The following is a 72,089-nucleotide window of genomic DNA, read 5'->3' on the forward strand; positions in this document are numbered from 1 at the left end:
ACAATATGTGAGTATAGACATAAGTTAAACAAGTTTGCCTTAAGAAGACTAGCACAAAAATAACAACGATCGAAAAGGCAAGGCCTCCTGCCTGGGAGCCTCCTAACTACTCCAGGTCGTCAGCGGCCATCACGTAGTAGTAGACACCCTCGTGGTAGTGGTAATCATCAGTGGTGTCGTCTAGCTCCTGGGATCTGTTATCTGGTCGCAACAATCGGGTATGGGGAAAAAGAGGTAGCAAAGCAACCGTGAGTACTCATCCAAAGTACTCGCAAGACTTACATCAGATCTAAACTAAGTATGCATCTGTATCAAAGGAAATGGGTTGTATCTGTGGATTAAACTACAGAATGCCAGAAGAGAAGGGGGAAGCCTAGCCTATCGAAGACTAGCATCTTCAAGCATCTTGCAGCATTTAGAAGAGTACATATCAACATAATGTAAAGTAGTAGTGTTATCAACCTCGGCCACAGATCCTTTCTCGACTCCCTGCGAGAAAACAATCCCAGAGCCATACTATCCATTTCTCATTCACAATTCATTTCTCATCACAAGTATCCAGTTCTAGTTGTATCGATCGGGATACAACTCCAAGTGTCCGTTACCGTAGGACAGGCTATCGATAGATGTTTTATTCCCTGCAGGGGTGCACCAACTTACCCACCACCCTCAATTAACTCCGGCCGAACACACTTTCCTGGGTCATGCCCGGCCTCGGCGAAACAATACGCCGCAACCCGATCTAGGCTTAATAGAGAGGTCAAACACGCCGGACTAAACCTAGGACCCCAGGGGTCATGGGCCATCGCCCCGGGAACTCCTGCACGTTGCGTGGGCGGCCGGTGAGCAGACCTAGCTACCTCCTTCAAAAAGGCAGGTGCTTACGCAGTCCAACCCGGCGCGCGCCGCTCAGTCGCTGACATCTATTAAGCTTCGGCTGATGTATATGACGCAGAACGCCCATACTATGCCCACGTGATGGTTAGTGCTATCAGGCCAGAGGCCCCTCGGATCAAATATCCAAACCGTAGTGGATTAGGAGCACGCCGTAACGAGCAGAGACTCACGATCGATGTGACCCCGTCGCCCCGTCTCGAGTACTTGCGGCAAGGGCTAAGAATGCCCGACCACGCCTCGTAAGTATCTCGTGGGCACCTTCCAGGTCAACCCGACTCCACATCACTCGCTACTAAGCTCGCGCGGGTACCCCTCAGGGCCGACCCGTCTTTAGTAACATGGCTCGATGCAAAGTCATAGTAACCATAGTAACTGTGTGTCTAACACCAAGGGGAAAACCCGAGGAATCACCCCCGGTGAATTCCACTCGATGTTGTCATCAAGGTGAACATAAGAGGATCCACCCTCGAGGTTCACATTTGAGGGGTTGCATGACAGAGCCGTAACGGAAGTGGTTAAGGAGGAAATCACCCTTGATGACCTCGATCGTATAGCTACACTACAGAGATCTCATCAGGAGTGATGTAAGAGGTTCCACCCTCGGTACTCGATGGTAACTCTGCAGAGTCGTACAACTAGGGGGTGATGTGCTGTGTCGGGGCCTGGACGTCGATCATGTTGATCGAGTCATCGAACATAAAGCGGGGCAACTGGGACAAGGTGGGGGTCACTGATGGATCACTAATCAACCTATACTAAGCAGTTTGGAATAAGCAGGTAAGGTAACAATAAGCAGGTAACAAAAACAGGCTATGCATCAGAGTAGGATCATACAGAAAGCAATAGCAGTTCTAATGCAAGCATAAGAGGGAAAGAAATGGACGATATCAGAATGCTCAAGGGGGGTTTGCTTGCTTGGTTGCTCGGCTAAAAAGGAAGAAGTGTCGTCATAGAAGTAGTCGATCACAGGGGCATCAGTAGCGATCTTTGGGTCTACCGAAGAGAAGAGGGGGAAGAAACAATAAATACATAGCACACGGATGCATGACAAGACAATAAGTGGTGCTAGGGGTGTTCTAACGAAGTACTACACGATACCGGCGAAGGGGGACAACATCCGGGAAAGCATTCTCGGTGTTAGGCATTTTCAGACAAGCGAACCGGAGGGGGAATGTTGCATGTTCGCTATGCTAGGGATGTGTGGCGTACGAACGAACCGCGTATTCGGATTCGTCTCGAAATTCTGAGCAACTTTCATGTATAAAACTTTTTCATCAGACTTATAGATTATTTTATATAATTTTTCAAAGTTTAATTGAATTTTTGAAATTGTTATATTTAGTATAAACCAAATTGACTAGTCAAAAGGGTAGGTGTGGCCCACATGTCATAGACTATTTACCTAAACAATTAAATAAACCTAAATTATTTAATGGGGCCTACATGTCATCTAATACTAGACTAACCTAGCACTAATTAATACTCCCTCCGTCCGGAAATACTTGTTATTAAAATGGATAAAAGAAGATGTATCTAGATGTATTTTAGTTTTAGATACATCTTTTTTTGTTCATTTTAATGACAAATATTTTCGGACGGAGGGAGTACTAAGGGAGTACTACCTAGTAGTAATACTAATCTAAGCATGCATTATTATACCAGCCAGCCACATGCACGGCGCGCACCTACACAGTCTGTGCTGGTCGTCCAGTAACCGATCGAGAGATGGTGGATTACATCCTGGCTGGACTCGATCGGGATTATGATCCAATTGTAGCAGCAGTTGGCGCCATCAAGAGTTCTATTACGGTTGATGATCTCTTCTCGCAGATCTCTGCCTTCGACCAGAGGATGGAGATGCTAGGAGATGGACCAGGCGGCTTTCGCTCCTCTGCCAATGCTATTTACAGAGGGCGTGGGCAGTACAGACCAAGAGGTGGCCGTGGGCGAGGAAACAGGGGGCGCGGCCGTGGTGATCGCGGTGACCGCCCCTCCTCTTCTTCTGCTCGCGGTGGCGGCTACGACGGCCATCAGCAACACCCACGACAACAACTATAGCAGCCACAATAGCAAGAACGGGATTATCCCGAATGCCAGATCTGCTACAAGCATCACCCCGGCGGCGCAAGGGCCTGCCGGCATCAGTATGATGAGGATCACGAAGAAAAGAAGGCCTAACATTGTCACAAACTCCCACGGGATTGACACCAACTGGTACGCAGACTCTGGCGCTACGGAGCACATTACAGGGGAGCTTGACAAGTTGACGATGAGGGAAAGATACCACGGAGGTGACCAAGTGCACACGGCAAGAGGTTCTGGTATGGACATTACCCATGTTGGAAATTCAATTGTTAAAACCCCCTTAAAAGACTTGCATCTAAACAATGTTCTACATGTCCCTGATACATCCAAGAATCTTGTCTCTGTTCATCGCTTTACCCTCGACAATAATGTTCTCATAACTTTTTACCCTTACTCTTTTGTGGTCAAGGACTTGGCAACGAGGAGAATCATCCTTATAGGAAAGTGTGAGGGAGGCTTATATCCACTCATATCATCATCTTCATCATGGTCAAATAAACAAGCTTGGAGTGTCACCAAACCATCTTCAGCAAAGTGGCATAGTCGTTTGGGTCATCCTTCTTCAGTTATAGTTCAGCATGTCCTTAGTAAAAATAAGCTCTCTTATGAGCCTAGTTTTGAGTAGTTTGTGATGCTTGTCAACAAGCTAAGAGTCATCAATTACCCTATCCTATCTCTACTAGTATTTCCACTGCTCCATTGCAACTTGTTTTCTCAGATGTATGGGGACCAGCCCCTACCTCAGTTGGAAGATTTTCATACTATGTGAGCTTTATTGATGATTATAGTAAGTTTACCTGGATTTATTTGCTAAAGAAATGATCCAATGTTTTTCAAGTCTTTAGCAATTTTCAGAACCTTGTTGAACGACAATTGAATTCCAAAATTCTCGCCATGCAAACCGACTGGGGTGGTGAGTATGAGAAACTAAATTCTTTCTTTTAAAATATTGGAATTTCTCATCATGTCTCATGTCCCCATGCTCACCAACAAAATGGGTCTGCTGAACGCAAGCACCGCCATATTGTTGAAGTTGGACTAGCATTGCTAGCAAACGCCTCCATGCCTCTAAAATTTTGGGATGAAGCTTTTCTTACTGCCACATATCTCATAAATATTTGTCCTAGCAAAGTCATCAACTTTGAGAATCCCATTAGTCGTCTTTTTGGTATTTCACCAGATTACAAGTCTCTTAGAGTTTTCGGATGTGCTTGTTGGCCCAACCTCCGGCCTTATAACACACGCAAACTTGCGTTCCGTTCAAAAAAATGTGCTTTCATAGGCTATAGCCCTATGCACAAAGGAGTCAAGTGTCTTGACATCTCTACGGGGCGAGTATATATCTCCAGAGACGTTGTGTTTGACGAGTCAGTATTTCCTTTTGCATCTCTTCATCCCAATGCCGGTGCCCTCCTTCGTCAAGAAATACTTCTCCTTCCATCCATGTCTCCTAGTTTTGATCAAGGGGGAGATAACAATTGTACTAACCACCATGATAATGTTCCTGGAAACAGTGCTTCTTCTGTACGTGTGCAGGTCTCTGAAGAAAACGGGGCAGAAAACGATGTTCAAATTGATCGAAACGCTCTGTTATTTCATGTGCCAGAAGAAGAGGGAGCAGGCGCAGTATTCGAGGGCGATCTGGCGGCGCCTGCTACGCCCGTGCGGGAATCCTCCTCGGATCACGGGCGCGTATCTACCTCGGGTCAGGAGCCCGCCAGTCAGGGGTGCGGGCGCATGCAGCTGCGGCGCATGCAGCCAATCGCTGCGGAGCGCTCCTCTCACATGCAGCAGACCGCGCCAGGGTTCAGATCAGATGCGGCTGCCGACTCTGCGACCACAAAAGAAACGGCCGCCACACCAGAGGCCACTGGATCGTCTGCGGCAAGTTCTGAGAGCTCTTCGGGATCTTCTGTATCTAGCCAATATGTTCATGTTTCTGCGCAGAATTCAGACGGCCACAACCTGATGCTACACGAGTCATGACTCGACTTCAAAAAGGTATTAGAAATCCTAAAAAGAGAATGGATGGCACAATACCATATGGCATGTTGTGTATTTCAGGTGAACCGGCAAAATTAGATGATGCATTTAGAGACCCTAGGTGGAAAAGAGCTATGGATGAAGAATATGGTGCACTCATGAAGAACAAGACATGGCACTTGGTACCGAATCAGAGAGGTAAAAATATTATTGATTGCAAATGGGTTTATAGCATAAAATGGCTCCATTGATAGGTACAAGGCACGTCTAGTTGCAAAAGGGTTCAAGCAATGATATGGTATTGACTATGAGGATACATTTAGTCCGGTTGTTAAAGATGCTACTATAAGACTTGTGCTAGCCATTGCTGTTTCAAAAGGATGGAGTCTTAGACAGCTAGATGTTCAGAACGCGTTTTTGCATGGTGTTCTGGAAGAGGAGGTCTATATGAGGCAACCACCAGGGTATGAGAATAAACAAACACCTCATTATGTTTGCAAACTTGATAAGGATCTTTATGGTTTGAAGCAGTCACCTAGAGCATGGTTCTCCAGGTTAAGTTTACAATTGAAGCATCTTGGATTTGCTCCATCCAAAGCAGATACATCTCTCTTTATTTATAATAAGGCAAACACAATGGTTTTTGTGCTCATATATGTTGATGACATCATAGTTGCAAGCTCATCACAGAATGCTACTAATGCTCTCTTGCGTGATTTGGGTTCAGAGTTTGCATTGAAGGATCTAGGTGACTTACATTTTTTCTTAGGCATTGAAGTTAAGAAGACTCAAGATGGCATAATGTTAAATCAGGAAAAATATGCTGTTGAGCTTCTAACTCGTATGGGAATGAAGGATTGCAAGCCTTCACCCACGCCATTGTCTTCTTCAGAACAACTTTCGGCATATCAAGGAGAACCACTTAATGAACAGGAAAGTACAAAGTATAGAAGTGCTGTTGGAGCTTTACAATATTTAACCTTGACACGGCCGGACATATCATTTGCTATAAACAAGGTTTGTCAATATTTGCATGCTCCTACCTCCACTCATTGGACGTCTGTCAAAAGAATTATAAGATATATCAAGCACACTGTGAGTTTGGGACTTCAGTTCAAGCGTTCGAATTCTACACTTGTTAGTGCTTTTTCTGATGTTGACTGGGCAGGATGTAGTGATGACAGAAAGTCGACTGGAGGATTTGCAGTGTTCTTTGTGTCAAATCTTATTTCTTGGAGTGCCAGAAAGCAAGCCACAGTGTCAAGGTCAAGTACAGAGGCTGAGTATAAATCTCTTGCAAATGCAACTGCTGAAATTATTTGGGTGCAATCATTGCTTCATGAGCTAGGGATTAAGCAACATCCTACATCTTGTTTATGGTGTGACAATTTGGGTGCTACTTATCTGTCTGCTAATCCAGTTTTTCATGCTAGAACCAAGCACATTGAGATAGATTTTCACTTTGTACGAGAAAGAGTTGCTGAGAAAAAGTTAGAGATACAGTTCATTCCATCCAAGGATCAATTGGCAGATGGATTTACTAAAGCTCTTCCAGCAAGGCCATTTGAGGAATTCAAGAGAAATTTGAATGTAGGGTAGTTTAGATTAAGGGAGGGTGTTAGAATTCTGTTTAAACCTGTTGTAATCTAAACCCCTCTATCTGAACTTCTCTCGTATCCTTCTCTGTCTCCTCATCGATGTATCCTAGCGATTGTCGTAAGCTTGTATGCCACGGCAGGGGTTTTTCCTGTCTCTCATAAATAAACACAACGCGGCTCCCATCGGGAGTAGGAACGCTTCCACCAGATCAAATCTTACACGGCGGAGGCGGGCAGCAGTAGCAGTGGTGAGCGGGACCGGGCAGCCCGCCGGAAAGAGCGGGGGCGGCCGGAGTCGAGCATGACATCCACGACGGCGGTGCCGATGTTCGGGCGTCAACGGATCCGTGGCCATGGGGCTTGGGCAGGCGCGCGTGTGCGTGCATTCGACTCCTGGGAGCACGAGGAGTTCGCTGCGGGGTTCGGACGCGAGCTACGGGGATTGTGGCTGCGGTGGCGACGCGAGCGGCGATGATCTCACGGCAATGACGGAAACGGTGCTAGGGGGCGCGCGGAAGCTATCTAGCAGAGGGGGCGGGAGTGGAGGCTCGTCGCGAGGCGTGTAGGGGACTCAGGGGAGCCGGGGTGGTCGGAGTCGAGGAGTGGACGTCGAGGCAGGGGCGGCATCGGTCAAAGGGGATCGACGCGTACGGCGTCGCTGGCGCCCCTCGGCTTCGATCCAGTGGCTCCGGAGATGTAGACGAAGCCGACGGGGCTTCTGGACATAACGGTGCGGCGGGTGGTGGCCGGTGTCCGCGAGACCGCAACGGTCACGGTAGCGGCGGCGGTACGGGCACCAAATCAAGTGGGAAAGCGAGCGAGAGTGGAGAGGGCCGAGTGGAGATGCTAGGGTTTGGGGGCCATTCTCATGGCACGAGGGAGACGACGGATGGCCGGCGCGTGTGCGTCGCCGGCAATGGCGCCGGTGGATGAGCGCCACGCCCACCCCTGCTTCTGTAGCTGGAGATGGGGGCAAGTGGGGTATGGGTTGGGCCGAAAGTGCTCTGTGGCCACTAGGGCCCAGACGCACAGTAATGAGGCAAGGCATTTTCTATTTTCCCTTTATGTATTTAAGGTAGTTGTTGTTTCGTATTAATTTGAGTCACAAAAATGAATTTAGTCAGACATGAAATCTGGCACACAATTCAAGAACAACATTGTGGTGTTGCATAAAAAGTTTTAGAGCCAACGGAATTGTTCAAGCATTTTTAGAAATTGAATAGGTTAATTAATATGCTGCTGGGCCACTTTATATTGCCCTAGGGATTAAAGGGAGAGCCAAATTATGTTGGTTGGCACACGATAATTAGCCAGTGAATATTTTCAACTGAACGAACATTTTGGTTTTGACATTTGAAAACTTTTTTTTGACTTTATTTTAAATTTGAAATTTGAACTAGGATTCGGACCAACGCGAGTTTATCAACGGTAACCGAGGTGACATGGCATCATTAGCAAAGGTTCACTGTAGCTTGATTATCAGGGCGTCACACCACCCAGATCCACCGAAGGCAAGCACATACTGAATCCCACGAGATCTACCGGAAACACACCTCGACATGCCCTACGACGACACCAGCGCACCACCGGGACTGGGGCTAGGCGGGGAGAATCGTATCCCATCTTCCGGGAGCCATCGTCGCCTCGTCTTTCTGAGCATGACACAAACCTTAAATAGGCTAAAAAATCACCTAAGGCGAAGCATGCGCCCTCCCACCGGTAAGGCCCGGGATCCATCACGCCTCCATGGCCCTAAGGCCACAGCGGATGAAATAGATCTATGGCGGCGCCGACCAGGGGCAGGGAAACCCTAGACGCCTGGGAATCTTTCTTTCTTTCTCGGGAAGAAATGAAGTGTGTGTGTGTGTGTGCGTGCGCGCGCGTGTGTGTGTGTGTGTGTGAGAGAGAGAGAGAGAGAGAGAGTGAGTGAATCGTGCTGAGAGAATCTAGTAGTTCTAATAATGTTTGTGGTGTTCGTATTCCACCGTTACTGGTTTTATTTGTAATATTAGCCAAGTGTCTTTAGTGTTTTCCTTAAGTAGAACACTAAAATATCAACCGGCTGTCTTCTTACGAAAATCAGCGCAAATGTGCATTGCATGTGAAGATTACAATTGATGATTAGATTTTCATCCCATTTTTGTTAGTGACTACAGGAAAGTGCAATCACAATGCAAAAAACTATGTGTACTTTCAACGCAAACTAAGTCACGGTGTACTGAATGCTGCTTATATATATCAAGATTCAGACATATCACTTGCTAATAATGCAACCCCTCAAAAAAACTTGCTAATAATGCAGAAGAGCAGCATGGAAATGACGACAAATTAATCCAGAGATGCAATGAGTACAATTACCAATCCACAGATACATGGGTATAAAGTATAAACTAGAGAGATACATGGTGCAAGTGGATCACCAAACCAGAAAAACTGGAGATACATGACTACAACAGTACAACCACCAATCAAGAGATACATGAGTCTCCTAACCAGAGATACATGGGTACAAAACATCAAGCCAGGGATACGTGGGTACAGAATACCAAACCAGAGATACATGGGTGCAACAAGAGACTGAAGGAGAAAACCATCAGAATCAAACTGTGTTATTCTTTCGACGGAGAAGTGGCTGGAGATGCTTTTTGACGATGCTGACCTCTGCGTGTTGTGTGATGATCCACACGAGGGTCGTGAGCTCGCCCCCACAGCTGAGCTGCTTGGCATAAGAATCCCTGCTGCACCGGATGGATGTATACATGAGCACACGCACCCACGCATCCATGATGAACTTCAACACGCCTTCCGTATCCACAATAGCAAGATGGGAAAGTAGTGGCTGCACCCACCTTTGGTGCACCCACGGGATGAACAGTAAATTCGAAAGAAATAGTAAATAAAAAATAAAAAAATCTGAAACTTGGTGGATGTGATTATGAGCTAATGTTTTAGGTGCTTGCAAAGTTTGGTCACCAAAAAACATCAAATGATTTCCATGCAAAACAAAATACAAATGATGTTGTGCACCCACGTTACTATTCACATGTTTTCAGCACAAACTTTGTTTTTTTTGTACAGATTTCCTCGGATGTTATTTCGCCACCAAATTTTGCAAGCGCCTAAAACATTTGCACATAATCACATCCACCAAGTTTCAGAATTTTTTGAAATGTTTTGCTAAGTTTTTTATCGTCGGTGCACCGGGGGTGCAATGTGCGTGGGTGTAGAACAACCACACTCAGATGACTGAAATCTGGAAGCCAGTATGCAAGTCTTTCTGCTGTACCTTCAGCTTCTTCCTCAGTTGCTACGCTCACTTCATGTTGTCCATCCCTATCCCTGGGGACTAGCCTTAGTAGCACACGGGCAAGTTGAGTTCCTTCCCAGATGGTATCAGTAGTTTCTTCGTCCTTAAGATCATCCAAGTTGTTCATCATCCATTTGGCAAGCCCCTCCTTGTGCTTGGTGTCCGCCATAACCCGTTTCTCCTCCAGCTTATCACGGGTCTTTTTGTACAGGCTGCGAATTATAAGTCCAGGTATCATTTTGGGGCGTCTGGCGACGAGGAACATCATGTAATCTGAAATATGTTTGACCGCCTTCTTGAGTTCATTGGACTTTGCTCCTGTGACCCTGGGGCTGCACGAGAGGAAGACATCCGTGGCAATGTGCCAGATGAGGATAGCCTCTTGAAGCTCAGGAGGATAGTCTGACTGATTCATAGGCTTGATGTCAACAGATTTCCGGTCGGTACTGGGCAAACTGTTGTGGATATGCCTCCATAGATTAACTTGCTCATAGTGTTCAGGCGGGGATTGAGCATACCTCCATGCATGGACCGGTTTGTTGCTCGTAGGGTCTGGTAAGTACTTTGCGGGTTCCTCGTCAGGGCAGTGGTGTGGCCTTGCTGGAGCATTGTATTTGTTTTCTTCAAATGGTGCATTTGTCATACCAGCACCGATCTCCCAGGGGAATAACATTTCACATATGTAACTGAACACCAGCTTCTTCACATATTCCGGAATCTCAAGGCCCCTCGAGTGGCCTCCCAATACAGCAGTGCACTGGTCCAACAAGTTGTGCTGCCCGATGGTGCCCACCCACCTCCTGTAGCTTTTGGGCTCCTTGCACAGTCACATGTCCACAACCACATGGTGAGCCGGAAAAGACGCAGAGACACGACAAAACGACGGAGGTTCTGCCATCTCCCCCGGCACCAAATTTCATGCTTCAACCAGTTGTGTGGCATAAGTTTGAAAAATGAATGCGTCCATGCCGATGCTAGTGCTCTTAACAGCCATCTCATGTCGAGAAGCAAGGTCGTCAACAGCAATACGTAACTGATAACTTCATCTATTGTCCTAATGCCCTCTTTCCCATGGAGGCCAAACAGCAGGAGCGCAGTGGCGGTGAGGAATGGCGAGGCCAGACGGATGGCGTAGCCATGCCAGGTGTGGACCACAACTGCCTTGGTGTATAGGATGTCATACATAAGGGAGAGTTCCATCTCCACCACCTTGCACATACTCTCCCATTGACCCGAGAACATGTTTTTGCAGATGGCACCATGATCCATGTACTCCACGGAATAATCAGAAAAGGCACCCCTGCAAATATCAAACAGGCTGTGAGCAACCAACAAGGCTTCATCATCTTTTAGATTGTCCAGATTCTTGCTTCCCCCATAATCATCTCTGAAGCTACTGGCAAGTGACTGCAGCTTCTTGGATCTCTGGATGCGACTCAAGTTGCATAGCCATAGTGCTGCCGCAGTCTCCACATACTTGAAAAAGCCCAGCAATAACATGATGAAGGACACCTGACGCAACAATCCAGTAGTACCATCGGAGAGTATATACCTGTACACAATAATTATGGATATCATGGACTGGGTGGAAACAGATACGATCAGGCGCAGCCAGAGCTCATTGTCCTCGATGGTGTAGGCGCTGATGTTGTCCGGTAAAGCAATGTGCTGCAAGAGGAATGGCACCCAGAAGGCGACAATCATCTGCTCGCGCGACGATGTTTCGGCGTACAAGTTGCCAATGATATATGTCGGCCCCCAATCGGTTAGCTGGTATGCCAACCACACTAGCGATCTTGTCCAACCTTTGCCTTCACGCCGACGGCTCCCAGAGAAGATGGCAAGGATAAGATACATGAATAAGCTGAGAAGCGGCACTATCCGGTTCATATAGAAACTCAACCACTTCACTATATCTTTCAGCCATGCTAAATCCATTTTGCTACCTCCTGCATACACTACAATCAAGATTAGTTTGCGACACTGGTATCACATATGCAAGCATGCATCTAGTATGTGTTGCATCTGCATGCTAGAGAGACAATAATAAGGAAAGAAAAGCAAGATAAAATGCGACATACCAGCATGCAGCTAGGCAGATAGATGCTCCACCTTCCAAAGGAGACTTAAGACAAGAGTTGCTCCTGAGTCTTGTCTCCAGAGATAGGACTAGCATATGAGCAGTTCTAAGCTGATCCACTAATAGCTTGCCTGCAGTCAGTTTCCTAGTCCGGGTCAGTATTGTTTTAGTGTTTTGTACTAACCCGTTAAACTATGTCCATTATGCATCACAAGATTCGTTTCGAGTCCTAAGAAAGTACAATGTTGACAGGGACGGACTCCTTTGGCCGGGGTGGTTGTCGATCTAAATTGAGAATGTCATTGTTTGGCAGACCCAATCTGCAAAATTTGTCCTACTTACTGGGACAGCTGATCAACAGTGTTCTTAATTCCACTTCCTAGTACACAGTACACACACAACAGCCATAAACAAAAACTAATGATGAGTTAGCCAAGAATCACTAAGGAAACGGGCACATCACATGCTTACACATGCACTGAAGCTACAACTTATCAAGTTAAATAAAAGAAAAAACACTTATTATCTCGCAAACGCTTGGTTTGCCGATCTGCATCGAGTAGGTAAAAGGCATTCTTACTTATTTTTTATCTGAGACAAAGCAAAAAATAATCGTCCCAGGACAGCTAATCAACATTAATTGCTCTTAATTACACAAACAAACAAAATAATGACTAAGGTATCCAAGAATCACTGAGGAAACCGGCTTGCACATTCATTGAACCCTAAGATGATAGGTTATATCCTACCCTACTCCGTCATTTATTTTTATCATTGGCAAATAAGCAAAATAATGTACTCCTACTCTGGATACTAATCGTCCTCGTGCGGGAAGACAACAACAAAAGAGATTGAGAGAGCGCTCACCGAAATCAGTGAAGTGGAGCTTGGGCATATGCTCGGCATCCTCCTGCTCCCAGTCCCAGTCATACCGGCGGCTGCAGGGCCCGAAATCTTCAATATTCAGAGGCGGGCGCTAAATGCACGGCCAAGCCGCTACCTTGCGGTCTACCTCGACAGCCACTTCAGGAAACGGGTGGAAAGGTGGCGCCGCCTCCTTGATGCCCTCCACGGCGGCCCGCTCTACGCATGCGGGAGAGGGCACTATCCTCCTTTGCCTCCCCTCTAGGGTTTTTGGACCGGGAGGGTCCCTGGAGATTCGGCCGGAGCGGCAGCGGACGGGCCGGCAGGAGGGGCGCAGCCATCGCTGGTCGGGTGCGGCCATGTGGTGGGGACAGCAGGCGGGCACTGCTGTTTTTCCTTTCTTTTTCGAGTGAATTTCATGGAACACTAGATCCTGGAGAATTAATATTAAAAACCCACATTTTTAAGTTTTGTCATAAATCTATAAATTTTGTGTCAATAGTTGTCACAAGATCTTAAATCTCATGTACTCCCTTCATTCCAGATTATAGTGCGCAGATTTTCTTACGAAAGATCCACATTGCAGTGCGTATTAGCAACCGCGTGCTACTCTGGAAGAAAATAACCTCCTCGCAGCACTCCATCAAGGCTCTACCCATGGTACAGCCATTTCGCTACCTCCTGCATACACTGCAATCAAGATAAGTTTGTTACATTGACATCACATATGCAAGCATGCATCTAGTATGTGTTGCATCTGCATGCTAGGGAGAGGTTAAGAAGGACCAAAACCAGGATAAAATGCGACATAGCGGCATATGCAGCAGCTAGCTAGGCAGATAGATGCTTCCACCTTCCGGGAGAAGACTTAAGACAAGAGTTGCTCACTTGCTCCTGAGTATTGTCTCTAGAGACATGACTGGCATATGGGCAGTTCTAAGTTGATCCACTAATAGCTTGCCTACAGAGAGTTTCCTAACCAGGTTCGGTGCCTTTTAGTATTTGATCCATTAAACAATAGCTATTATGCATCAAGATTCGTTTGAAGTCCTAAGAAAATACAAGGTTGTCAGGGACGGTTTTCTTTGGCTGGGGTTGTTGTCGATCTGAACTGAGGATGTCAGTGATTGGTAGAACCAGTCTGCAAACTTTGTCCTACGTATTGGACAGCTGATCAACATTGTTCTTAGCTCCACTTCCTAGTGTACACACTGGCCAGCAACCACAAACAAAAACTAATGACTATGGTAACCAACAATCACCGAGGAGACCGGCAGAGTCACATGCTTACACATCACTGAACTGAAGCTAAGATGATACGTGCTGTACATCTGCCTGCCTATCTAGTACTCCCTCTGTAAGGAAATATAAGAGCGTTTAGATCACTACTTTAGTAATCTAAACGCTCTTATATTTCTTTACGGAGGGAGTATTAGAAAGGGATTAGATACGGTTCTTCTTATTTCTCCCTGATAATAAAGCGCGGATTGACTTTGTCGGGTTCACCATCATAATACATTTTTTTCTCATGTTATAATACGCTTTTACGATTTGTATAGACAAAATCGTAATATAAACGAGATGGTACTAACCCGCGCTACAGATTTAAGTTAGTACAGTAAAAAAAATTGTTCCACTCGTTCACAGGAGATACACGAGGAGGTCGGCGACCTAGGCAGCAGACGGCGGGGCAGGAGGCGGAGATGGCGTGCGGGGAAGAGCGCCAGGGGAGCAGAGAACGGCGGTGCCGCTGCAAGAAGATGACGGCGTGCTGGACGGCCGGTTGGAGGAGCGAGCAGGCGGAGAGGAAGGGAAGAAGAAGCGGCGGGGTCCAGCCGTCCCGTCGGCCGGCGGCGAGGGACGCCAGCAGGAGTGACGGATGGGCGCTCACGAGATCCAGCCCCGTTCTCGGTGGCAGGAAGGGAAGAAGAGGCAGCGGGGTCTGTCTGGCGACGACGGACGCCGGCAGGAGCGACAGACGGGCGCTCGGGATCGAGCCCCCACCTCAACGGCGCGAAAGGAGATCGGGGTGAGGGAGAGAGCCGTCGAAGGGGAGCGGGGGGAGAGAGAGTTGGGATTGAGTTTTTTTTTTTTTGAGGCAAAGAGTTGGGATCAAGTGGCTGTGAGGGGATGGAGCGATGGCTCCTGTGCAGCTAGGTTTAGAAGGGTTTAGGCGGGCCTTGGTTAGGAGATGGGCCGGCAGGCCCTGGTAGGCCCAGCTGGGCTGGAGGAGAAACTAGGGAGAGAGAGAGACAAGGAGAGTTGGGCCGGCCTAGCACTGCTGAAGGTTTTTATTTTCTCATCTCAGAAAAGAGAAACAGATGGAGAGGAGAGAAAAGAAAATATTTGAGATAGGACTAGAAGTAGACATCGGTTAGGCCATCTGTTTTACTACCTAGGTGCTATATAAATGTACTTATACAGCCCAGGACCTACGAAGGGCTGGCAGATACAGGACGCGGCGGCATCAGCTGTTGCCTCATGCATATGCACACAGATCCAGACACGCTGGTGTACTTGGACGGGAAACGTATACGACGAGGATAGATACCAACGCATCCTCCATGTCGAGCACCTGGACACTGCATTATTTTCAGATCAGTCATTTGTGGACATGCCACGATCTATGCAACACGCATGCAAGTAAGCAAGCCCCATGGACAAGATGCATACAACTATGGTAGCAAGCAAACACACGTTTGCACACGACCTACTAAGTGCGGGTATGAAATCGATTCCTATTTCCCTTTTCGCTTGGTATATATTCAAAAGAAATTGTATTTTTTTGTATTAAAAGCACTCATTCTTTAGACAAGAATTATTCACGGGCAAGCACACACTCTAAGTCTATGTATATATGCATCACACTAGCATCCATCATATAAAAGTGTTTCTATATGCACCATTCTTCTGATGTTCATGTCTCACATAACAGGATTTATTTTCTTATGTATAAGTATACCATGCATGCACATGGGATAACTCATAATGAAACACAACAATTAATTATGCAATTTCATAGAGCTTTGTGAGAAGATTGCCCATAAGAAAATTGTCTCCGGTTTAGAAAATATAATTATGTGTGTTTCCGGTTAATGAACCAGTCACAACAGTTAATCAAATATCCCAGATCCTTCTGTCCATGGCACTACATATATGTCTTGCATTAATCATGGACAATTAGTACACCATTGCTAGTGGATAGCACCTGAAATAGTGGGTGTCCAAATAAAATAGAGAAGTTGGAAACCAAACAATCAACACGTTCCTTAGGAGTTTTGCAAGAATGATTTGGGTGAAAGTACAATTCTTTTTCATGTTAGAGAAAATGGATACTTATTCGGCTAGGGGAGTGCCACATTTTCCCCCATTACAACGCACGAGCATATGTGCTAGCGTCCCAAAGAATCGTATTGTTAATTGATCCATCAACCATATACACTTAATTATCTATGTGGTTCATTTATGTCTAAAAAATCCATTTGGTTTATTTAGCTGCATTGTCGTCTGCCGCTTTATCGCAGTTGTTGTTTAACCAATAGCGAAGCACGGGCAATGGGCATATGGTTTTTTCTCCTATTGCAACGCACAGGCAATTTTCCTAGTATCAAGCTAAAACAAAAGAGAAAATTGCTTATTTGTGCCTCACAAACGCTTGGCAATCCTACTCCGGCATTTTATTCTTCCTATTAGTGTCAAATAGGCAAAAAATGTACTCCTACACCCGCTGCCAATCGTCCTCGTACGAGGAAACAGAGAGATTGAGAGAGCGCTCACCGAAAGCAGTGGAGCGGAGCTTGGGCATCTGCAGGAACTCGACATACTCCTGCTCCCGGCCATGACGAACACCGCGGCATACGAAATCTTGAACAATGGAGAAGGGCGCAAAATTCAACGCCATACCGCTGCCTTGCGGTCCTCGCGGCCACCGGCCAGCCGCTTCAGGTTAGGGACCGAGCGCGGAAGGGTGCCGCCGCCTCGATTCCCTCCTCGGTGGTCGGCTCGGCGCATGCGGGAGAGGGCGATGTCCTCCCTGGCCTCCACTACAGGATCCGGAACCGGGAGTGGCGGCGGACAAGCCGACGGGAGGGGCGCTGCCATCGCTGGTCGCCTGGTGCGATGCCGCCGTATGGGGGAGGCGGGCGCCACTATGATTTTCTTTTCTTGAGGTGCATTTTTTTAGTGTAACTATGAGGTTTAACAACTGTAACTTTATTGGTGCTCATAACAATTACAACACACTGATTTGGATCTAAGATCAAGAAAATATAAAGTAACTCCTATGACTAAAAATTGTAATGAAATATCTTGTAAACACCTTCTTCATGGTATCAATCTTTACTTGAAGAAATACTCAAAGACTTAGGTAGAGAGGTTGCAACTAAACTAGAGTAACGATGTGTCACTCTTTCAGCTACACGAACTTTAGCAATAATGATTTTTGAAAGCGCCTTGAGCCGCCCATCTAAAAAGATGGAAAGCCTTAATCGATAAACGTACTTGGGCCAGGATGATCCCCTAGAAGTATAGGCCGTCGAATCACTATATCTTCACCATGGTGTTGATAAAGATTTCACCTCCACAAAGAATCAAACCAACAAAAAAATCTTGATACGGCAACATAACGATAGAGGCAAAGGTGTTCGTCTTTCGATGAGATGGTGATTATCGTTTTCGGAAAAGTGGACTTTGACGATCCGACTACGAACATGCGAGGACGCCGCGCCTTAGCAATCGCTAAACCAAATCTGAGAGGTTATTGACCATGTTGAAGCACGATCAACCTAACCACGAGGGTCTATTTCCTTCAAACAAACGAAGAACAAGCAAGAAACTAAATTGCAATCTGGATATGCGAATATAAGATGAAAGCTCTATTGATCATGGTGGGGTTCTGTGACGTCTTGGTCTGGTCGTTGAACACAAACAAAGTACGTGAAGTTACAGCTATGAGGAGCTTTAATCTAAACAAAATCAAAGTCTAAACCATGCCCTAAGGGCTGTATATATGGAGTAGGGGGGAATTTTGTGACCCCTTGGAGGAGGGGTCTGAAACCAACACTTAACTCTGTTTTCCCATACATACGGACTCTAAAAGAAGCCTATACTGAAGTATTTTGAAATTGCATGGGTCTGCCCCAATAATAAGGTGTCGCAACACCTATAATAGCCTCTGGATGAAATTTATGAAGTAGCATCTTGTATATTTCGTCCAAGCCTTCATGCACTCATTATGATGGCTTCAAAGTTGTGAAATCGTCACTTGAAACTCCGTTCTTGTTTCCCTTGCGCATGCCATCAACTCCATGCTTGATCTTGCTCCAATGTTCATCTTTCTTGTCCAAGCTAGGCCCTTCATTTGTAAGTAAAACAAATGTATCCAATTTAGGCAGCGTCATATTCTCATGAACATTAGAATTGTTACCAAGAAATGAAAGTACCCGATAATTCAATTGGCATGCGCGAGCTCAAATAATTGGTCCAGTATGTATAGCAGAAGGGGCAATAGGTTTAACAATGGTACTGACGTCCTCATCACATAAACTCATCATATCCAAATAATCAAATCTGCGAGGACAGAAAACTCTCTAACCTCATGGCACTGCCAAAAGAACGAGAGGAAGTTTATTCTCACAAAATTATGACGATCATTAGGTGTTGACGAGGAACATATAGGTCTTGAAGATCCGAGGTCCTCCCACCTCCCAGTGCCAAGATGGCAGCCGGAGCCGAGGGACCAAAATTTCTCAGATAATTATGAGTTGCTTAATAGTGAGACTGAAGGAGACGATATGGGCCGGCCCAGCTCGCTAGAGATCCACGGGCCTTAAGCGCTTGTTTTTTTTCGTATTTTTTCTTTCCTTTTTTTACTATTTTAAAAAATGTATATTTATATATATATATATATATAAATATTACAAAATAATTTATATAATTTTTTAATAAATTATAGGTTTGCGTTTGAAAAATGTTAAACGCGTATAGAAAAATGTTTCTAATGTATATGAAAAATATACAACGTGTATAAGAAAAGTAGACATCAAAACATTTTTTTGAAAAAAAATGTTAAACGGTTATATTTTTTATGATGTATAAAAATATTTAGATGGTCTATGGAAAATGTAGACATCAATATATATTTTAAAAAAAGTGTGTGCGGTGTTAAAAAAGTGTTTGTGCAACTTAAAAAAATTGTGATAGCATTTGGAAAAAATGTCTCAACACGTAATTGAATTTTTTTAACAAATATTCAGACAACAATGTTCAAAAACATGTGTTTAAAAAAATTTAATCATGTTTCTGAGAAATGCTAAACATATATAACATAAATGTTTCAGATGCATACCAAAAATGTACAATGTGTCTGGCACAAAGTACACATCAAACATGTATTTGAAAGAAAATTAATCATTGTATTTACAAATGTTAATCATGTATTTAAAATTTGTTAAACATGTATAATATTTTTTCCTAGATGTATAAAAAAATGTAGACATAAAAACTTACATTTAAAATAATATTAATCATGTAGTTTTATAATACTGAAAATGTACACAAATAACGTTTCATATGTATAAGAAAAATGTACGAGGTGTATCGAAAAAAGTAGATATCAGAATTTATATTATAAAAATGTTAATCATGTATTTAAAAATGTTAAAGATGCATAAAATATGTTTTTGATCTATATAACAAAAAAATTGTATGTGAAAAAAGTAGAAATGTGTTGAAGAAAGAAAAAAGAAACAAAAACTGAAAAAAAAACATTGAACACAATGAAAACCAAAGAAAAATAAAAATAAAAACTGAGAAATAAACAAAGAAAAACGAGAAAGAAACAAATAAAAAGGAAGAAAACCAAAAAAATGAAGCGAACAAGAGAAGCACAGCGACAACTAGCAAATGAGTGGGCAGGTAAAAGCTTCAAGCGAGGGGAGTATACATCTTGCTATAAGCGAGATATAACTCCCGCAAGAGGCAGCAGGCGGACAAATGATGCGCGTGAATTCGCAGCACCCCAATTTCAGCATGTTATTTTTTTAAAAAGTTCTCAGTCATAAAAACACTATTTTTGTGCTAATGATTATTACAAATCTCAAATCTCCATGAAATGCTAAAATTGACCGGCAATGCTCACTTGTCAGGCCTAGTGACAAGAACATTGTTTACTTTGATATAGCTTTGAATTTTCAATCAAGATCCAATTAAAATCAGAAATAAAAACTTTAAACTAATTACATATTTTAAAAGTTTTTTCATGAAAAATGTTTTTTGTTGAAATTTAGGTAGCTAACTTACCAATGATGATTCTCTCAGAGTTAGACTGCTCATTTAAATGAGCTGGGACTCTTCCAGAATAGTCATTCCAATGAGCGTGATTCTTCTAGAAACCACAACAAGCAACCTTGCGGTAAATGACAATTTTATGGTAGGCACCCATCCCTGGAATTTTGGCTGGAACCATTGATGATGGTGGTGGTGATGGTTTTTGATTATTTCCGGGTCGTCGTTATAACAATGTATAATACTTCCTGGTAGTCGTTAATAGATTTGTAGCATTGATTTCTCTATTGTCAGTGGCATCATTTGTTTTCTACTCTTCTATTGCAACTATGTATATTATGTGTGAATGCATACAAACTTAACAGAGTTGCATGTTCATATTTGTACGTTGTCCATAAATCAGAAGTAACTGTTCAAGACACATGTACTCGCAAATTTTGTTTTATTTTTGCTCAAGACACATGAAGAATATGTATGATGTTGTGACACATTTGATTGTTGGAAAAAGATAATGCTGTAACGAAAAATTAGTGATGTAACTCGTTTTGACATCTTTCGACAAAACTTCTTTTGACTTAATGAAAACTTCTGCACATGTCATGTTTAATAATAACTCATAGAACATCTTTTTTCCCAACAATTCTAATTTTTACAAGCTTTTAGATAAATATACATATCACAAGTGCTCTACCGTTTAAGCGCTAGCGTTGACGACTAGTTATCGGCTAATGGTAGATGGAGACATGGTGGAAATACGGCGGATGCTAGCTAGACACATGCATCTGACTAGGGCAGTTACTTCTATATGCGTTCAAATATGAACATGTATATTTTGCAAAAAAGAAAATGAGCATGTCCTTGTATATTTCGCAAAAAAGAATGAACATGTCCTTGAATATTGCAGAAAATGGCCGGTTTCATCTGAAATAATAGGCCAGACTTGTTTGACCGGTACCATAAATATCAACTGGATATTTTTTTTCTCTTCAAAAAGGAGGTCAAAACCCCCGGCATATCAACAGAATACTGCAGCGAAGTGTTCACTGAAAATGCGGAAAAAAAGATCCATTTCATGGTTTACATCACATACATCAAACAACTTGAGGTCAAGCCTAAAAAAAAATAAATTGAAGACCAAATAATATTACACGAGGCATATGCTCATAGAGTTTATATCCATAGGCAAATGACACATGTAATATCTTTTATTGTGGCAACGAAAGAAAATACACACAAGCACATGAACAAACTGGCACACTGGTTTACTCTCAATGGGATCCAGTTTTATTGAACACGAAGGCGAGACGTAACTTTGGCCTGTGAAATTTCAGACCATGCTTATCCATTATTAGTCATCAAGATCAAGGGATGCCAGGAGAGCATTCCCCTTACACAAACTATCACAAGCATCACCGCAGAGTTTCACATAGAGTTTCATCTCTTCACTGTTGATAGCTGGTGCCAAAGAAACATAGTATGCCTCAATTACTAACTTTTCAATTAGTTTGCACATACAAATGAAATATAAATATATTCAGATGGATTTTATTTACCTATGTTGACCATGACCATGTTGTCACACATGGAAGACCTACATTCTAAGCTGCAATACTCAATGGTGTTTAGTTCATCTGCCAAAACGAAATAGATCTGTATTAGCTATTTTCACAACTACTTTTTGGGATCATGGAAACATTATTCATGTCAAATATGATCATACAAATCATCTAAACAAATTAATAATAGTTTATATTATGTTAGTAGGTAAACTTGGGAAAAATACTCTTTTAGGATCATGTCTACTTTTTTATACTTTCTGCGTCCCAATGGGACAGAGAGAGTAGTATATACTTCGTATCATATTAATTGTCGCTCAATCAGATGTATCTAAACGTATTTTAGTGCTAGATGGATCAAATTGAGCGGTAATTAGTACTACTAGATGACCCGTTGCGCCGATGGCGCAAGGGGCGAGAGTAAGGCATGTATTGTGAGAGTGAACATAGATCAGTAGATGGATGTGGTGCCCATGAGTAAATACGGTCATGCACTTCAATACATGGAGAGTAAAGAGGTGGTTTAACTATGTAGTCTTCTGAAAATAGCAGGAGAAGGAAATATAATCTCAATGCACCGAGTTTTGAAATTAAGTACTGACTCTGGATTTTTAATTCCTGCCGGATGCTTGTTGAGATTCAAAGAAGGGCAAAAGGAACCTTGCATGGTTCATCAGATGGCAGAACATGATACTTGGCCTGTGAACCAAAATTCATGCATTCCCTTTGCATGAAGCAACCAAGCAAAATCAGGAGCAAAATAAAGAATGGATAATGTTAGTATCCCATTTAGAAGAACAAATCAATCTCCAGTGTTCCAAACATTAAAGGAAGGGCAAAAGAATCTCTAATGATCAGGAATGTACATTACGTTTACTCTGCGAGATGAATAAATTAGTAAGAAAGGAACGCCTTTATGTTAGCAAGCATACCAGTAAACATAAAACATAAGAAGGTGTGCACATTATAACAACAAGAAGACTTAGATTAAGTAGCATGGCCCAGCGGCATTTACAATGAGTAGAAAGTTTTATAAGGAGATAAGGTAGAAAAGGCCCGCAAAGATATTTACAACGCATGGAACCTAATCTATTCGAGGACCTAAATAGAGGAATTGTCATGACAGTGGCTCGACATAGTTCTTCAGGTGTCAAAGCCTTGCCTTACAAAGGTGCACAAAATAAACCCAGTGCGTGCCCAAAAGTGCGCTGAATCGACGATCTTCAGTCCCGATGGACAGACAGTTGATGAGATGCAGCAGAGGTTAGAAGCTGTGTTCAGAAACACACCCTTCCAGCGCCGGACTTTGCTTGATAAGCAAGCAGAACACAGAAGATACCCTGAGGAAGAAAAGGAACAGAAGTAATTATTATACCATCACACACTCCCTCCGTAAAGAAATATATGAGTGCGTGCAGAAAATATGGAACCCAAGAAGTGCCGGCCGTACCGTATGTACATATGTAGCTTAATCCATGGAGGAACTACTGCCTCGCTTTCTTTGAACTACTACAATTTGAAGGCAAAAGGATGTTTTATTGAGCTTATTATTAATTTGGACATAGCAGTCATCGGGGAAAGAGCTTGATTAAATAGCACTGCACATCAGCGAAGGAAAAACCATTTTTGAGATGTATAGATTTTCTTCTCAAAGGACAAAAGACCCATCAGGTTCTTAAAACCACAGGCTACAAAGCAAGTTATTTTGCTTGCAACAGCAAGTATTCCCTGTACATGTAAGAGGAATGAAAGAAGAATGCATATTACACTTTGAAGGTAAAAGGATGTTTTATTCAGGCTCTTATTAATTTAAACATAGCAGTCATGGGAAACAAAGCTTGATTAATTAGCATCGCACACATCAGGTTAGAAGAAACCGTTTTTGAGATGTATAGAGAAGGATGTTTTTGTTTTCAAAGGACAAAAGACCCATTAGATTCTTATACCACAGGCTGATTTTACTGGTTAGACATCTAATCTACAGTGCGTTGGTGAGCAACAAAACAATAAACGAGCCTGACAAGGAATCTAGCCTACCGGATACTGAAACCTGACGCTAATTTTCTTGGATAGCTAATGATCCTGCATATAATAGTGATCTATAGAACATCTAACCAACCTGACAGTGAACCTGTATTCAGTAGCTTTTTAAAAGGTATGAGCAAAGCAAATAGACAAAAGAACTACTGGAACTTAGAACTGCATCAGGAAGAATTGAGCCAATTAATAATGTAACATCACAATTCTATTTGTTTTTTAACAGGTAGAATTTCCTTGCTGGCACGAATATGAAACCTAACTCATTTCTTTCGTCATATGAGCTGAAGTAATTGAATGGAACATGCCATGAGTCTTTACCTCTTGGTTTTAGAGGGGTCAGGAAGGAGGCTGTTTGAATTTTCAGTAGCTGCAGCTTCATTCTCCTGGCTAACCTGTTTAATTTGATGCCATCAAATATTATTATATGTGAAGCATGATTTGTACAGAACAGAAATGATATTCGCATATCAAACATAGGCATGTACATTTGGCATGGATGCAGGCTGAACAACATTTCCAGGAGGAACAACGTCTCCCGTCTGGGTAGCCAACTCGGGAGCAGAGCCAGATAGCTCTTCGTCCCTAGACTTATAGAGCTCAAGAACAAGTTTGCGGCGAGCGCTTTTTGGGCATGGTGATTTGCTGTTTAAAACAGAAGTGTATCAGTCACAGGCAAAGAAAAAGAACCTTCAAAATGTATATGACAGAATAAAGGAAGGGCTGATACTTGGGTGTTTTAGGCATAGAAGCCTGTCCTTTTCCTCTGAATGCAGATATGGGAGTGTTCATCTGACGAACAAGCAGCACAGGAATTAAACGACTGAAAAATGATTTGAAAGAGGAAGCCAGCAGCAGTTATACCTCATCGGGAGGTAGGTCAACAAGTGTAGATGATCCTATAGCGGAAGACGTCGGAATGGGCACCGCTATGCCTGAGCTCCCAGCAGAAGATGACGCACCGCCAAATCCAAAGGATGCCAGTTCAGGCTTAAAGGTTTCATCAATCCTGCCAACTTGGAAGGACAGCTGGGTGCTTGCAGGCTGAAAGCTTTTGGTGGAGATAGAAACGACAAGTCTATACTTCTTGGTAACAAGGCGTGAAATTTCAACAGGCAAGCCTACATCAGCACCTCCTATATAAGGTAGATCAAGCGCACTTGTGAAACCAGGATACTTGCGGTAAATCAAAGTCATGAGTGGCTTCCCAACAGCACTCTTTGCAGCTCTATCAAAGAACATAAATTCTGCCTCAGCTGCGTTGTCACTTCCGAAAGTGCACAGACAGTATCTAGACATTGCAAGGGAAATGGATTTAAAAGCAATTCAGTAGACAGACCAGAATAGAAACTACCATGGAAAAAGCGCTCACGAGGGATCTGCTGCAACAGAAGAGCAGCCGTGGTCTGAGCAACGGTACTGCCTTCCAGCCGTATAGGTTGTTTTATGGCATTCCCCGGCATGAGAGAAACCACCAACGGTTGTCAGAGCCCATGCGTGTAATAATAACCTTGACCATAAATTGCTTTTTCTGCATTTAACGACAAACATAAGTACAGTGAGAAGGATGCTAAAAAGAGAATAATAAGAATACAGAAGAAGTAAATAGAGAGGGTACCAGATTATTAAACGGGTCAAGAGCAAGCAGTTGTTGAACACTCAGTTCGACAGGAGGCTCACGAACAGGTGCTGGAACAATTGCCTGTTCTCCTGGTATGTTAGCAGTGATAGCAGCAAGACTTTCTGGAAGGCTGGATCAAAGATAGTTCATTGTAACAGAAATGAAACATCTGTATAAACCTCGATTAATGGAAAGCACACAGAAAGAGAAAATACCTAGCACGAAAGGCATTCATCTCTGGCAAGTCCTCATTAATGTACCAGCGGCATGCAGAGCTACCACTTAGTCCTTTAATTCCTATCGAGAGACACAAGGAAGTAAAAATGTGTATCAAGATGGCAGAGCAATCAATGGGCTAAGCGAGGTGTGGATCAAACAATGACCTCGGTAGGTTTTTGGCAGTGTCCCCACAAAGATAGCAATGACAGCTCCTGATTGGCTTGCAATACGGACCTCTTCTGCCTCAAACTCACGAGCTCGAGCACCCCAAAGAACAAGCTTGATCTCATTCCCTCTATAATCAAGCAAGAGCAAGTCAATAGGGAAGAAGCCAAGAGAAATGAAGAAAAATAGACAAGCAACTCACGCTTGATCTTCGAGAACTATAGTCCTGGTTTCTGAAGGTTCAGGCTGGTATTGAGAGTGGACAATAACTATGTCTGTCACCGCAGTAATTCGACCAATGACATCTGCAAATAACATAACAAACCTAAGATGATATGATGAAAGAACAAGACCAAACAGGGCATAGATGAGGGCAGTATAGAGTGGCTAACCGAGAAAGCGACGAGTGTTTGGGCCTGGCATTGGGATATCCGTGAAGGACAGGAGGTCGTAAGTGCAGTACGGGAAGTTTTCTTCATCACCCGGCTGGGGAATAGCAGTACTAAAGCGAGTGAATTGCATCATGTATGGGCTATCAACAGCCCTGTAAGTCTGCTTTGCTTGTTTACACATGAATCCCTTCATCAGATAAACATTGCCTTCCACCAAGACATCTTTCAGCCGCTCCGATGGCTCAGGAGGAATCTGGCCATACATGTGGGTGCCCTGCACATTTGCATTACAACTCAGAGTCAGAGATCAACATCAACAGTATGAGCACAACCACCAGAACCACAACACAAAACAAACCTCTTGGTCAAGCACCACTAAGTCAGTGTGCACAATGTTACCCTCATCAGTCCCACCTCGGAAGTGCCAGATGCGAGACACGAGAACCTTAGCATTCCAGAAGAGCACTTTCTCATGGATCTGCGAGAGAAGGCTGATCCTTTCGTTCGACATCTGTAGCTTAAAAACAGAGTTAGAAAAGATGAATAGAAGGAGGGAAAGAAAGACTAAATATGAAGATAATATTCACACAAACTCACTTGGTCATGTGCAAACTAAAAAGCAAGCAGAAAGAAGGAAACCAGCAGGTAAAGTAAGCATCACACGCGATTGCAAAAGTTTTTTTGGCACAGAAAATTGTAGAAGCCAGTAGATAGGTCAAAAGAAGTGATAAACATATAAAAATAGCAGCTTTATTGCACCAAGGCCATAGAAGCCACCAAAACCTAGATAGGCAAATTCTTATGCTATATATACTATAGGCTGTTACTAACACCACCTAGCGAATGGAACGAAATATCTCAGGGAACACGATGTTCCTTGTCTGCGAAGCAGACTCACCATCCTCTCCTTTGATCAAGATTTTTAATGATTTCTTTGAAGTAACACGCGACACTGCCACATAGAGTTGCCCGTGTGTGAACACAGGTGTATCCAAGTACAAGCCAACATTTGAAAGAGTCTGCCCTTGACTTTTGTTAATGGTCATTGCATAGGACACTCTAACAGGGAATTGGTGACGATGCAAAGTGAAAGGCCATTTAGGAGCTTTTGAGGTTAGGCCTATCCTTGGAATGAAAACAACATCACCTATGTTTGAACCAGTAACAACAGTTGCCTCAATAATCTTATCAGCAAGTTTTGTGATTATAAGCCTTGTGCCATTACATAAGCCTGTTGATTGGTTCAGATTTCTCAAAAGCATGATAGGAACGCCTACCTTCAGTACTAACCTATGGTATGGGAAGTTATTCACCTTGATCCCATTCAAGTACTCGACAGGATAGAAAGCATCTTGATTGCGAACTGCGTCAGCTGAATTCCCTATAGTATCATAGCTTAGGTACTCCCTCTCACTGGTAGGCAGCAAAGATAGAACACGTTCATTTATTTTTTCAGCCATTTCGTTCGTTGGTGTTAGAACTGCCCTTTCTTTTAGATAATCAACATCAGAATACCTAGTAGAAATATCTTTGTATACAGCCTGAACAATGGCATCAATTTTGTCACCATCAGTGTGTATTAAAAGCTCATCAGGGATAGTTATCCATGATGCATCCGACTCTCCCTCATGGGCAACAGCAGGGGCCGTGCCATCGCCCAAGCTGAGAACCCACTCAGCAAAGGCAGCCACCTCAGATTGGAGAATTGGATCATTTGTGTGTGCAGTCAAAAGCATATTAATGTTCAAGTGCAAAACATCTGCAATATTCCAGAGAGGAGAATTAGTGATTGCAGCAGCAAGAATCTGCGCTCGAGACCCGCCCTCAATGACAGGTAATATTTGTCTAAGATCTCCACCCAACACAACAACCTTGCCGCCAAAAGGAATTTTAGCTAAATTAGGATCTTTAGCCGACAGTACATCACGAAATGATCGGTCTAGGGCCTCAAAGCATTTCCGATGGGACATCAGTGCCTCATCCCATATAATAAGATCAGCCGATTCAATTAGAGTGGAGAGCATGGTAGACCGTTTAATTTCACAGGTGCCATGTTCAGGCAGATCAATAGGTATTTTGAACCTAGAATGGGCTGTTCTGCCAGCAGGCAAAAGCAAGGCAGCAACCCCCGAGGATGCAACCGACAACACCACTCTCTTACTACCTCTAAGATAAGCATCCAGCGCATTCCAGAGGAATGTTTTCCCAGTACCACCATACCCAGAGACAAAGAAGAAACCAGGTTTCCCAGACTTAATGCGATCAATTATAGCAGAGTAAGCATGCAACTGGTCTTTATTCAATCTATTATACATTACCTCTGCCTTTTTTAGAAGATCAACAACATCAACATCCAGTGCATCAGCAAGCATATCAGTTTGCACAGAAGTATCATGTCATGTAGATTTCAAGGGCAATTTGTGATCTAGGATGCATGCACTATTCTTAGCAAATATAGCAGTCAATTCATCAAGCAGCATGTCTCTTAATGAAACAGGAGGAACAACATATGTAAAATTATTTCTAGACTGCTGAATTTTATACCGAATGTCATCAGACAAGTAATTCTCATATTTTTCAAAGAAGAGAGCTTCATCATTAACAGCACAGTGAAGAATCATAGTAACAAATAACTGGCGTAATTGGTTCCCCATACCCCATTTGACAGCTTCGTCAAAAGCACTATACCACTCCATGTCATCGCCAAGTAACCCTCTCGCCCCACATGCTTCTCTGAACGTCGAGTATACAATGCCATTGTAAGTCCTGACATCCTCGTAGCATCTCGCGCCTTTCACAATCATAAGCAACATTCTAAAATAAAAAAGTTCTCCGCACGCCGGATGCACAGAGTATATCCTACCAATTCTATCGCTTCTTGTCCTAGGTTTCCATCTTTTGTCCTCAGCTATCCATGACCACCTAGTAGGGAAATCACAGTAAGTTAAGGATCTAGCTGCAGGATAAAAGGTTGTTCGCTACAAACCATTCCGTTAGCATTGTTTTTTGCAGCCAGGCATCATTAATCACTGAATTCAGAGCAGTATGTGCACGAAAGCACACAATATGCATGTTTAGGAGATGGACAGGTAATCTCTCAACAGATGGTGTTTTACCATGTATATCATAGCCATAAACCCTCCAAAAAGAATCATAATCAACTATGTAACGGCACTCTCTATACTCTTTAATCTCATCAACATCCTGGTCGCCGTCACGTCTAATATTCTCAAACAGAGTTTTTGATTTGTCTGGCCCTTTAGTAACATATTTATATAGGTACTTGATAACATATGTTTTATTACACCATTCAACATTAATATGTGCCTGCCACTTTTTTAATATAAGCATGTTATATGGAACCACATGTCTATTATCAAGCCTGACATTGTTCTTCATCACGAAACGACCATTGTTAGGACGCCTATATAAGGGAAACCCACTCTCATCGATAGAAGTTTCATCCTGAAATGATTTTGGGAAATTTTTTGAGCAAAACCCTTTTTTCATGCAAGGGCATTTTGGGCCATCAATGCCACAAGGGCCATGCATCATGAACTCAGCGACAAGGGCATATCCCAAAGGATCCTGTACAGGATCAGGGATCTCAGCTGAGATATAAGAATTTATAAGAGCCGATGTTACAACCCTATCGTCCTCCTTCTTTTGCCAAACAAGGATGTGCGCGTGCGGCAACCCCCTCTTCTGAAACTCAATAGTGTACAGGACTGAAAACAGGAGGAAAAAGCGACAATAAATATAAGGAAGCCATAGAAGAAGGAAAAGGAAATGGAAAGAGGCCTGCAAGGGGCAGTACCAGCAACAACAGGACCAAAGGCATTTCCTTTCTTAATCCGATGAAGATACTGAGCAAGTTTCATGTGGTACACCCTAACAGCAATGTCAGCCCTATCTGTCGCTGTTTGGCCAGGCTCAACAGAATCAAGGATTTCTTCCCACTTTGGGTTACACGTGAAAGTTGTGAAGACATCCGGCGACCCATGAACCCGCGAGACAGCAATAGCATCTTGGAAATTTTCATACATGTATCGGCGACCACCAGTGTAAGCCGAAGGCATAATATTCTTCTTCCCAACCTCTGAGCCACCAACCATACCCTGGCCTACCGCGTCGACAACGCCCTGAAGATTTTCAGCCCGCATCTCGTCGTTACATTTAAGAATAAAAATGAGCCGACATTCATCAATGCAAGCCCGGAAATCAACAGCAGCCTGTGACGACAACAGGCCACAGCATAGGTATGGATTATGCTGGTCTGGTTTATAATGTGAACAGAAGCAATAGAAGTCTTGCATCGTCATTTTAACTCTCTTACTCGTGTCATTAACATCAGTACCAATATAGCGAACACCGAGCTGAAAGCCACGTTCACCATATGGGAACAGCAGAGGGTATTGCAAAGACATGTAGGTAGTATCTAAAGAGGAAATACGATGAAGCCGATCTGCTTTACTGCGTATAATCAGGTCTCTACACGGCGCTTCCAACGTGAACTCACCATACACTAAAGCCGCCAATTCATCTGTTGCAGGCAAATTAAATTGAGCGCCATCATTTTCACCAGGAGCTATAAGCCTTATTGAAATTACCTCATGTTTATTATTTTTTAGTATGTCGCTAGCCATACGGAATTTCTTCACCAAAGAATTGTTTGCATCAAGCATCTGCATAAGACCCTTAACAATCTCCTTGTCTAACCCAGTGCTGGTTTCATTGTGGTGGTTTAGGGCCTGAATTCTGTTGTTAACCTCATTTTCTCTATCATGTATGTATAACTCTGCATATTTGGGGGAATCACCCTCATTTGGAAGTAGTGAGCCTATACGATGACAAACCTGACCATTAATTTTAAAAAAAATTGGACCTCCACCATCATTCACAGACCGGTCAATTTTTGCCCCCATGGATGTAAAAGCAAATAGGCAATTGTACTGGCATATTTGCTTAATAAACCTTAGGCTGCGGGGTGGGCCTTTATAATCAAGCAGGGATGCTAAGAACGGAGGCGGTTTTTTAAAGGGCTCGACAAAGACCTTCCCAGCCTTACAACAGTTGTTGTAAACCACTTTTCTTTTTGTAATAGCAGACTGCGATTTCACCCTCTCACGCCACCAAAAGCTAGCCTTACAGCGGCTGCATCGGTAATCTGGACCTCCATAGTATGATCTTTTTGGATAAAAAGCTGTAGGAGAGTCGTATGCAATAAGGACGGATGACACCTGGAAGGCAGAAAGGAACATGGCTGACAAGAGCACATAGGCATACCTTTAAGTATGACCACTTCGTCAGAAGAAAAACCAACCCAATCAGGATGCAGAGGCGATGCAATAGTAAGCTCTGCTAGAGGCATAAGAAGAAATGCTAACAGGACACACACAAAAAGTGAAGGAACCTATGAACAACGAAGGGAAACACGAACTGACCACCCTTCCTGTGAGCACGCCGCCTTAGCAACAAGAACTTGCATCTCTTACGATTCCGCGCAGTCTCAGCAGAAGAAAGGAACGGAAAGAAGCCATCTCCTATGGATATAGAAAAGGAAGAACATGCTAAGGGAGCAAGACCTACCCATGAACACATATCCAATAGAATTCATAGTAGGAGAAGAGGAACAGAACATACGCTTCCTCTTCCGAACAAGGGGAATAGCAGGTCCGACAGGGACAGTAGGCAAAGCATGGATAGCACGAGCAGCCCGGCGTGGGGCAACCGCACGACCCAAAATGGAAGCACGCCCCAAAGGACCAGGAGATCGCGCAGGAACAGGTCGGCGCGGAGGCATACCGCAAGCAAAGGAACTACGGCCACGGGAGAAAGGACAGCATAATGCTGCAATACAAGACAAAACAAACAGGCACAGCACATTGAAATTGCTCTCATGGGAACTAAATAATAGAAGCACATCAAAACAAGCCACGGAAATGGAATAATAGAAGCACAACTAAATAACTAAATTGCTCTCATAAAAAATAATGCACGGGCAAGATAATAAGGGGTGACAGCAAAACAAATTTACGAACTGAACCCAGGAACAGGGAATACAATATCATCATCAAATAAATAGAACAATCGAACAAGAACAACACCCTGGATTGACTAAATACAACACACAGACGCTAGAAGCCTTGAGTACAGCAAGGATAGATTAGGAGGCGGCTGTGCATAGGCACAAGAGACACTAATAGACGGGGCTGCGGTGGACGAGCGTGTACAAGCAAGAACCCTCTCCAAATAAGCTGCATAGCGACAGCCGATGCAGCAATAGCAATCGCCGCGTTTCCACAATTCCTATAGACAACAACGCATTCATAGTTGTAATCTCTAACCACAAAGTCATACAATCCCTGCAAAAACCTAAGTGCCTCACGAGCAACCTGCTCGTACGCTCCCGCACAACCCAGACACGCAGGGCGGCAGGAAAAAAAACTTCATGCCATCACCAGAACACCATCCCCAGGAAGCTGAATCTCTACCCCAGCAAGGACATTGCCTTTCCCATCGACCTCACACAGATAGTGGCTACCACAGCCTATAGAATAGGCACGACAAAATGTACTACAACAGGCATCCTGAGCATGTGAAGAAACGATAGAATCACAAGCAGTTCGAGAGCGATGAGTAAAAGCAGCCATAAGGAACAATCATCAACAAGTAATAGTAAAGGAAGACATGAAACGACACAATGCACGTAGCACACATGGTTAGAACCAAGCAGGAGACTAACTTTTAAAAGAGCACAACAAAGGAAAGGGCAGGGAAGAAGATGGAACCTTGGCAAGATGAAAGACAAGGCGCGGGGCGTGAGGTGAACCAAACTGCAGCAGGCCTTCCACGAACCAGGAGCGAGGAGATCAGTTGATCGGGCAGGCAGACGTCGGAAAGGAGGACCTACAGCACATAGAAAATCAAACAAACGTAAGTAAACATGCATTAACCCATGGACTCCCTCGGACAGAGTAAGATTTCGCAATATATTCAAACATAGCAGGCCCTAGACCAAACAAACAGGAAAAAGGAAGGCAAAGAAGGATGACAACCACAGCACACTGAGCACACTGTGCAATGCCACTGTGAAAAAGGAAAAATAGAATACTTTATTATGACTAAGTGTAGCAAACTTGATGACTATGAAAGGATATAATTATTGGGCTGACCAAATTCGACTGGTATTAACTAAAAGTCTTTTTCTCCTGAAAGAAAGTGAGCTTTCACTCACGTGAATCTTTACATGCTTCAGGTTTGCTAATTTAATCGGTACATGCTTCAGGTTTGCTAATTTAATCAGAGCAAATTGATGAGCCTATGGTGTAACTGTATGTATGTACTGAACAAAAAGAAAATAAAATTAACGAGCTACTTGCACGTCTAAAACTGACAGGAATACAAACAAAGCTTTTTTGGATTGAACCTAATATACTCATCAGAGCAAATTGATGAGCAAATTGATGAGCTTAGTATGTATGTGCTGACAGGAACACAAAAGCTTTTTTGGATTGAATCTAATATATTCAAACATAGAAGGCCCTAGGCCAAACAAACAGGAAGGAAGGGAGAGAGGATGACAACCGCAGCACGTACATGTGTAGGAAGAGCAGACAAAAATTTAATGAATAAGAACAAACTCCAGTCAAACAAACAGAGGTATTTAATTAGGTGAACAGGAGCATTAAAGGGTAACAGCTCAGGAACAAACCTAAATAGAATTCACCTGGGGCAGAACCCATGGGCATACAAACCTAGACAAAAACACAAAGGAGTCCTAAACGAACCGAGTCAATGCCTAAACGTACGGACCGCAGCAACCAAAGAAGAGAAACATATGCAAGAACACCTCCTAAAACCACCACACATCTGTAAAAGCATCACACAGCGGATCCAACACTCATTCATGTTGCAGAAAAACAAAGAAACGGTCCCAGCCCGGCAGAAACCTAGTCACGCATTTCATCGAGCAGATCATAAGCAGGGTAGCAGGCAAAACCTCACCTCACAGAGGAGGATTAAATAGACGCACAAGCGGAGAGCAAACCAGACGCAGCAGCCCTGCAAACAAGAGAAATGAGAGGGAAAAAGCAAGAACAAGTCAGCAGAGATCAATCTATGACGGGAGCAGTGGGAAACCAACCAAATAGAACAAGAACCTTACCCTAGCCAAACGCAACAGCAGCAGTGCGAGGAGCCATGACGGAAACAAGCGGAGGAGGGCGAGACGGGCAGGCGAGGACCGAGAACGGCGAGCGACGAGGAGCGACAATGGCGGGCGAGCGGATGAGGGCGAGGCGAGGAGACGCGGGCGGGGGAAGTGGGATGAGACGGGAGGCACAGAGGGAGAGACGAGCAGAAGGAGACCACGCACCCGGACCGAAACAGGCGCTGTAACTCCTAGAGAGACCTGGAGAGAAACCTAACTCGCCCAACGCTTGGAACCAAGGACAGGAAGGGGCCACCTGCAGCGTGACGAGGTCAAGCCAGCCCGCGTAGCATCACGCAGAGGACGAATAACCTCTTTTACCCAGCGGGCCGAAGCGAGCCGCCCGCGTAAACAACAGAGACCAGAACGCCGTGCACCCACGAGGCCGACAGATGGGGCCAGGCGCGGCTGAAGCCGAGGCGCCGCCGCTGGGTGCAATAGAGGGAGGTAAAGAACGGCCCGCCAGCCCGCGAAAGCCGCGCTGCCCACGAACGACGCACTGCCAGCCCGCGGTAAAATACACATGCACGCACAGCCCGTCCCGCTGCAACGCTGGCAACGCTGGCCCGCGCGTAAGCCTGGCCCATCCGTCAGCAGCGTAGGCTGGTCACGCGGCGTACACGAAAACGAGCGATCAGATGTTGACCACGGTGATTAAAAGGACGCTGGCGTCGGCCAGCGAGGCACAACGAGCGAGCCGGATGAATCTGAACCAGCGATAGCGCTAGATCAGCGGGTTGCGTAGCTTGAATTATATGTTCAATGTTCAATATGAGACGGAGGGAGTATAAAGTAAAAGTAGTAGTGAGTTGTGTGTCTTTACCGGAGCTGCGTACAAAGGCAAGTCAGCGGGGAGGTGACAGCCACAGAAGTCTGCGCACTGAAACACTGTACTAGGACCGAGAAGGCAAGAATGGTAGCAGGCCACTTTGAAGATGCTCCCGCCGCAATCCACGCCCTCTACATGTTGCACCTGCTTGAGGACCAGCCCCAGCACGAGTAAACACACGATCACACTCCCCAGACCCCTCTTGCTTCCTCCCATGGCTATGGCTGCCGGGCTCTCCTCCAGGAGGCACAAGTAATAATGGGGGCTTTGGTTCAAGGGCTTCTGAGGCTAGATTTGAATGGCTACTAGTATCGATTTTTATACTAGGAGATGATGGTCGTGGGAGTGTGTAGATGAGTACTGGTTGTTGCACGTGAAACCAAAGCAGACCAGGGCCATAGTTTCTTCTCCCACACGGGATAAAAAGTTTGGATCGACGGCGCGCGCGGACAAAGTTGTGACCTGGGCGCACCTATCCAGTAGGGATGTTACGTGCACGCCGGCGCGTTTTTTAACTACATTTTAGTATTTCCTCCATTTATAAATATAAGTCTTTTTAGAGATTCTAACATAAACTACATACAAAGCAAAATAAATGAGTCTATACTATAAAATACGTTCATATACATTTATAATTTTATATATGACTCATATTGAAATTTCTAAAAAGATCAGGTTGTATTTGGCAGCTCAGCATTTTTGTAGTTTTCCAAGGATAACATAGTTTTGAAAGAAAAAAACATTGGTTTTAAATATGTTAGTTTATAGCTGGGCTTATGCCTATATAAGACAATAATCTCTGGTTAATCTCTAAGGCTCATTTAGATGCATGGCAAATGATGGTAAGTTTAGTACCATACTGCTAGTAGAGTGAGAGTGAGACCCCTTTAGAAGGGATGCTCTACCACATGTCATTGGGAGTTTGGGAAGAGGAGTTGTACACGCGCACTCCTCCCCCTCCTCTGCAAGCCTCGCGTCGTCACGACGTGTGCGCGTCACGGGTTGCCGGAACGAGCCGAAGCTTATTTTTGCCAGTCAGAAATTGTTAATTACTCTTGGATTAATTGATTTTTTAGGGTCACCACACTTTATTTAAACCTCAATGATGTTTGGTACAAATAAAACAGTAGGAAAAGTGGATAACCAAAGGTGCCGTCCCGCGGCAAGAGAGGCCGAAGCCTTAGCCAAAGCATGAGCTTCAAAATTGCATTCTCTAGCTTCATGCACCACTTCAGATTCATCGACTTGCCTCATTCTCAGTTTTATATCCCTGATAATAGTCGCCGAGGAGCCCATGAAGTTACCATATAAATGATTGACAGTGGCTAAGCAGTCAGTTGCAACTTTCACCCTTCTCAACTGCAGGTCTGTTGCTAGGGCGAATGCCTCACAGCAAGCATGGGCTTCTAAACATTCAGGATCTACTAGTCCATCAAAGACAGTCACTGAAGCTCCCAGGTAAACACCTTTGTCATCACGACAGATGGCTGCGCTTGCACCTCTTACATTATTCCTGGAGATTGAAGCATCGACATTAATCTTTGCTACACCAGGACCACTTTTCAACCATCGTTTCGTGACTCCTCTCTGAACTCCAGCGTGCTTTTTCTTCTCCTTTGCTGGCATTAACTGAAGATCATCCAAAAATCTTTGAATGAAAGAAAAAGTAGACAGGGGACTCTGATATTTCTTCATGCTTTGCCTGTCTCCTTGCCCACCAAATTGCCCAGAGTGTCACAAGAATCTTCGCAAAAACTTGTTCACTCGTTGATTCTTGCATCTCCGTAAGCCACAGCCTTGCATCATCGAATTGGCATGCAATCATATGCTCAACTATGTCCTCATCAACTAGTGCCCAGACACATTTTGACATGCGGCAATCAATTAGTGCATGGCGCCAGCTGTCCACTTCGGCATTGCAAAGAAAACAGGTCTCTGAATCAGCTATATGCCTCTGTTTTAATACTGCACCAGTCGGGATAGAGTTCCGAGCTAATCTCCAAGAAAAAAAATTTATCTTCCCTGGGACATTTGCTTTCCATAGTTTCTGCCATTGTTTCTGTTTTGATGCCATATCTGACATACTTCCATGGTGGTATAGCCAATCCTCCCTTCGCCTCTTCGTATCGACCAGCAGGCGGTACGCAGACCGTACCGAGAAAATACCTAAACGCTCATAGTGCCACGCCCACCAATCCTCTGAAGCAGAAGTGCACAGCGGAATATTTAACACAACTTCAGCATCAATGACATTCATGTGCTGGTAAACAGCAGCCCGATCCCACTTTCTGGAGGGTACATCAATTAGTTCTGCAACCAAAACCGGAGGAACATCAGAGATTGGGTGCAAAGCCCGCAGCATATTGTTCCTTGGAATCTAGTTTTGGTTCCACACGTGCGTTGATCCACCATCACCGATCCGTCGTATGAGCCCTTGTTTCAAAACTTCCAAGCCCGCATAAACAGCTCTCCATACTTGTGACGGTTGTGATCCAATTTCTGCTTGCAACAAGTCTGAAGATGGGAAATACTTTGCCTTCAAAATTCTAGCACTCAACGAACTAGGTTCCTGGAGTATTCTCCATCCTTGTTTTGCCAACATCGCGAGGTTAAAGAGCTCAGTGTCCCGAAATCCCAGACCACCCATGTACTTGGGCATAGTGAGATCCTCCCAAGAGACCCAGGTTGTTTTTCTATTTCCATCTTTACTCCCCCCAAAAAAATTCCTCAACATAGTATTCATCTGATTGCAAAGGCCCCGGGGTAGCAAGAAGCATGACATGGAGTAAGTGGGGATCGCCTGAGCGATTGCTTTTATTAAAATTTCCTTCCCAGATGAAGCCATACACTTCTCAATCCAGCCCTGAACTTTTGCCCACATTCTGTCTTTTATGTACTTAAATGATCCATTCTTGCTCCTTCCCACATCTGACGGTAAGCCAAGGTACCGTTCATTTAAAGACTCATTTGGAACAGTAAGAATGGATTTAATAGAATTCCTTGTAGCCTCCGGGCAACCCTTCCCAAAAAAGATAGAAGACTTGGTTAAATTAACTATTTGGCCTGAAGCATCACAGTACTGCTGCACTGTATCTCGGATGATAGTAGCAGCGATATCATTTGCTTTCAACATGAGTAAACTGTCATCCGCAAAAAGTAAATGATTGACGGGAGGAGCCGTAGGAGCGACAACTACCCCCCTCACATTTTCATTCTCACCCTTGGAGTTCAACAAACACGAGAAACCTTCTGCCGCTAGCAAGAAGAGATACGGAGAGATCGGGTCACCTTGGCGGATGCCCTTGGTGGGTTTAAACTCCTCCAGTCGACCACCATTCAGCAAAACTGAGAAGGAAACTGTATTCACGCATTGCATAACTTTACGAACCCAAGATGGATGCAAGCCAATTTTTAGCATAACAGCTTCAAGGTAGTTCCACTCAACCCTATCATATGCTTTCATCATGTCAAGCTTCAATGCACAATGTGAATTTTTCTTACTCCTTGATCTCTTCATGAAGTGAAGGCATTCATATGCAGCTATAACATTGTCAGTAATGAGTCTGCCAGGAACGAAAGCGGATTGCTCTTGGGAAATAATCTCCGGTAAAATCTTTTTCAGCCGGTTAGAATGAACTTTAGAAATAATCTTGAAGATTACGTTGCACAAACTAATCGGTCGAAATTGGACCAAAGAGGTTGGGTTTTTTACCTTAGGGATAAGAACGATGAACGTTTTATTTATAACCTCCGGAGAATCTAGCCCATTGAGAACACGCAATACCATCTCGGTAACCTCATCACCGCAAACACTCCAATTCCGCTGAAAGAAATGCGCCGGAAAACCATCCGGTCCCAGTGCCTTTGTTGGATACATTTGGAATAGGGCCTCCTTTACTTCACTAGCTTTATATGGTGCATTAAGCATGTCATTCATCTCAGTACTGACTTTACAAGGAATGTGGGATAACACTTCCTCCATCCCAACAGTGCCTTCAGATGCATATAAATTCTTGTAGAATTCGGTCACCATGCTGCCCAATTCCTTTTCATCTCTGCATAATGTGCCATCCTCCCTCGGAAGCTCACTGATTCTATTTTTTATTTTCCTCATAGACGCCTTTTGGTGAAAAAACTTTGTATTGTCGTCACCCTCCGCAAGCCACTGTATGCGCGAACGTTGGCGCCACATAATCTCTCCGCGGAAATTCAACTCTATTATTCTGTTTTGCACTTTCAACTCCTCATAGGAAGGCCCCTGCCTATTAGGTTCAGACCTTAGCTCCTCAAGTTTTTTCTTCAAACTTCTAAGTTCACTCCTCACCTGACCAAAAGTGTGCTTGCCCCATGCAGCCAAAGCCGAGGCCAGGGCATGTAATTTCAAACTGGTATCTTGAACCGTCTCGGCCTTGCCTAACGATGCCCACACCTGCTCAAGCATCGGGAAGTATTCATCATGAGTTTCCCACATTTGTTCATAGCGGAACGGTTTGTCCAAAGCAATCCTCCTATTTGCTGCATCCAAATCATTAAAAAGGATAATTGGTGAATGATCAGATTTTTCAGCCACAAGATGTCTCACAGAAGCGAAAGGGAACAAGGAGCTCCAGCTAGCAGTAGCCAGTGCCCTATCCAGCCGCACCCTACAGAAGTATCCACCCGTCACCTTTTTCTCCCATGTCCAATCCACACCGATATACCCAAGATGGCACAGACCGCACACATCAATTGATGAGTCGCTAAGTAGTGCCACTGTCCAAGACATCGGACCGTGGGCTGCTCGCGGACTCGGTCGTGGGCCAGGAACAAAGAGAAAAAAAAATTGACTCGAATAAAAGAAGCATTGCGACTTAGTAGAATCAATGAAAAGAAGGATTCGGAACGTGAAAATGCTTCGGCTGAAAAAGCCGAATTAAGTAGTATATATTCTAAATCCATCAAATCCAAAGAGGCAAGCATTATTGAGAAAGGGCATGGAAAACATAACAAAACAGTCATGCTTGATTTTTTTTCTAAAGTTAATGAAACCTACTTCTTGCCTTATAAGTTTCATGCCATAGAAGTTGACGAGCTTCAATGACAACAACAAGTAGCCGAACAAAGTTTAGTTGACAAAGATCTTCAAAGTAAATATGCAAACAATCAAGAAAAAGATGAAGACAAGGTGTTGGGGGTCATCCAAAAGCAGAGCAAGATATTTTTCAAGTCATGCAATCATTATGCTCTCCCAACCTATTTGAAGAGGTGTCTAGCAAGTAATGACCTATATTAAGATTTGGTCATAACTTTGTTGTTGATGCATCTATTAGAAAAAAAATCCTTATAAACAATCTTGAGAGACCAACGAAGAAAGGTAATTTAATTGTTAGCAATAAGATTGTTACAAAGCATATCGGTCAACATGTTGTGCATTTAGAGTGGCCGATAGTGACTTATTATTGCAATCAAAGTTGTCCCGATTGGTTTATTTAAAAAAAAATATATAAATGGATGGATTTGCTTGTTCTATACTTAGCTTACATTTGGTCTCAAATGAGACATGTATGTCCTAACTATTTTGGTTTCAAAAACATAAAGCCAAGTTTGAATTATGTTGAGAAACCCGATGCTAGTATAATTTCTTATTCAAAACATGTATAGAAAAATGCTTCTAATGTATAGGTAAAATATACAACATGTATGGAAACAAATTAAACATCAAAACATATATATGAAAAAATGTTAAACGTGTATATTTTTATGATGTATATAAAAAATATAGATGGTGTATGAAAAATGTAGACATTAAAATATATTTTTTGAAAAAATTTGTGCAGTGTTAAAAAATGTTTGTGCAACTTTTAGAAAATGGTGATAGCATTTGAAAAAAATGTTCAACGCGTAATTGAAAAACTGTTTAATACATATGCGAACAACAATGTTCAAAAACACATGTTTGAAAAAAATGTTAATCATGTATTTGAGAAATGTTAAACATATATAAAATAAATGTTTCAGCTGTATACGAAAAATGTACAATGTGTCTGGCACAAAGTAGATATCAAAACATGTATTTGAAAAAATGTTAATCATGTATTAAAAAATTTAAACTTCTACAATTTATTCTCTTCATGTATACAAAAAAATATAGATATAAAAACTTGTACATTTAAAATAATGTTAATCATGTATTTAAAAAATTGTTAAACTCATAGAACATCTTTTTTCCCCAACAATTCTAATTTATACAAGCTTTTGGATAAATATATATCAAAAGTGTTCGCCCATTTAAGCGCAAGCGACTAGTTATCGGCTAATGGTAGATGGAGACATGATGAAAATACGGAGGACTTCTAGACACATGCATCTGACTAGGGACTAGGGCAGTTACTTCTATGCGTCGAACATGTCCTTGAATATTGCAGAAAATGGGCGGTTTCATCTGAAGTAGTAGCCTGGACTTGTTTGATCAATGCCATAAATATCAACTAAATATTTTCCTCTTCGAAAAGGAGGTAACCCTCGGCATATCAACAGAATACTGCAGAGAAGTGTTCACTGAAAATGGGGAAAACAAGATTCATTTCATGGTTTACATCACAGACATCAAACAACTTGAGGTCAGGCCTAAAATAAATAAATCAAAGACCAAAGAATATTACGTGAGGCATATGCTCATAGAGTTTATATCCATAGAAAAACGATACAACATATATTATTATATCTCAATCATGGCAGTACATCAGGCAGGCATCAATATGACACCACCATGATATCTTTTATTGGAGCAACAGAAGAAAATACACACAAGCACATAAACAAACTGACACACTGGTTTGGATACTCTCAATGGGATCCTGTTTTTTATTGAACACGATGGTGTGACATAACTTTGGCCTGTGAAATCATAGACCAAGCATATGCATTATTAGTCATCAAGGGATGCCAAGAGAGTATCCCCCTTACAGAAACTGTCACAAGCATCCCCGCAGCGTTTCACATAGAGTTTCATCTCTTCGGTGTTGTCAGCTGGTGCCAAAATAGGATAGTATGCGTCAAGAACTAACTTTTCAATTAGTTTGCATGTACAAATGAAATATAAAAATACTCAGATGGATTTTATTTACCTGTGTTGATCACATTGTCACACACGGAAGACCTACATCCCAAGCTGCAATACTCAATGGCGTTTGGTTCATCTGCCAAAACGAAGTAGATCCGAGATAAACAATTCCTCAGTTACAATATGTCGATGTTTTGTGTATTGGCATGGCCTCTACCATTTATTCTGTATTAGCTATTTTCACAACTATTTTCTGGTAGAAACTTCTTAATATAGCGGAAACATTATTCATGTCAAATCTGATCATACAAATATCAACTAACAAATACAGAATAGTTTATTAAATTAATAGGTAAACTTGGAATTTTATAATTTGACATTACACTTTTTTAGGATCACAACCACATCTACTTTGAAAAGGAGATAGTATATAAATTAGAAGTAGCGAGTTGTCTGTCTTTACCGGAGCTGCGTGCAGAGGCCAAGTTAGCGGGGACTCGACAAGCACAGAAGTCTGCGCACTGGAACACTGTACTAGGACCGAGAAGGCAAGAATTGAAGCAGGCCACTTTGAAGGGGTTTGCGCCGCAATCCACGCCCTCTACTTGCACCTGCTCCAGGACCAGCCCCAGCACGAGTAGGCACACGATCGCACTCTCCAGACCCTTTTGGCCTCCTCCCATGGCTATGGCTGCCGGGCTATCTTGCAGAAGGCACAAGTATTGATGGGGGCTTTTGGTTGAAGGACGGATGAGACTAGAGTGAGTTCCATGGCTCCTGGTAGGGATTTTTATACTAGGAGATGATGGTCGTGGGAGTGTGTAGATGAGTACTGGTTGTTGCAAGTGAAACCAAAGCACACCGGGGCCATAGTTTCTTCTCCCACACGGGGCAAAAAGTTGGATCGATGGCGCGCGGACAAAGTTGGCCGGAGCCGATGACGACGACGGCGGTGACAATGCTGTGACCTGCGCGAAGCTATCCAGTAGGATGTTACGTGCAAGCCTGCGCGTTTTTTCACTGCATTTCTATAAAAAATATATACGATGAAATACGTTTTGACGTGAACTACACACACAATAAAGTACTAATGTATTTCTGGCACAACCACATTTTGTTTATATTTTTTTGAAACTTTAAAACCCGATTTCACTCTAGCTGGTCCTATTTTGTCCCAGCATGCAACTATGGGGCGGGGTTTGGACAAAATACATTTTTTATCAAAATGACACGCGTGCATGGGAATAGAGGGGGGGTGCCGTGTTATATGTCGCCGAAATACCTTTTTTTGTTGTTGCTGGGAACGATACGTGCATGCCAGAAACACATCTCTTTGCTGTACACATGTGCATGCCTTTGAGGTTTGAGCTGGCGATGTATATCAAACAACGTGTGTCCAATGTCACGTTGGTTTTTGGTGTGCAAGATTTGTAGATTGCTGATCACGCTTGCCGCGGGAAGTTTTTCGTGTGCAGATATGTGGCTTTATATGACATCTCAACTAGAGCTTTGTTTTTTTTTCCTACACTAATCATATTATTTTAAGAGAAAAATATACTTTTCGCCCTTTAACTCTAGATTTAATCCTTCAACTTTAAAACCAGACAAATTGCATTCTAAACTTTTAAAACCGGTAATACTATCTTTTACAAAGAACAATCCTACCTTGTTTACACGTCCACTAAATGCACCATCGTAGACTACTTCCATTTTTTACAAGCAAGGCAGGAGCTCTATCGATTTCATTAAGAGAGAACTAATACAGAGTTGACCGGTTTAAAAGAAAAACAAGGCTCAAAACCAACATGAACCAACACCGACACGAACACAAACATGCCAACACCACCTAACATGACCACAATCCGGAGCGATAGTAAGCAAGTTCTTTGAAGACGACTTCAAGAAGGAAAGACAATGCCCGAGGACACCGCCGTCACCGGCATCGACCCGCGCCAATCAATAAGCTTTCGCACATACCTGCGCATGACCGCCCTGCCAAACATTGGGATAGATCAATCCTAGCCATTAGCCTCCGATACCACTCATCGCCGACCAGCCACATATCAGTGTGAAGAAGTACTCTTCGACAATATCTCCAAGAGGAGGAGGACGCCCATGGGCGCCACCACCACCGGCAACGACCACCGACAAAGAACGAGGCTTTCGCCCAGAGTCTTATGCCTCGCCACCTCTGATCCAAGGTAAGGGCCTGGCCCCTGCGAACATCAACAACGACGAACCAAACCAAAAGGAAAAAGAAACGCCGTGGCCTCCACAACACCATGAAGGGCTGCCTGCATAGGTGTCGGCACCACCACCACCACTACTATGAGGACTCTTGAAGCCACAATGCAGCAACCACCTCGCGTCCGCGACCAAAGCACGCCAACGACGCCCACCAACAACACCACTATGCTACCACTCGCACGCGCCGCACTGCCACACCCATCGCCGCGTCTATGTCGTCCCGTAGAGGGAGAAGTGCAGCTGTGCCATCACCGACCCCAAGAGGTCACCTCCAAAGACGGAGCAGCAGATCGGGCGCCGCCCCGATCTGAGCCCTTTGAGCCGGCGCGCGAGCAACCACCGCAACGCAGCACTGGCGCCTCCCAGACGGAGTTTATATCCATAGGCAAATGATACAACATATACCATTATATCTCAGTCATGGTAGTACATCAGGGCAGCAACAATGCAACATGGCATCCAACATGATGACTTTTATTCGAACAAGGAATGGAAATACACACACATAACACAGGGTGACACACTGGTTTGGATACTCTCGATGGGATCCAATTTTATTGAACGCAAAGGTGAGACACGACCTTGCCCTGTGAAATCTCAGACCATGGATACGCATCATTACGCATCAAGGGATGTGAGGCCAGCATCAACGTTACAGAAATTGACACAAGCATCACCACACTGTTCCACATAGAGTTTCATCTCTTCATCGTCAGCAGCTGGTGCCCAAATAGCATGTTATGTGTCAGGAACTCGCCTTTTCAATTAGTTTACAGGAATGCAAATACAAGATGAATTTTATTTACCTGCGTTGACCATGTAGTCACATAGGGAAGACCTACATCCCAAGTTGCAGTACTCCATGGTGTCTGGTTCATCTGTCAAATTAAAATATCTAGCGTGTAAATAAAATCCTGTTCGAAACAAATAATTCCCCGGTTACAATATGCTTGATGTTTTGGATATTCACATGGTCTCTATCATTCGTTCCTTGTTAGTTATTTTTCCAATTACTTGTTGGTAGAAAATTATGAAAAAAAAACTCGTGGAAAATTATTCATGACAAATCTGATCATCTAACGCCATCTAACATATTCAAAATACTTCATCATATTAGTAAGAAAACCAGGAAAATTTTAACTTGACTATATGCTTATCAGAATGACATCTGTTCTATTTTAAAAAAAGAGGTAGTATATAAAATAGAAGGAGTTCATTCTCTTTACCTGAGTTGGACTCAAGGACCAATTTAGGGAAGTCCTTAGGGCAGCTTAGGCCACTTGTGAGTTTACACCTGCAAACGTTTGCGCATAACTTCTGAGCACCACGGGCGCGGCAAAGGTTGTAGCAGTTTCTTCCTAGGGTGCTCTTGCAGCAACTCTTGCCTTCTACTTGCACCTGTTCCAGAACCAACCCCAGTATGAGTAAACACACCATCACACCCTTGAGGCCCTTGCTTCCCATGGCTGGCAGGCTATCTTGCAGAACACAGGCTTTGGTTGATGGATTGCTGAGACTAGGCTTGGATGGCTCCTACTTATAGGAGATGGTGGTTGTGGCATGTGGGATGTTCACGTGATGGTTGTTGTATGTAAATGTTGCGTGTTCATGCCAGCCATGTATTTTTTTTGCAATATCATGCCAGCCATGTAAACCGGATGAAAACAAAAGCTCCTAACTGTGAGTGTGTTTGGAGGGCTACTATTCTTCCAAACTCCACTGGCAATCTTTAACCACACGCAACAGCAACAAATCCATTGCTAGTTGCATATCACTCCTTAAACATGATTTTTTTTAAAGAGCTTAGGGACAAATATTGGACCTTGTCCTTCTTGCCTTGCTAAGGAGCCCACTCCGGCAATGACAACAAAAGTGTCTTTAATCACGCGCGGCAACGGCAAAAAAGGCAACCTTTATGGTTGTCATCCATCCCAAGAGAAACTTGGTTGAAATCGCGTGTAGATGATAAAGATGATGGTTGTGGAATACGTGCAAGCGAACATGTTCGTACCAATCCATTCGCGACCACAGTTCACATGGTATGTCACTTAGGGGTTGGTAATGCAAGCGCATCCCTCAAAACAAAAACTTTTGGCAGTTAGCTAGTTCTTTTCCACATGTGCTTTAGGCTTTTCTCAGCGCTCCATAGTGCTAAGAATGTCACATAGGCAACAAGTTGAAGTAACAAAGAAAATAAGAAAAAGAGAGAGCATCTAGACCCAAGGAAGCAACGATGTCAAGCGAGCAAATCTATGCGGAACACATATGCATGAGGAATTTTTGTTGCTAAACGATTAAATGAAGGAAACTTAGCTACAAAAAGCTAAGCACCTATGCATGAATTAGGAAGTTTAGTTTATAAGTTCTTTGGTGCACTTAGCACCTTATCTAAACACCTGTGGTGGATCCAGAAACCTCTTGAAGGCCGAGCAAAGCACAAACTAAGGTATCTAAGATGCCATTTTAAATTTTTAAAAAAATCATCATATAAAAAAATGTCTAACATAAGGCGTCGCATCAATGGTAGATTCACTCATGAGTGAGCATCATTACTTTGTTCTAGAACCCAACTGATCTCTACCTGGGATCGGGAAAGTTTGTCTGATGAGATAATAAAATTTTGTTGAAAAAAATTAATGATGAATCTTTCACAAAACTGACGACGTGCGTGCTTGGGAAGAGATGGGAGTGACATGTGTCCGAGCAGAAAAACAAATAAGAGATCGATTCAAGGGATAGACCTAGGGATTGATGGGTGGGCCACAGTCCACCATAAGATTTCCTAATAATTTATATATCATAGCGAGCAAATGTTGAATCTTGCTTACTGCGAGACGAAATGAGCGGTCGCCTACGTAGCTCATTCAAGTGGGCCAACCCAACAGCGGTTTTGAGAAGCTTCCATGTGCCATTTTGAGAAGCTTCTATGTACAGTAGGGACTGGTTTTTGGGAACCTTCCGTGCGGTTTTCGGAAGCTTGCATCCTTTTTTTTCTTTCCAATTTTTTTCTCTACATATTTTTATACTTTTTTATCTTTCTTCGTTCCTGCTATTTTTTATCTTTTCATGTTCTTTGTAAAATAAAAGAGTGAACATTTTTGTATGGCATGAACTTCTTGCAAAAATAAATGTGTAGACAATTTTTCACATTTTCATGAAATTTTTTGTATATGTTGCGAACATGTTGTCATATGCCGTGAAAATTCTCCAAAATTTACACTAACTATTTTTTACATTTTCATGAACATTTTTACAAATGCTGAAATCATTTTTCAATGGTAACAAACACTTTTTATAAGTCACGAACATGTTTTAAAAATTGAGCGAGCACATTTTTATATTTCATGAACAAATTTTGAACGAGTTTTTGTTGGATGGTACACCATTTTTTAAATGTCACGAATATTTTTTATAAATTAGTGAAATTGTTGGTAAGTGTCATGAAATTTTTCATTACAAATGTGTGGACATTTTTTTGAGCTGCTTGAATGGTTTTCCCTTTTTTTAGCACAATCCACTAGCTAAATTCATTAATAATCATCGGAATACAATGAGTGTTATGGGGTAGACCAAGCCATGTGTGTCTCCCCTGATCTAAACTGGATGCAAACCTAGCTAAATTATGGGCTTCGTAATTTGAGCCTCTTTTTTCATGAACGAAATTACATAAGGTGAAAGAAGATCTAGAAACACACATTTTTCGTTTCCGAGAGGCGTGCCTCTCGCGAAAGCACAATCATACCTCTCATGGAAGCAAAACCGTGCTTCTCGCGAAAGAAAAAAATAAAAGAACATGTTTTTTTTTTCGTTTTCGAGAGGCATGGTGATGCCTCTCGCGAAAGTGAAACCGTGCCTCTCACAGAAGCAAAACAGTGCCTCTCCTGGAAAAAAACATGTTTTTTCGTGTCATTTAAAAAAAACTAAGACCGGTGGAAATCCAAAAGGTCACAAACCACTAAAAGAAACCAAAAATGTATGCGGAAAAATGAAAAAAGCAAAATCTGAATGAAGCGCAACACGTGACAGCAGGTGCGCTCTCTTCCCACCCCTAAGTGATCGTTGGGAAGCTTCCGAAGGAGCGCTCCCCAACAGTTGCTCCCAACTCTCTCGAAAAACGAATTTGTGTGGAAGCCCAAGTGATGTGCGAACAACGGTATGTGTATGTATCGCCCCTACAGATATATAATAGGCCTCGCCTACAGGGTGATACAATACTTGGCCAGCCCATTTTCACGCGTTCGTGGGTTTGCTCGCTCGCTTTCGCTGTCCACATTCTTGCATTCTTTGGTTTTTCTTTTGTGTATTTATTTTTGTTTTTCTTTGGTTTTATATGTTTTCCGATCGGTTTTCACCAATTTACTCGCTTTTTTGTCAGCCCCGCCCCCCCCCCCCCCCACACACACACTTTTCTCTTTTTCTTTTCTCAACACATGTCTACATTTTCCTGCCCATTCTATATTTTTTTATACATCAGGACCATGTTTACACGTTTACCATTTTTGAAACACATGATTGATATTTTTGAAATGATGATCAGAAATATATTTTTTGATGGCTACTCTTTTTCACACACGGTGTACATTTTTTGTATATATTTAAAATATTTTGAAAATTTTCATATTTTTCAAATACATGTTTAACATTTTTAAAAACATGTGAGAACAATTTTTCAATGATAAAATCATTTTTTATAAATGATGGGATCTATTTTTTACATTGTACAAACATTATTTGGGAAAATGTCCCGGCATAATTTTAAAATTTGTGGTCATTAGTTTCGATGTATCATGCCTTTTATTGAGGTCTGGATCATTTTTTTAATTACAAGAGCATTGCTTTATTAACATTTGTTATATACATTGTCAAAAAACTCATTTATTTTTTAATACATTTTCAATATTTTTATACACATTTAATATTTTTCAAATGCTTGATCAACATTTTTACAAATACGTTCAACATTTTTTGCAAAAGCTTGATTAACATTTTTATATACATGATCCAAAATTTTCATAATTTCCTAAGTATGGTCAACATTTTTTATATACACACTTAAATTTTTTAAATGCTTGATCAACAACGTTCAAATAATTGTTCAACATTAAAATATACTTAGAATATTTTAATATTTAAATAAAAATTGAAAATAAAACAAGAAACAGAAAAAGATCAGGTTATGGCCCCCCGCGCTCCTGGGCTGCCCATCTCGGTCTCCCCTTTAGTGTGGGTACCTACACTCTCGCTGAAGGCGGGATATAGGGGTGCCCCTGATTAGGAGGTCTGCTTGTTGCCCTAAAAAAAAGGAGGTCTCCTTGTTTAGCACATGGCCTGACGCGAGTCCGAGAACAGCTGACTAGTGTTATTTCTTGTGTGCGACCTTCAAGAGCATATTTTTTGTGCCATGCGAGCACGCCAAGGTGCGTTCATCCGTCGCCATATGTCATGTGTTGGGCGCTCTCTCTAGATTTTATTTTTAATTTTTTATGTGTTTTTTGGGTTTTAAATGAGGTTTTTCGGGTTTTTGGCTTTTCGGTTTTTGCCCGGTTTTTTCTAGGTATTGGAGAAAAAAATGTGGATTCTTTTCGCACAAAAAGTAGTTGTGCTTCCATGAGAAACACATTTGCTTTCATTTGTTATTTTTAAAAAGGAAAAATCAGTGCTTCCACGAGAAGCACACATTTGCTTCTTCAAAATAGAAAAAAAAATTCTTCACAGGTAGCACATATATTTGCTTCTTGTGGTGGCATTGATTTGCTTTCGGGAGCACAAAAAAGGGGAAAATGTACTCTCACGAGGAGCACACATTTGCTTCCATGAGAACCACATCAGAAAAAAAAACTATGCTTCCACCAGAATTACATAATTTCTTCTCATGGAGACACGGATTTGCTTCCTCAAGAAGCACAGATTATCGAAAAGAGAGAAAAATTAAACATGTGCTTCCAGTTCTAGATTCTTTCTTCAAAAATTTTGTCTTTCTTTCTTTTGTTACCTTTTTTATTTTATTTTATTTATCATTTTTTACTTTTTAAAAAAATTTATCGAAACCTAATAACTGAAGGAAATATGCCCTAGAGGCAATAATAAAGTTGTTATTTATATTTCCTTATATCATGATAAATGTTTATTATTCATGCTAGAATTGTATTAACCGGAAACATAATACACGTGTGAATACATAGACAAACAGAGTGTCACTAGTATGCCTCTACTTGACTAGCTCGTTGATCTAAGATGGTTAAGTTTCCTAGCCATAGACATGTGTTGTCATTTGATGAACGGGATCACACCATTAGAGAATGATGTGATGGACAAGACCCATCCGTTAGCTTAGCACTATGATCGTTTAGTTTGTTGCTATTGCTTTCTTCATGACTTATACATGTTCCTCAGACTATGAGATTATGCAACTCCCGAATACCGGAGGAACACTTAGTGTGCTATCAAACATCACAACGTAACTGGGTGATTATAAAGATGCTCTACAGGTGTCTCCGATGGTGTTTGTTGAGTTGGCATAGATCGAGATTAGGATTTGTCACTCCGATTGTCGGAGAGGTATCTCTGGGCCCTCTCGGTAATGCACATCACTATAAACCTTGCAAGCAATGTGACTAATGAGCTAGTCACGGGATGATGCATTACGGAATGAGTAAAGAGACTTGCCGGTAATGAGATTGAACTAGGTATTGAGATACCGACGATCGAATCTCGGGCAAGTAACATACCGATGACAAAGGGAACAACGTATGTTGTTATGCGGTTTGACCGATAAAGATCTTCGTAGAATATGTAGGAACCAATATGAGCATCCAGGTTCCGCTATTGGTTATTGACCGGAAGTGAGTCTCGGTCATGTCTACATAGTTCTCGAACCCGTAGGGTCCGCACACTTAACGTTCGATGACGATCGGTATTATGAGTTTATGTGTTTTGATGTACCGAAGGTAGTTCGGAGTTCTGGATGTGATCACGGGCATGACGAGGAGTCTCGAAATGGTAGATACATAAAGATCGATATATTCGAAGGATATGTTTGGACATCGGAATGGTTCCAGATGAGTTCGGGCATTTTCCGGAGTACCGGGAGATTACTGATACGTCTCCGTCGTATCTACTTTTCCAAACACTTTTGCCCTTGTTTTGGACTCTAACTTGCATGATTTGAATGGAACTAACCCGGACTGACGCTGTTTTCAGCAGAATTGCCATGGTGTTATTTATGTGCAGAAACAAAACTTCTCGGAATGACCTGAAACTCCACGGAGATTATTTTTGTAAATAATAAAAAATACTGGCAAAGAATCAAGGCCAGGGGGCCCACACCCTAGCCACGAGGGTGGGGGCACACCTGCCCCCCTGGGCGCGCCCCCTGCCTCGTGGGCCCCCTGGAGCTCCTCCGACCTCAACTCCAACTCTATACATTCGTGTTCGGGGAGAAAAAAAGGGAGAAGGATTCATTGCGTTTTACGATACGGAGCTGCCGCCAAGCCCTAAACTCTCTCGGGAGGGCTGATCTGGAGTCTGTTCGGTGCTCCAGAGAGGGGAATCCGTTGCCATCGTCATCATCAACCATCCTCCATCACCAATTTCATGATGCTCACCACCGTGCGTGAGTAATTCCATCGTAGGCTTGCTGGACGGTGATGGGTTGGATGAGATTTATCATGTCATCGAGTTAGTTTTGTTAGGGTTTGATCCCTAGTATCCACTATGTTCTGAGATTGATGTTGCTATGACTTTGCTATGCTTAATGCTTGTCACTAGGGCCCGAGTGCCAGGATTTCAGATCTGAACCTATTATGTTTTCATGAATATATGTGAGTTCTTGATCCTATCTTGCAAGTCTATAGTCACCTACTATGTGTTATGATCCGGCAACCCCGAAGTGACAATAATCGGGACCACCCCGGTGATGACCGTAGTTTGAGGAGTTCATGTATTCACTATGTGTTAATGCTTTGGTCCGATACTCTATTAAAAGGAGGCCTTAATATCCCTTAGTTTCCACTAGGACCCCGCTGCCACGGGAGGGTAGGACAAAAGAAGTCATGCAAGTTCTTTTCCATAAGCATGTATGACTATATTCGGAATACATGCCTATATTACATTGATGAATTGGGGCTAGTTCTGTGTCACCCTAGGTTATGACTCTTACATGATGAACTGCATCCGGCATAATTCTCCATCACTGATCCATTGCCTACGAGCTTTCCGTATATTGTTCTTCACTTATTTATTTTTCCGTTGCTATTGTTATCATCACTATAAAACACCAAAAATATTACTTTTTCTATCATTACCTTTTGCTACCGTTACCACTACTATCATATTACTTTGCTACTAAACACTTTGCTGTAGATATTAAGTTATCCAGGTGTGGTTGAATTGACAACTCAGCTGCTAATACTTGAGAATATTCTTTGGCTCCCCTTGTGTCGAATCAATAAATTTGGGTTGAATACTCTACCCTCGAAAACTGTTGCGGTCCCCTATACTTGTGGGTTATCAAGACTATTTTCTAGCGCCGTTGTCGGGGAGCATAACTCTATTCTTTGAGTCATTTGAGATTTATATCTTCTTATCATTATGAAGAACTTGAGAGATCCAAAAACCAAGATTTATCCCTCAACTACGAGGGGAGGTAAGGAACTGCCATCTAGCTCTGCACTTGATTCACCTTCTGTTTTGAGTAAGCTTGCGACACCTAGACCTGCTTCTGATATTAATTCTGATATATGTCGCATATTATTGATGATGCCACTTCTACTATGCATGATACTTATGATGAAACTACTTCTATGCTTGATACTACTGTGCCACTTAGTGAATTTCTTGATGAACAACTTGCTAGGGCTAGAGAGAATGAAATTATTGAAACTGATAATATTGATGAAAGCAATGATGAAGGCTCTCCTAATAAATATGAATTACCTGTTGTGCCTGAGGGCTATGTTATGGATGAAGAAACTAAAAGAGACTTTCTTGCTTGCAATGATAGAAGTGATCTTAAGAAATCATTAGCTAAGCTTAAACAAAAAGGTTCGAATGCTAGAATGAAATATGATCCTTCTTATGCTACTTCACCTATCTTTGTTACTGATAAGGATTATGAATTCTCTATTGATCCTGATATAATTACTTTGGTTGAATCTGATCCTTTTTATGGCTATGAATCTGAAATGTTGTGGCACATCTTACTAAATTAAATGATATAGCCACCCTGTTCACTAATGATGAGAGAACTCGCTACTTTTATATCCTTAAAATATTTCCATTCTCATTAAAGGGTGATGCTAAGATATGGTTTAATTCTCTTGATCCTGGTTGTGTGCGTAGTCCCCAGGATATGATTTATTACTTCTCTGCTAAATATTTCCCTGCTCATAAGAAACAAGCTGCCTTAAGGGATATATATATAATTTTGTGCAAATTGAAGAAGAGAGTCTCCCACAAGCTTGGGGGAGGCTTCTCCAATTACTTAATACTTTGCCTGATCATCCTCTTAAGAAAAATGAAATACTTGATATATTTTATAATGGACTAACCGATGCTTCCAGAGATTACCTGGATAGTTGTGTTGGTTCTGTTTTCAGGGAAAGGACATCGGATGAAGCTGAAATTCTACTGAATAATATGTTGACGAATGAAAATAATTGGACACTTCCTGAGCCAGCTCATGGGCCTATTCCTAAACCAACTCAGGGGTGTTCTATTTCTCAGTCCTGAAGATATGCAAGAGGCAAAGAAATCTATGAAGGAAAAGGGTATTAAAGCTGAAGATGTTAAGAATTTACCTCCTATCGAAGAAATACATGGTCTTAATTTACGACCTGTTGAAGAAATATATGGTTTTAATCCATCACCTACTGAAGAAACACACAGTCTTGATAACCCGACACGGGAAGTAAAGGTAAATTCTCTCTATAGATATGATAAAGCTGAAATCCCTCCTACTAAGTTTGCTAGCCAATGTTTGGATGAGTTTGATAACTTTATGGTTAAGCAAGAAGACTTCAATGCTTATTTTGGTAGACAATTGAAACAAAATGCTTATATGATTGAACACTTGGGTGATTATATGTCTAGAGTTAAAGATGAACTTAAACTCATTAGTAAACATGCTTCTATGGTCACCACTCAAGTAGAACAAGTACTTAAAGCTCAAAATGATTTGCTCAATGAATTGAATAATAAGAATAATGACTATGCTGTTAGAGTGGCTACTAGAACTGGTAAAATGACTCAGGAACCTTTGTATCCTGAAGGCCACCCTAAGAGAATTGAGCAAGATTCTCAGAGAAATAATATAGATGCACCTAGTCCTTCTAAAAGGAAGAAAAAGAAAAATGATAGGACTTTGCATGCTTCTAGTGAACCTATTGCTGAAACACCTGAGAATCCAAATGATATCTCTATTTCTGATGTTGAAACACAATCTGGTAATGAACATGAAACTAGTGATAATGTTAATGATAATGTCCATGTTGATGCTCAACCTAGTAATGACAATGATGTAGAAATTGAACCTGATGCTGATCTTGATAACCCACAATCAAAGAATCAACGTTATGATAAGAAAGACTTTGTTGCTAGGAAACACGGTAAGGAAAGAGAGCCTTGGGTTCAGAAACCCATGCCTTTTCCTCCTAAGCCATCCAAGAAAAAGGATGATGAGGATTTTGAGCGCTTTGCTGAAATGATTAGACCTATCTTTTTGCGTATGCGTTTGACTGATATGCTTAAAATGAATCCTTATGCTAAGTACATGAAAGATATTGTTACTAATAAAAGAAAGATACCGGAAGCTGAAATTTCCACCATGCTTGCTAATTATACTTTTAAGGGTGGAATACCTAAGAAACTAAGAGATCCAGGAGTACCAACTATACCATGCTCCATTAAAAGAAATTATGTTAGAACTGCTTTATGTGATCTTGGAGCCGGTGTTAGTGTTATGCCTCTCTCTTTATATCGTAGACTTGATTTGAATAAGTTGACACCTACTGAAATATCTTTGCAAATGGCTGATAAATCAACTGCTATACCGGTCGGTATTTGTGAGGATGTGCCTGTTGTGGTTGCAAATGTTACTATTTTAACGGACTTTGTTATTCTTGATATTCCCGAGGACGATAGTATGTCTATTATTCTTGGAAGACCCTTTTTGAATACTGCAGGGGCTGTTATTGATTGCACCAAAGGCAATGTCACTTTTCATGTTAATGGTAATGAGCATACAGTACACTTTCCGAGGAAACAACCTCAAGTCCACAGTATCAATTCTATTGGAAAAAATCCATCGATTATTTTTGGAGGTTTTGAATTTCCTCTTCCTACTGTCAAGAAGAAATATGATATTCTTATTGTTGGGGATGTGCATATCCCCATTGAGGTAACCTAGTGTTATTCGAAATTTCTCCGGTTTCATGTTACTCGAAATGAGTTTGTTAACAAGACTTGATCAACCTTGTTAGTGGATTCCTTTTGATGAGCATGATATGGATGAAGCTAGAAAACACAACTCTCTGTACCTTCTTTTTACTTTCTGTTATTTATATTAAATAAAGCAAAATAGTAATTTCTGTTTGTTTTCTGATTATCCGTGCAATATAAAAATACCCGGAAAATAAAAGTTCTCCAAATGCCCTGAAATTTAAATCTGATTTTTTATGGAATATTTGAGAATATCTGGCACTGAGAACACAACAAGGGGAGCAAGCACCTGGCCACGAGGGTCCATGGCGTGCCCACCCCCCTGGGCGCGCCCCCCTGCCTCGTGGGCCCATGGTGGCTCCCCTCCACTTATTCCTGCACCCACACACTTCTTCTTCCTCCCAAAAAAATCACTATCCAGCTCAAGCACGAGTTCTAGCTCATTTTACTGCGATTTTCGATCTCCTTGCTCAAAGCACCCCTCACAAAACTGCTTTGGGGGATTGTTCCTTGGTATGTGACTCCTCCATTGGTCCAATTAGTTTTTGTTCTAGTGCCTTATTCATTACAAATTTGTGCTGCCTAGGTGACCATGTTCTTGAGCTTGCATGTCAAATGTATATGGTTCCAAGTAGTTCTAACGCATGATATAGGCTCTAGGCAATTGTAGGAGTAGTTGCTATCGATTTTGTTAAGTTTGGTTTACTTTTATTTGAAGTTACTAAAAATTTCAGAATTTTTCAGAAAATAATGAAGAGATTTTTGAGGGGCTCATCGAGCCGAAGCTTGAAGGAAAAGCAAAATGAAGAAGCAGAGAGGCCCAAATATAATCTGCCTCGCACCGCAGAGGTTCGACCGTGTGAATGGCCTTCCGATGATTTCTTGAGAGCCGTCGGGATTTATGATGATTTCTATGAATTCGCTGAGAATGCAGGCCTCACCGCCTTCCTCCACGACCAACGCGAACAGTATCTCTTACTCACCAATATCTTTGTGCAAAACTTTCATTTCCATGCTAGGAGCTCACCACCTACGGTGGAGTTTTATTTATATAATGAGCATAAGGAGATGTCACTTCGTGATTTTTGTCTGGTTTGTTTGATCCCTTTCGAGGGCATCATAGAGGAACCACATCATGACGATGTGGATGGGTTTATTGATACCATCACTGTAGGGGAAACGAAGAAGGTTTCCGACGCACGAACTACTAGCATACACTTTCATGTTCTACGTTACTTTGCTATATTTGCTAGTAGATGCTTAATTGGGCGCAGAAACTGTGGAAACCTGAGTGCCCCTGATATTGTTATTTTGTGCCACGCCTTATTTCATGATGATACATTCAGTATGGGTGCTATTATTGCAAAGCGGTTAAATCTTAACCGTACTAAGGGCCCCGTCTTTGGAGGCATCTTCGCCTCGCTCCTAGCTGCACATTTTAACATACCTATTAGGCACTATGAAAAAGAAGAAAAAATGTTGCCTACTGTTTATTTAGATTATAAGAGTATGGTAGTGCATGATTTTATTGTAAAGAATAGGGAAAATGAGTTCAAATACAAATTGTTCTTTGATAAACATCATCCTGAGACTATTACCCTGCCTGCTCCTTCCTTGTTTGATTTATCTGCAGGCAAGTACCTTGTTCCATTGGAGGCTATTCACGCCTACCGAAACCCTACATCAGTTGCAGAGCCAGAGTCAGAACCACAATTTTATCCTCCACGACAGCCTAATTACCAGTGGGATCCGGAGATGATTGCCAACCAGTGGCAATCAGAGTCTTCTTCTTCGCAGTATGACCCCAACTATTACTTTGGATATCTGCCAGGCCAGCCGTGGCCATAGACCAACTTAGGCCAAAAGCCTAAGCTTGGGGGAGTACATATTTCCCACCGACATTACATTCATGTTCACACACTCATTGCTAGATGTTGGTGCTCATATTTTTTCATTGTATCAACCATACTAGTTTATTTCCTTTTTATGCTTTCTTCTTGTGTGTTTAATAAACCTTAAGAAAAACCAAAAAAATTAGTTGCAGCTTTTAGCTAGTTTTAATTTCCATGCTTGTAGTAGTAATTAAAAAGAAAACCCAAAAAGATTTCATGTTCTTCTTTTGCTTGTTGGGAGCTTTCCCGTGTAAATAGTTTTATTTCTTTTCTTTTCTTTGGGGGTCTATAGGAGAAGACCATAATTAAATTGTTGAAGTGACTCCTATATGCATTATTGTTGATTTAACCAAGAGTCCATATTGCCTTGTCTTCTCCTGTTTATTGAATGCTTGCAGATTCCAGCTTAGTCCAATGCACGTGCACTATTATTATTATTCACATCATTCGGTCGTGTAAGTGAAAGGTAATTATGATGATATATGATGGACTGATTGAGATGGGAGAAGCTGGTATGAACTCGGCCTCTCTTGTTTTTGTAAATATGATTAGTTCATCATTCCTGATTCAGCCTATTATGAATAAACATATTTGCAATGAAAATTAGAGATTATAATTGCTTATGTCATGCTTAATTAGCTAGGAGCTTATAATGGTTTACCTTGCATGCCAACATGCTATTAAAATGGTTGTGATGTGGTATGATAGGGTGGTATCCTTTTTTGAACGATTCGAGTGGCTTGACTTGGCACATGTTCACGCATGTAGTTGAAACAAAATCAACATAGCCTCTACGATATTTATGTTCATGGTGCATTATATCCTACTCATGCTTGCATTCGGTGTTGATTAATTTTAATGCATGTTCATGACTGTTGTCGCTCTCTAGTTGGTCGCTTCCCAGTCTTTTTCTATCCTTCACCTGTACTAAGCGGGAATACTGCTTGTGCATCCAATCCCATAAACCCCAAAGTTGTTCCATATGAGTCCACCATACCTACCTATATACGGTATCTACCTGTCGTTCCAAGTAAATTTGTATGTGCCAAACTCTAAACCTTCAAATAAACATTCTGTTTTGTATGCTCGAATAGCTCATGTATCAACTAGGGTTGTCCGTATCTTCCATGTTAGGCGGGTTATTCTCGAGAGGAGTGGACTCCGCTCCTCACTCACGAGAAAATGGCTGGTCACCGAGATGCCCAGTCCCATGCTTTATGCAAATCAAATCAAAATAATTGCAAACAAAACTCCCCCGGGACTGTTGTTAGTTGGAGGCACTCGTTGTTTCGAGCAAGCCATGGATTGATGCTTGTTGGTGGAGGGGGAGTATAAACTTTACCATTCTGTTTGGGAACCGCCTATAATGTGTGTAGCATGGAAGATATCGCCATCTCTTGGTTGTTATGTTGACAATGAAAGTATGCCGCTCAAAATATTATTCATATCTATTTCAAAACCGAGCTCTGGCACCTCTACAAATCCCTGGTTCCCTCTGCGAAGGGCCTATCTATTTACTTTCATGTTGAGTCATCATCCTCTTATTAAAAAGCACCAGTTGGAGAGCACCGCTGTCATTTGCATTCATTACTGTTAGTTTACATTGAGTATGACTTGACTGGATCTCTTTTACCATGAATTACAATGTCTAGTCAGTCCTTGATCTTTAAAGGTGCTCTGCATTTATGTTTTGCGGTCTCAGAAAGGGCTAGCGAGATACCATCTTGTTATATCATATTATGATTGTTTTGAGAAAGTGTTGTCATCCGAGATTTATTATTATTGCTCGCTAGTTGATTATGCCATTGATATGAGTAAACATGAGACCTAAGAGTTATTGTGAATATGGTTAGTTCATAATCTTTGCTGAAAACTTGAATGCTGGCTTTACATATTTACAACAACAAGAGCAAACAGAGTTTGTAAAAGTTTTTCTTTATCACTTTCAGTTTTTCAACTGAATTGCTTGAGGACAAGCAAAGGTTTAAGCTTGGGGGAGTTGATACGTCTCCGCCGTATCTACTTTTCCAAACACTTTTTCCCTTGTTTTGGACTCTAACTTGCATGATTTGAATGGAACTAACGCGGACTGGCGCTGTTTTCAGCAGAATTGCCATGGTGTTATTTATGTGCAGAAACAAAAGTTCTCGGAATGACCTGAAACTCTATGGAGATTATTTTTGGAAATAATAAAAATACTGGCAAAGAATCAAGGCCAGAGGGCCCACACCCTAGCCACGAGGGTGGGGGCGCTCATGCCCCCCTGGGCGCGCCCCCTGCCTCGTGGGCCCCCTGGAGCTCCTCCGACCTCAACTCCAACTCTATATATTCGTGTTCGGGGAGAAAAAAATAAGGGAGAAGGATTCATCGCATTTTACGATACGGAGCCGCCGCCAAGCCCTAAACTCTCTCGGGAGGGCTGATCTGGAGTCTGTTCGGGGCTCCGGAAAGGGGAATCCGTCGATGTCATCATCATCAACCATCCCCCATCACCAATTTCATGATGCTCACCGCCGTGCGTGAGTAATTCCATCATAGTCTTGTTGGACGGTGATGGGTTGGATGAGATTTATCATGTAATCGAGTTAGTTTTGTTAGGGTTTGATCCCTAGTATCCACTATGTTCTGAGATTGATGTTGCTATGACTTTGCTATGCTTAATGCTTATCACTAGGGCCCGAGTGCCATGATTTCAGATCTGAACCTATTATGTTTTCATGAATATATGTGAGTTCTTGATCCTATCTTGCAAGTCTATAGTCACCTACTATGTGTTATGATCCGGCAACCCCGAAGTGACAATAATCGGGACCACTCCCGGTGATGACCGTAGTTTGAGGAGTTCATGTATTCACTATGTGTTAATGCTTTGGTCCGGTACTCTATTAAAAGGAGGCCTTAGTTTCCACTAGGACCCTGCTGCCACGGGAGGGTAGGACAAAAGATGTCATGCAAGTTCTTTTCCATAAGCACGTATGACTATATTCGGAATACATGCCTACATTACATTGATGAATTGGATCTAGTTCTGTGTCACCCTAGGTTATGACTGTTACATGATGAACCGCATCCGGCATAATTCTCCATCACTGATCCATTTCCTACGAGCTTTCCATATATTGTTCTTCGCTTATTTATTTTTCCGTTGCTATTGTTATCATCACTATAAAAAACCAAAAATATTACTTTTGCTATTGTTACCATTTGCTACCGTTACCACTACTATCATATTACTTTGCTACTAAACACTTTGCTGCGGATATTAAGTTATCCGGGTGTGGTTGAATTGACAACTCATCTGCTAATACTTGAGAGTATTCTTTGGCTCCCCTTGTGTCTAATCAATAAATTTGGGTTGAATACTCTACCCTCGAAAACTGTTGCGATCCCCTATACTTGTGGGTTATCAGTTACCGGAACCCCCCGGGGAGTCAATGGGTCTTAATGGCCCCTAGTGGAGAAAGAAGGCAGCAGGAAAGTGGTGGGGCACCCCCTCCCTAGGCCCAAACCGAATTGGTTTAGGGTTTGGGGGGCCACCCCCCCTTTCCTTCTCCTCTCCTCCTCCTTCCTCCTTCTCCTAATAGGAATAGGAAAGGGGGGCAAACCTACTTGGAGTAGGATTGCCCCCCCTTGGGCGCGCCTCCTCCTAGGTCGGCCATCTCCTTCTCCCCCCTTTATATATGGGGGAGGGGGCACCCCATAGACACACAAGTTGATTGTTTAGCCGTGTGCGGTGCCCCCGTCCATAGATTTCCACCTCGGTCATATCGTTGTAGAGCTTAGGCGAATCCTGTGTCAGTAACTTCAACATCACCGTCATCACGTCAGCGTGCTGACGAAACTCTCCCTCGACCTCAGCTGGATCTAGAGTTCATGGGACGTCACCGAGCTGAACGTGTGCAGATCGCGGAGGTGCCATACCTTCGATGCTAGGATCGGTTGGATCGTGAAGACGTACGACTACATCAACCGCGTGGTCATAACGCTTCCGCTTTTGGTCTACGAGGGTACGTAGACACACTCTCCCCTCTCGTTGCTATCACTACTAGGGAAAAGGCTAGCAGCAGCGCGGGTTTTAGACCTATCAGTAGCGCGGGGTGGTGCGCTACTGATAAGGCGCTACAGCTAACGAATAGCAGTAGCGTGCCTCCACCCACGCTACGGCTAAATCGACTTAGTAGCAGCGAGTTCCAGGAGGAGCGCTGCTGGTAATTAGTAGTAGTGCTTCTCTCTGCCCGCGCTACTACTATTATTTCGTATTTTATTTCTTTTTTATTTCATGTTGTATTCGTACACCTTTACACAAATTTTCATACAACAGGAATTTACAAATTGTTTTTACATCATCATGAGTTATTACATCACGGGGTGAAAGAACCGTGTGGACTAGTTTCAAGTGGACGGACATCCACTTGAAACTAATCCGCGGTTCTTTCACCCAATGATATAATAAATATCATCATCATCATCATATCATTGGTCACTAGTCGTAATCACAAGTACTCCTGACATCTTTAACTCTAACACATTGTATCACATAATAAACATATTGTACCTCATAGGACCTACTACATTCTCTTAGGACCTACTATATTATCTAAGGTAAAATAGCAAAAGATAGCCCCTCGCTCTCCATTATGGAGAATGCAGATTATCCTGTCTCCAATTCTTGCCTTTCGCTTAATGTTGCTTCCAAGAACCTCCTTACGAATGTCCAAACATTTTTTCCACTCTTTGATTAGCATGTGTTCACCGGTTTCAGAAATTCGATATGCACAGGTGAGATCCGTAGGATGACCTGGCCGTAGGTTCAGAACTTTAAGGCGACCATTGTAATACATCAGATGAGGCACACAATCCATCGGAATTTTCTGTTGAAAAACATAATAAGTTCGTAGTTAGCAATGATGTACTAGTTTTAGAAGTATGCAAAAGATGCACGGATGTCGTAATAGTAAAATATCTTACCAGGGTATCTCCATAGAAGTTATCGTGGTTCAACACGTGCACTAGTGGCACGTATTCACCATAATTTAGAGGAGTTCGATAATAGGTATTGTAATTGTCAAAAAAAGTACAATAAGCAATCAGATGATTTTTCTCCTTATAAGTTAGTTCAGAGCCATCAGTGTAGTGGGTTTTGTCTACCATCTTCTGCACATTTTTTGAAGATTCAAAATAAGCTGTCAATGGAAATAAGCTGTCAACTATTTTGAAATAAACAATATAAATTAGTTAATAGCTATGTTTGAGAAACTCACATTGCGGTAGAATCGGAAGCGTATCAACAAGGACCCAAATGTCCATATTGTCTTGCTCGATGTCAGGATGACCAAGATCCATGGTGACAATCATACCCTCATAAAAACCATACATTTTGCAAAGTGCTTCCCAGTTTTGACAACCAAAATGGTTTACGCTCTGAGAATTATACAGATTTACTTCAAAATCGATATCATGATGGGTCCTTAGGTGTATTTTCTTTGTTTGAAAATTTTCATGGTCTTCAAAACCCATCCTCTCCAAGACATAGCGTCTTGCATGGCATGGGATAACCTAGTCGAATTGTAAAAGATGAAAATTAGACGTTGAAATAGTTGAAGTCATGCTTAATTATGAAAAAAACACTTGTCGTTGTTGCGTACCGTTTCAACATCGAAGGTCTCCTCGAGCTTAATGCTGAAGCGCCGATCTTCGTCCAGCTCAACGAACCTGTCGCACATACCTCGATCGTCGTGGCACCAGCTGCACTCCCCCGGGAGACTGTCGTCGTCCGAGTACGACATTTCCTACGTTCATAATTCAAAGATTAAACTTGTACAATTAAATATATATACTAAAAAACCTAAATTAGATCATTATTTTTCAAAGAAAATCCAGGCCACTCGATATTTCCCATATATTCTAGCACAAGTCATGCCAGAATTCACGGAAAAATCCGGCATGACCTTTGCTAAAAAAGGACATATCGAGCGTCTGAAATTTGCCAGAACGGAAATTAATCAACACTCCGGCAAAACATAGGCCACTCGGAGGTGTAACCAAAATATGAAATAATTGCTTAAACTAAAAAATAACACAAAATATGGCATGTTCAACTAGTTCTATTAATTCAACTAGTTCTTACTAAATATAAACTTAGTATAAAAAGAAAAAAAAACTAGTTCTTTCTAAAAATGAAGTAGTTCAACTAGTTATTAGTTTACTTACTATACTAGTTCAACTAAAACTTAACTAGTTCAACTAAAACTAAACTAGTTCTATTAATTCAACTAGTTCTTACTAAATATAAACTTACTATAAATAGAAAGAAACTAGCACATCTACTACTACTAATTAACATCTAACTACTATATCTACTACTAATTAACATGTACTACTGCTAATTATACAACTAGTTTACCATCACTACTAGTAATTAATATCCACTACTTCTAAAAATCATTATCTATGAACCCTAAATTAACATCTACTACTACTAAAATCATCTACTAACTAAGCAAAGAGAGAGGGGGTTGGGGAGGGGTGGGGGCTTACAGAGGGAGAGACAGTGGCGGGGAGGTGCTCGGCGACGGAGGGGCGGCGAGGGCGGGCTCGGGATCAGGAGGGCGGCGGTCCTGGGCGGCGGACTCGGCGGGCTCGGTCGAGGGCGGCGGCGGTGAGGTCGAGGGCGGCGACAGTGTGGTCGAGAGCGGCGGCGGTGAGGTTGAGGGCGGGCGGCGGCGGTGAGGGCGCAGGCGCGCTCGGGCTCGGGCGGCGGCGACAGGGAGTAGGGGAACAGGCCGGTGGGGGGGGAGGAGGACTTAACGAAATTTTGATGCGGGGGGTGGTTAACTCGAACTAGCAGTAGCGCACATACAAAAAACGCGCTATAGCTAACTTATCTACAGCGCGTTTTGGGAAAAACCGCTACTGCTAATGGAAGCAGTTATTTCTTTTGTTTAGTAAAAACATCAAAAATATACATTGGTCATCATTGATCTTTTTGTGTATAATCTAAATAGTCAACATGAATCCTCACTGTACCTGTATAGGTACAGGCGAGGATTCATATTGCAACCACAAATCATACACATATAGTTCAATGAAGACCAAGTGCTCGAGATAAGTTGAGAAGCAACATATTTAAGGTGGTAAACACCTTGTTCGCTTAGCAGTATGGGACTAAACTTAATTAGTTGCGGTCATACTTACCAGCAGCGAGTTTTGAGCAAAACCGTTGCTACTAAGTTCTTTAGCAGTAGCGCGTCCACGGGAAGGGCGCTACTACTATATCTAGCCTGGAGGCAACACCGTGGCAATTATAGTAGTAGCGCTCTTTTCACCTAGAGCGCTACTGCTACTCAGTCATTAGCAGCGCTCTTTTCTAAAGCTCGTTGCTGCTAATTAGCAGTAGTGTCTGTTTTTAGACCGCGCTGCTGCTAAGATTCTATGTATAAGGTTTTCCCTAGTAGTGTATGCATCTCCTAGATATATCTTGCGTGATCGTAGGTAAAAATTTTGAAATACTGCGTTCCCCAACAATAACATGAGGTCTAGTTTCAAAGATGTCGACGTGAGAAATCCAACAACGAAAACGATTCGAGATTTAAACACACAATCCAAGAGATAAAACACTTTGAATAACCGAATCTAAGAAGAAGAAAAATTCTCGGGTAGGCCACTTGTCAGCGCCTGAGAAGGTGTGAAAGACCTTTCTGAGGGGCAACCCATAACTAGTGATTTCGCACGAGTTCCGCAAACACGCACCCCCCCCCCCCCGGATGCACTTTCGGGCTGGCCCATGCGAAAGGCGGGTTTCTTTTTTTGTTTTCTTTTTTATTTCCTGTTTTAGTTTTTTGCTTTAAAAAAAGAGGATTTCAACATTACTATATTTCAAAATATGTTCAAATTAATAAACATTCCAAATTTTGAAAAAAACGAGTGTAAATTTGAATAACGGTCTTGGATTTAAAAAATTGTTAGTAAATTTTAGGATTTGGTAAAACATTCCAAAACTCAGAAAATCGAAATGAATTTGCAAATTGTTAATAAATTCGAAAGAAATGTTTATAAATTCCCAGAAAAAAGGAGAGAAGAAAACTCGGTGTCGTTCCACTGGTTTGCTGCTGAGGCCGTTGACGCCGGGCAAGGGAGGATGGTGTCCCGATCGGGCTTCATGTCCCTTCCCGTGTGACGTGCGCTAGCCCCAGGACAAGGGAAAAGGTGAAAAGGTAGTCCGGCAAATATTCACTGATACGAAACATGTTCATGAAATTTAAAAATTGTTTCGAAAATTCAAAAAAAAGTTTATCAGTTCAACATATATTCATGCAACCCCATTTTGTCACTCCCTTTCCGGTCCTTCCTCACCCTTGGCAATACTATGCGCATACGTCGTACCTCCCTACCTCTATCTTATTCCCGACTATATCCTACGCTGCATACTTCCCAGCCCTGTCCCATCGCTGGCTATATCTTACACCATGTAATCATACCCCTATCCTTTATACAGCTCTCAATGTTGCATACTAAAGAAATAAAGTGCCTAGAGTTTGATTTTTCTGTTTTTTAACTTTCTTTACTGTCCCTGGGATTTAATGCTGAAGGCCAGCAAAATAAATTGAGTTGGAGCTAGTTACATAGCGCCAGTCGCTAACTCTTCTTTGTTCTTCTAGAGTCAACAAGAGAAAGAGATAATAAGATGAGCAGTTGTCGCTGCCTCCACCGGTTTACGCAAGGATGGCCCCATCATCTGTCGTTCCTGGCCACCATCTGTCATGTGCCATCGCTCCTCCTCGCCCTTTCCTCCTCCGTCCTCCTCCCCCTCTTCCTATTCGACCTACCCTCTGTCGAGGGAGCCCCATAGGAACAAACCCTAGGTTGATGTTGCACGACTGTGAATGTTAGAAGCAGAAGGCGTGCTGCCCATGACGATAGTGCGGTGTTCAAAAAAGCTCATTGATTTAAAAAATATTCATGATCTTTACAAATAAAAAATAATGAATTTCAAAATTGTTCCCAAAATTCAAAATATGTTAGCATATTCCAAATTTTGTTCCCAGCAATTTAGAAATCACTGATTCAATGTTCACAAATTTTAAAAAACTTCGCCAAAAATTGTTCCCAAAGTTTTAAAAATGTTCATCAATTCAAAAAATTCATGAAATTAAAAAAGAACTTTTTAAAGTGCTCACACATTCAAAAAAACTTATGAATTTCAAAAAATGTTCCTAAATTTCATAAGATGATCCTGATTTTGATATGGAGAATTAAGAAGAATATAAAAGCAGGAAAAAGAAAAACACATAAATAAAAAACTAGCTAGGGAAAGTTCTAGAACCTTCACAAAAATGGTGGAAGAGTAGCACGTAAAAATTGCTAATATGGGCTGACCCATTTATGAGCGACCAGTCGGGGCGTGTGCATTTGGTATCTATTCCCTGGCCAACACTGGAAATAGGAGCTAACATTCTGTATGGGAGCTCCTAGTCGACGCCTTATGCCTCGTCTAGGAGTTCTGGCGCCCACTAGCTGCTGCAATGGGCCGACACATTTTACCACTCGCGATGCGGTCCTCGGCAGGGCGCGTTTCGTTCATCGGTCAACAATTGACTTTTGAAAGAAAAAAATATTTTTAAGAAAACCGATTTTTTGCAAAATAAAAAGTAAAAAAATCGTGATTTTAAAATTTTCATGGGTTTTTAAAAAAGTTAACAACTTTAAAAAATCACGAATTTGGAAAAAAAGTTCATCAAATTTGAAAAACAACTATATTTCAAAAAAAAACTGTTCATCAATTTTGGAAAGAAGTTCATCAAACATGAAAAATATCCATCGGATTTGAAAAATAAATAATCATTTTAAAAAAGGTTCATATTGGAGGGTAAGAGAAAACCAGCATGGCCCAATATTCATATGAAAAATTAATTACTCGCCCATCCTGGCCCAAAATCATGGACCGGAGGAGTGTCATGTCACACATACGTTGATACGTTTGCCTAAAAAAACATACGTTGATACGTATTCCCTCCGTCCTTAAAAGAGTGTATTTCCAACTTTGTTGGAAGGTCAAAATATTTCAAAGTTTGACCGAGTTTGTGCAAAAATATGTCAATGCTTGTGAAATCAAATAGGTATATGACACAAATATATTTTATTATGAATCTAATGCTACTAATTTGATGACATAAATTTTAATCTATTACTGTATAAATACAATCAAACATAAAAATTCAATTTTCCAACAAAGTTGACGCTGCTGCAGATTCGATCGACTTCGTGGTTTTTTCCCCCAAAACCCTAAAACCCTCTAGCGGCGATTAGGGTTTTGACCGTGGAACTCGTCTTCGCCCGGAGATTAGTCGATGGTGGTGAGGTCCTGCCCGCTACAAGATGGTTGCTCCCGGCGGTGCTGCGAGCGGGGGGGGGGGGGGGGGGGTGGAAGGCGCGGCCCAAGCGAAGCGCGCGGCACGGAAGAAGCTGGAGGAAGCCCTAGGAAAACTTGATATCTCAGAAGAAGAGGCTACTCCCTTGGTAATCGATGATCGCGTCGAGGGAGCACCGGCAAGGTGGTTGGTGGCTGGCAAAATTCTTCATCGCAGTCTGTTCCATATACAGACCATCACCAATGCCTTGAGGCCGGCCTGGGGTAACCCAAGGGGATTGAAGTTCAGATCTATGGGCTTTAACACGTTTGTGGCTGAATTTGAAACCCAACGTGATCAGGATCGTGTGTGGGGTGGATCGCCATGGCACATCAATAAGCATGCCGTGGTGCTGGCGGAGTTTGAGGAACATATGAGACCGGACGAAGTTAAGTTTGACAAGCTCTAAATCTGGGCTAGGGTTGTGAATCTCCCCTACAATCTAAGGGATGAATCTTGGTGGGGCGCCGATTGCAAAGCAGATGGATAAACACGCCCAGTCAATTAGCTTTGATCACACCTGTCGTGGAATTGTCACGGCAGATGTCCTAGTGTGAGGACTTAGTCGCGAGGCCAACACATCTACGCGGTAGCTTGAAGGGGTTGGTCGGAATCGAGAGACGTGAGGCGGATCAACACACAAGACAAGGATTTAGACAGCTTCGGGCCCCGGGAAACATCATCCGGTAATAGCCCTACATGCTGTTTGTGGCTAGGTTTCATTATGCTCATGAGAGAGTCGCCGCATAAGCCGGCTCCCCCTTTATGTCTAGCCCTAGAGATTGTTTCTTTCTTCTCCCTCTTTGGGGAGCCCTGCCCCTCCTTATATAAGTTGAAGGGGCGGGTTACATGTGGAGTCCTATTAGGATTAGGACTAGTCTATTACAAGTGGAATCCTAGTCTACCCCCCTTAAGGGAAAACTCCTTATGCCTTTCCTCGTAAACCGGCCCACCATAACATGAGCTGGCCTTCTGGGCCTTGGTCCTAGTCTTCTATCTGACCCGCCGTTAAGGGCCATCCGTGAGCCGCCAGGTTCGTGAGTCGCCACTACGACGGGTTACCAATGAAAACGCCAAGCCCGGCCGAGTCATACTTCCGGCCGGGTCATAACGCAAGGTATATCCCCGACATTAGCCCCCAGTTTAATTTGGATTCTCCATGTTAAACTGATCCTGTAAAATAAACACAAGAACAAACTTGATAGGTTGTGCTCCTGGTTAAATATTTTCCTGAATCGGCACCTGATCATCTTTAAGTCCTTGTCATTTCCTCTTGGATGCATACTCAAGATCTTATAGCAAATATCTTTTAACAGATATGTCCAAACCTTGCCAATGCAAAAAATCCAGGCACTTCTTAAAAAATCCGGGTCAATAGGCCAGCTTCATAACCAATTTGCTGACATTGGCTCTTGTAGAGAAATATTATAAGAAATAATCCATTTGAGTCAGCCTTTAATGCTCTGACTTGACAAAAATATTGGTCTTGAAGCCGGCTGAATATCAGTTTAATATTTCAAGACCAATATTTTTGTCAAGTTAGAGCATTGAAGGCTGACTCAAATGGATTATTTCTTATAATATTTCTCTACAAGAGCCAATGTCAGCAAATTGGTTATGAAGCCGGCCTATTGACCCGTATTTTTTAAGAAGTGCCTGGATTTTTTGCATTAGCAAGGTTTGGACATATCTGTTAAAAGAGATTTGCTATAAGATCTTGAGTATGCATCCAGGAGGAAATGACAAGGACTTAAAGATGATCAGGTGTCGGTTCAGGAAAATATTTAACCTGGAGCACAACCTATCAAGTTTGTTCTTGTGTTTATTTTACAGGATCAGTTTAACATGGATAAATCCAAATTAAACTGGGGGCTAATGTCGGGGATATACCCCGCGTTATGACCCGGCCGAAAGTATGACCCGGCCGGGCTTGGCGTTTTCATTGGTAACCTGTCGTAGTGGCGACTCACGAACCTGGCGGCTCACAGATGGCCCTTAACGGCGGGTCAGATAGAAGACTAGGCCCAAGGCCCATAAGGCCGGCTCATGTTATGGTGGGCCGGTTTACGAGGAAAGGCATAAGGAGTTTTCCCTTAAGGGGTGCAGACTAGGATTCCACTTGTAATAGACTAGTACTAATCCTAATAGGACTCCACAACACTGGTGGTTTCCTGCGTGCTAGGATTACCATCGAAGTCGAGAAGCCTTTGAGGAGGTGGATCCTCATCGATTCTGCCAGGAGGAAGAAAGTGGATATGTATGACATACAATATGAATAGGTTCCATATTTTTGCTTCTCATGTGGCAGGTTGGGACACTCGGACCCGTACTGCCCAACACCGGGATCGGGGGATGAGAATGGCGAGCTCCCTTTTGGATCTATGTTGCAGTCACCAAAGGACTATCGAAAGCAGGCGTTGTCAGAAAATTCCTTCAGAGACCATACTGGGGCCAGCAACAAACAGGCGACAAGGAACTCTAGTAACAAGAGAGATACGGGGGAGGAGGTGACTTCCCCAGTGAAGAATAGGCAGCAGCAGAAACGGAAAGATGCGCCGAACCAAGTTTACAAGCCTGTGGCTAAAACCACACTGCTGCTCACCGATGGAGGTGCAGAAACGGGTGTTGATGGTAATATTCTGGCTAGAACTGATGCAACATCAACAAGCCACGAAGAGGGAGAGGACTTTGTTAGGGAAATAAAGAAGAAGAAACCTACACCTGAAAATTCGGCAGAGACCGCGCCGCGGTCCTGCCAGTCCCAATGAGTTGCATCGGCTGGAACTGTCGGGGGCTTCGGAACCCCAAGGCAGTTTGATAACTTCGTAGTATTGTGAAGTTGGAAAGCCCCGCTCTTCTATTTGTCATGGAAACAAAAATAAGAGCTAAAAGAGTAGAAGATTTGCAGAGCAATTTGAGTTTTGCTGCCTGTTTTGCCGTAGACAGTGTGGGCCTTAGCGGCGGCATTGGTCTGTTTTGGTCCCGTGATGTGTCAGTTGAACTTAGGAACTACAGTCAACGTCACATCGATGTGTTGGTTACTAAAAAGCTACTGAATTCTCCACCTTGGAGATTCACGGGGTTTTATGGAGCAGCGCGTGCGGAAGAAAGATACCACAGTTGGAGGTTTTTGCGTTCACTTCACTCTATTCCTCATGATGCATGGTTTTGCATGGGGGATTTCAATGATACTTTAGACTCTAATGAACATTTTAGCCGGGCTGCTCGTCCAGAGGGACAAATGCGAGCATTTAGAGAGGTGATTGATGAGGTTTCCCTCCAGGACTTAGGCTGGTCAGGTACGGCATACACATGGGATAATCGTCAGTCTGGAGTGGATAATGTTAAAGCAAGGCTGCATCGAGCCTTTGCTAACGAAAATTTTCGGCAAAAGTTTCAGTACATCAGGGTTCGGCATCTGTCCTTGGTGGAGTCTGATCACTGCTTTGTTGTTGCAGAAATCAAAGAAACGTTCGAGACATGTGTCGTGGTTCTAAGTCTGACAGTAATGTAGGGGGTAGGTATGGAGAGGCAAGATCTTAGCTATGGAGTAGTTGTAAGCACACGAGGTTTACGAGTTCAGGCCCTTCTCGGAGGAAGTAATAGCCTTACGTCTCGGAGCCCGGAGGCGGTCGACTGGATTATGTGTGTATGAATTACAAGGGTGCGAACCCTTTACACCGAGGAGGGGGGTGGCTTAGAGTTCGCCAGACCCCTCCGGCCCTCAGTTATGCAGGGTTTTAAGTACACTAAGGTCGGGCGTTACTGGTAACGCCCCTAATAAAGTGCTATGATGACCATAAAAGCTACTTAATGACCGACCGTTAGCGTGCGGAGTGACTTTAGGTCTCCTGGCTGTTGAGTGGTTGCTTCTTGGTCGAGTGATTGCTTCTTGGTCAAGTGTCTTCGAGTCTGTCGAGTGGAACACCTCCAAGTC

At 42.6% G+C, this 72,089-nt stretch overlaps 3 protein-coding genes and 3 pseudogenes across 4 annotated transcripts; all 6 read right to left on the reverse strand.

The window, feature by feature from the left end:
• Positions 1-9,523: 9,523 nt before the first annotated feature.
• On the reverse strand, positions 9,524-11,822 carry LOC125554571 (uncharacterized; annotated as a pseudogene).
• A 9,504-nt stretch (positions 11,823-21,326) lies between these two features.
• On the reverse strand, positions 21,327-35,400 carry LOC147992680 (type-5 thionin-like; annotated as a pseudogene).
• LOC147992681 (uncharacterized) lies at positions 23,848-31,891 on the reverse strand (annotated as a pseudogene). Its single transcript, XR_015609561.1, has 11 exons — positions 31,732-31,891; positions 31,533-31,631; positions 31,375-31,446; positions 31,143-31,291; positions 26,447-26,599; positions 26,089-26,362; positions 25,895-26,001; positions 24,556-24,681; positions 24,422-24,483; positions 24,180-24,336; positions 23,848-24,086 (listed from the first exon to the last, which is right to left on the reverse strand). The product of XR_015609561.1 is annotated as an uncharacterized LOC147992681 (transcript).
• LOC147992682 (uncharacterized) lies at positions 28,485-31,013 on the reverse strand. Its single transcript, XM_087543098.1, has 2 exons — positions 29,813-31,013; positions 28,485-28,879 (listed from the first exon to the last, which is right to left on the reverse strand). Exons 1-2 carry the CDS (start codon positions 31,011-31,013, stop codon positions 28,485-28,487), a joined length of 1,596 nt encoding a protein of 531 aa, XP_087399224.1.
• A 6,401-nt stretch (positions 35,401-41,801) lies between the features above and the next one.
• Positions 41,802-42,940, reverse strand: LOC125550504 (type-5 thionin). Its single transcript, XM_048713512.2, has 3 exons — positions 42,635-42,940; positions 42,236-42,307; positions 41,802-42,137 (listed from the first exon to the last, which is right to left on the reverse strand). The coding sequence occupies exons 1-3, from the start codon at positions 42,852-42,854 to the stop codon at positions 42,037-42,039; spliced, it is 393 nt and encodes a 130-aa protein (XP_048569469.1). The 5' UTR covers positions 42,855-42,940; the 3' UTR covers positions 41,802-42,036.
• Positions 42,941-44,871: 1,931 nt separating this feature from the next.
• On the reverse strand, positions 44,872-45,930 carry LOC125550503 (purothionin A-1). Its single transcript, XM_048713511.2, has 3 exons — positions 45,645-45,930; positions 45,225-45,296; positions 44,872-45,137 (listed from the first exon to the last, which is right to left on the reverse strand). The coding sequence occupies exons 1-3, from the start codon at positions 45,880-45,882 to the stop codon at positions 45,037-45,039; spliced, it is 411 nt and encodes a 136-aa protein (XP_048569468.2). The 5' UTR covers positions 45,883-45,930; the 3' UTR covers positions 44,872-45,036.
• Positions 45,931-72,089: the final 26,159 nt, after the last annotated feature.

Source organism: Triticum urartu, chromosome 1A, assembly GCF_056163025.1.
Source record: "Triticum urartu cultivar PI428250 chromosome 1A, HENAU_Tu73, whole genome shotgun sequence".
NCBI lineage: Eukaryota > Viridiplantae > Streptophyta > Magnoliopsida > Poales > Poaceae > Triticum > Triticum urartu.

Coding starts and splice junctions, on each gene's coding strand:
- LOC125550503 (XM_048713511.2), bottom strand. CDS start 45,882: ATGGGAAGCAAGGGCCTCAAGGGTGTGATGGTGTGTTTACTCATACTG. Junction 45,297..45,644: donor GGTCCTTGAGTCCAACTCAG/GTAAAGAGAATG, acceptor TTAATTTGACAG/ATGAACCAGACACCATGGAG. Junction 45,138..45,224: donor TGACTACATGGTCAACGCAG/GTAAATAAAATT, acceptor TTTGGGCACCAG/CTGCTGACGATGAAGAGATG.
- LOC147992682 (XM_087543098.1), bottom strand. CDS start 31,013: ATGGGGGCAAAAATTGACCGGTCTGTGAATGATGGTGGAGGTCCAATT. Junction 28,880..29,812: donor TTCCTCCTGTTTTCAGTCCT/GTACACTATTGA, acceptor TGATTGTGAAAG/GCGCGAGATGCTACGAGGAT.
- LOC125550504 (XM_048713512.2), bottom strand. CDS start 42,854: ATGGGAGGAGGCCAAAAGGGTCTGGAGAGTGCGATCGTGTGCCTACTC. Junction 42,308..42,634: donor GGCCTCTGCACGCAGCTCCG/GTAAAGACAGAC, acceptor TCGTTTTGGCAG/ATGAACCAAACGCCATTGAG. Junction 42,138..42,235: donor TGACAATGTGATCAACACAG/GTAAATAAAATC, acceptor TTTTGGCACCAG/CTGACAACACCGAAGAGATG.